This window comes from Oreochromis niloticus, linkage group LG8, assembly GCF_001858045.2.
Source record: "Oreochromis niloticus isolate F11D_XX linkage group LG8, O_niloticus_UMD_NMBU, whole genome shotgun sequence".
Classification (NCBI taxonomy): domain Eukaryota; kingdom Metazoa; phylum Chordata; class Actinopteri; order Cichliformes; family Cichlidae; genus Oreochromis; species Oreochromis niloticus.
This window is the reverse complement of record NC_031973.2, coordinates 9,264,497-9,335,268: the sequence shown is the minus strand read 5'-3', so window position 1 is coordinate 9,335,268 and position 70,772 is coordinate 9,264,497. Positions and strand designations below refer to the sequence as shown.

Below are 70,772 nucleotides of genomic sequence, written 5' to 3'. Positions count from 1 at the left end.
ACCTCACTCCCTCTACTGGAGCACTTGTTGTGGTCTCTCCCACACCACGTATTACATCTCAATGTGCTGAAAATGAAGATGCAACCATGTAAAAAGCATTTACCCACATCCTGATTTTACCCGAGCCAGTGAGGAAATGATTTCCCAGATACATTATGAACATTTATATACTGCAATTACTGCTGTTTTCAATTCGCTTTACATAAATATCTCAAACACACAGCATGAAGATCAGCCCTGAGTGGTTGTTGTGAATTCAAATACTTTTACATTTTAATGTATCATAAATGCTCTTCAACTCTTGTTTGGATGATCACAGGAAGTTCTGTTATCCTCTTAGAAAAATGCAAGACGTTAATGTCTGTCTGTTTGTTTGAGCTTACTTTTGAAATTCTACTACTACTGCTACTACTAATACTAATATTAATAATAATTCAGATTTAAGTAGCCACTGCATCACAAAACTTCCATCATCCCCTGCAGTAATGCACACAGCTTAAATGAAAAAGAAAATAAAAAATCAAAAACAAAAAAGAATCAAAAATATACAAATGAAGACAACAAAGTTTTAGCACAGTTTTTCCACAGAGTTACACAGTTTTTCACAAAAACCAAAAACCATGGTCAAAATTAAGAACCCCCCACCTGACCTCCTGAAGTATTTTGTTGTAGTTTTCTACAAGTCTCACACATGTCTGTTCAACAATCCCAGCCCATTTTTCTTTGGCAAATCTCCCAAGCTCCCCAGACTTGATGGTCTTCTGGCTCTGATCTTGGTCTTAATTTACCCCACAGATTGTCAGTGGGATTTAAGTCAGGGTTTTGTGCAGACCAGTCAGTAACATTCACTTTGGACTTCTAGATTTAAATGTACCTCCATATAAAATGTGAAAGTGTGATTAGGTGGAGGGGAAATGTCCTTCCCAGTTACTGTATTTAAATATATCGGAGCAACATAGCAATCTACACAAATTGTAGAATCGTTCCTATATATTTTTAATACATTAGTTTTAAGTTTATCAGAATGCATCGGTTTGTTGGAATTTGTAACTTCACAGTATTTTATGTATATTTATGAATACAGAATCCTTTTCTATTAAAGTAAAATCACAAAATTACTGACTGCACCTTTAAATTATAATTTATTTCAAGTGTAGCACTTCTAAGAACATATTAAGTTACCAGCTTATTTGTTGGAATATAAAGAAAATATAGTTCCTGTTGTAAATCCTGCATTTACAGCTGCATCTTAGACATGTCGTGTTTTAGCATGATGAAATCAAACTCCTGTCATCTGGTTCTAAAAACATATACAATAACATAACACTGTTGAAATAAAAGCTTCTTTTCTTCTCATTTCTTGGTATGTCTTTGTGTATTTATTGCACAACCAACAGATCTGAGTGCCTCATTAGACACACAGAAGATACTACCATGTTAAAAATGTCCAACTTAACTTGTTTAAAGACAAGTACAAAAGTTTTGATCAGTAAAACACCTTTAGGGCAGCTATAAAGATCCAAAGTCTAAATTTGGTGCTGTGCTGCTTTGCTCGACAACTGTGCAAAATCAACTAGCTCTCGTTGGTGCCTTCACGTGCACTGAGCTGTATCTGTATCTATTTTCCAGTCTTTTGATCCCTTTTTGAGGTTTAATTTAATGATGTCAAAATAAATAAATACTGATTTTTTACTCAGTACAAGTCACTCTTAGATTAGTTCCATATAGTACTGTGCAAAACGCTTAAGTGATCTGTCATTACTTTATATTTTCTTATATTCCCTCCAGGGGTATAGGCTGTCTTGTGATTTTCCAAACAGTCTTGAGCAATATCTCCAGGCTTTCTGAAGGACTGAAAAAATATCTCCATCCACATGTAAACGCAAAGACAGGATTTTTTTTTTTTAAATTTCTGTTTTCAGTGATCCAAAACGGTGTTTACGTGTGGACGAAGGCCCAAATGCATAGAAAAAGCTGGGTTTTCAAAAATACCCGTGTGTGTGTGGACGTAGCCTTAGTGATAATGTCCACAAAAAAAGGAGCAAAGTATATTGTTTTTTTTGTTTTGTTTTTGTCCTTATAAGAGAATTGAACCCTAAGCTGCATAAAGCTGACTCTGACACTAAAGTGCATGTATTTATGTCCTGGTGTCAATACAGGTGAACATGAAAATTACCAGTAGAAGACAACTGAGTTTTATCAGTAAATCTCTGATTAGGATGACAAAAAACATTTATGTCAATAATATGAACTTTTTCAGTTTTATAGCTGAAGAAGCCTCTTAGATAAAGTGTGAAACATCTTCAGGAAATTTCTTTCCAAGCTTTTTGGACTACCATGACTGGGATGACTGAAAACCTACACTGTCAGTAACTTTCTTAGCTTTTCCAATCACTCCCTCTGATGGAGCACTTGTTGTGGTCTCTCTCACACCACTTCCAAAATCTTAATATGCTGAAAATAAAGACGGAAACATGTAAAAGCATTTACCCACATCCTGATTTTACCCAAGCCAGTGAGTAAATGATTTCCCAGATACATATTGTGTTGTTTTTGAGTTGTTTTACATCAACATCTAAACCAAAGAATGAACATGAGCCTTGAATTTGTGGATGGTCAAATGCTTCAGCATCTTAATGTATCATATGTTTGGATTCTTCCAAGAAACCTGTTTTTTTTATATCAAGTTACTTCTTATAAAGTGCAAGAAGCCAGTGTCTGTTTGTTGCCTAAGCTTGTTATCTTTCATATCACTTTTGAAACAATAATAATAAAAATAAGTTCACATTTTATTGCATCACTAAACTTCCACCGTCCCCTGTAGTAGTTTAGTATTCTCAAAGAGCTCTAGTTTCATCTTATTTGCCCAAAGCACATGCTTCCAGTATGCATAATAGAAAGGGTATCCTTAGCTGGGTTTAGTGATGGTCTTCTTTGAAACTACAGTTCCCAAGATGGTTAAATCACTAACTAGTGCCTTGGCAGTTGTTCTGGGGTTTTTAGATACTTCTAACTAGTTTTCTTTCCAGTCTTTAAAATATTTTGACTTCCTACCTTTGCCAGGCTTGTTCTGTACTGTGTGCCTCTCTTTGAATTCCTTGATAATTCTTCTCACTCCAGTTCTTGACACTTAGAAATCCTGTGTAACTTTATATATCCATCTCCTGCTTTGTGAGCATCAATAGTTATTTCTAAACGGATTTCTTTTGTTGTCAGCTTGATGCATTCTCAAAACTTTTTTTTGCTGTTTTATACTAATTGTAAACTGGAAGATAATCCTCAGTTTTAACTTGATTTTACAAGCTTTGAGCATTACGAAGTTAAAGCACGTAATTGCACAGCAGTGGTTTGCCACTTTTTCAGGGGGCTAGTAATACTGACCCTGTTTTTTTGTTTTGTTTTGCTTTTTTTAAATAGGGACTAACAATTTTGGTCTCATCTGTATATAAATTCTGACAAACCAAATTTTATGATTTAACTTTTGTTTTTATACAAAATTGTCTTCATATTATATTTTCAAACCTTTGATTTGTCAGACTTTTGGCCCCACTGTGACACTTATGAATGTGTGATACATGATGCAATGCTGGTCACAAGCTTTTTAACTGTAGCATTTAAAAATTTCACTCAGTTTAGTTGCTCTGTCTATTGCCTAAGACACTGGTCTTAGGATCGATATTAGGATAAAACCACGATTGGTCTTTATATTTGCCCTGCCCTCTTCTAGGGCATTACATTAATAGAGCAGGAATCATCTCCTGCCCACAGAGAGGGCGATGATCCTCACTGATCTTTCAAAGGCACAATGATTACAGGTTTCTTCTTCCTGCTCTTCTTCATGGGTAAGTGCATTTAACTTTTGAATTTTTAAAAATTCATACAGGTTATAATTTCTGCTGCTTTACCATTTAAGGCTTTTTTTCTGGTTAAGAAGAAAGGATGATTGCAACATGTATATTATGTGCTGCCTTCACTCAGGGTACATCTCTTGTGGGCACAAGGGATTATAAATTGAATTATAAAATCTTGCTCTGCTTCCAACACAATACAAATATGTGTATTTTAGAAATGTAATGTAATGTTCATTTTTACAATTAAATTGTAAAAATGAAAGAGAAGGAGAAACCAGAAAGCGGAGCATTACAAATTTTGGATACAATAAAAGAAACGTTCTTGCACTAGAAAAGTTTATTTAAATTGGTCATCAATGTACCTGCAAATTTTTGTAGTGTGTGCGTGTGTGTTTTGTATCCAAGATTTAATTTCTAATAGCCATTTACCTGATTTTGATATTTTAAAGATTAAGTATTATACACTTTGTATATAAAAAGCAATATCCGTTTCCTGCCTACAAAATTGTGGTTTCTATAGCCCTCTAAATTTGCTGTGGATGATTGGACATCCAAATACTAATTCCTAATGACAACTACAGACAGATTAAATTATGCTTAATTCCTATTAAGAAGTGTTCAGGAGAAAAAAAGAAAGTGTTCAGGAAATTGTGCAGTGGTCAGAGGGGAATGATCTTTCTTTCTTGCATCTCCAAAAGTTGAATCTGTTCATCTGGACATAGCGTTTTGTGGGAGAAACGTTTCGTCACTCATCCAAGTGACTTCTTCAGTCTCAGCTGACTGCAGGTTTCCCCAAACCTTATAAACAGTACATTATGATTAAGGAACTGACCTCACAGCCCATTGTTCCTTCAGTGGGCTGGTTTCAGTCATTATTCAGCCCAAACCAGTACTCCACCTCCACCTTGCTAGCGTCTGAGTCGGACTGGAGCTCTCTGCCCTTTACCAATCCAGCCACGGGCCCATCCATCTGGCCCATCAAGACTCACTCTCATTTCATCAGTCCATAAAACCTTAGAAAAATCAGTCTTGAGATATTTCTTGGCCCAGTCTTGACGTTTCAGCTTGTGTGTCTTGTTCAGTGGTGGTCGTCTTTCAGCCTTTCTTACCTTGGCCATGTCTCTGAGTATTGCACACCTTGTGCTTTTGGGCACTCCAGTGATGTTGCAGCTCTGAAATATGGCCAAACTGGTGGCAAGTGGCATCTTGGCAGCTGCACGCTTGACTTTTCTCAGTTCATGGGCAGTTATTTTGCGCCTTGGTTTTTCCACACGCTTCTTGCGACCCCGTTGACTATTTTGAATGAAACGCTTGATTGTTCGATGATCACGCTTCAGAAGCTTTGCAATTTTAAGACTGCTGCATCCCTCTGCAAGATATCTCACTATTTTTGACTTTTCTGAGCCTGTCAAGTCCTTCTTTTGACCCATTTTGCCAAAGGAAAGGAAGTTGCCTAATAATTATGCACACCTGATATAGGGTGTTGATGTCATTAGACCACACCCCTTCTCATTACAGAGATGCACATCACCTAATATGCTTAATTGGTAGTAGGCTTTCGAGCCTATACAGCTTGGAGTAAGACAACATGCATGAAGAGGATGATGTGGACAAAATACTCATTTGCCTAATAATTCTGCACTCCCTATATAAATAAAACTGAATTGAATGTACTCTTTTCTGTCAGGGGGAAATGCCTCCAGCATAGAGCCGCAAGATGACCAACAAACACTCAATGAGACGATTACCAGAGGTAATGAAAAAACATTTCAAAACTTCTTGTAAAAAAACAAAAAAATGCAGCACCTGGAACACATAAATTTGTACATAAATCAACAATCTTTTTGTGGTGTGCGTGCGTTCATGTTAACGTGTGAGAGAGAGAGATGGAGAGAGTGACAAGTGGGGAGTGTGTATGTGTGTGTGTGTCACAAAATGTACTTAAAAATAAGGGTGGAAGCCAAAATAATGCCTCCCAGGAGCTAGAGGCAGACAGAGATTGATCAAGGGGAACCGGATCATCTGCAGTCCACAAGAGTACCTCACCTTTAATGGCAAAAAACTCAGTGCTTTTCCTCGACATTTTGCCACGAAGTTTCAAAGAGCCGGAAAGTAAATAAGCGGCAGAGAAAAATGAGGCAGGTCAAAACGTCTTGCGTTTCACGCATGCGCAGTACTGGAGCTTAAGCGTTTTCGGACGTTTCAATGCGGACACACAACTCTGTGAAAGCGACTAAAAAAGATAGTGTGAACACGTTTTCAGACGAAAACACAGTTTTCAAATTTATCCGGGACGATTGTGGATGATTGCAGTGTAGAGACACAGTGTAGGGGAAAAGAAATCACAACTCAGAATAATTTGAAATGTGTATGTGGCTTCTCTGAGAGAAGGGAAACCCTTCTAAAACAGGAAGAGAAGTGGGAGAGCCAAGGCAGTAGAAAAATTAAGTGTCTAAAATATAATTTAAAAATATAAAACATAATAAAATATAATTTGTTACACAGCAAAACAACAATAAAGTACTTTGGCCAGGGACAACAAGAATTTAAATATACAAAACAGCCCAATTAAAAGTTCAAGTGGCCTCAGCCGATGAATTAAAATCACTAAAAAGTCCATTTGTCAGGATCCTGGGTCTCCTGACCCAGCGTTTTTAGTTCTTTGTGATTTTTGTAGTTTGTACTTGTGTGATTTATTCTATGGTTTCTAGTTTTGATCCCTTGCCCTTCATGTTTCTCTGTGCCCCCTCTGTTCGGTGTAAGTCTGTGTCTTTGCATGTTTTGAGTTTCTTGTGTTTTCTGTCACTCTGTATTGTGAATTATATTCTCATGGTTGGTCTTTTGTTACTCCCTCGAGTCTAGTTTCTTGTGTTCCATGCTTACTATTTCCCTCTGTATATTTTGGTTCTTAGAGTCCTCTGCTAAAGCTGAGTTTTTTGAGTTCATCCCTCGAGTCTGAGTGCCTGCATCTTGGGTCCAACTCCTGATCCTGCGGATCAGCTCTGTCGTCGTCGCTGCTGTTGCCGTCCGCATGGTCGGCCCCCTGAACTATTTCCACGTTGTCGCCGTTGCCGTCTGCACAGTCGGCCCCCTGAATTATTTGTGAACTGTTCTCTGTGCGCCAGTGTTTTTTTTTGTGCACCTTTTGTTTTTGGACTCTTTGTGCTCCTGTTTTTTGGTGTTGTTCCGGGCCTTCCATCCTGGACCCCCTCCGCCCGCCCTGGTCGGGTTGTTTTGTGTTTTGGGGACGTTTTTGTTTTTTTCCTGTTGGGCTGTCTGGAGCCAGCCCTTAAGGGGGGGTGGGGGGGGTACTGTCAGGATCCTGGGTCTCCTGACCCAGCGTTTTTAGTTCTTTGTGATTTTTGTATTTTGTACTTGTGTGATTTTATTCTATGGTTTCTAGTTTTGATCCCTTGCCCTTCATGTTTCTCTGTGCCCCCTCTGGCACCGATTGTCCTCGGGGGAGAGACCCAACTGGTCCAGGATGGCTCGCCAAACATCTGGGAAGGAAGACTTCAGCACCGCTGGGAGGCTTATAGCCTCCACCTGGGCCTCCCCTGACAGTAACCGGAGCAGCCAGAGAGCCCACTTTTTTGCCAGTCACCGGCATGCCTGCGCTCTTGCCTGGTGCTGGCAAGGAGCCAGACCGAGTGATGAGGTTTTCCAATATTTCTGTCTGTTGCTCGATTTGCACCTGCAGCTCCCCCAGCTGCTTCTGATGCACCACCAGCTGCTCCAGATGCATTGTCGCTAGCTCAGACACTACCTTGGCTAGCAGGTGGCGGGTGGGGACTCCAACATGCTGGTCCGGGGTTTGGGCACCACTGTAGACAAAGGCCCCAGCACAAACCAGATGTGGTTGCTTGTGCAGTTTTATTTATCTATTGAGTTGCATTTTCACATTTTTCAATGCCAGCCTGATCCCCACTTCCTCTCCTGCCAGCTGACCAAACTCCTCTTCTCTCGCCCCAGCCACTGCTGAAATAGGGTGGGCATGATTAAATTATGGTTGTCGGCTGTGACAACTAGCCTCTCCTGACACTACACCCTGCCAAGGTGACCGACAGTATTGAGAATCACTTTAATAAAAATTAAAGCTCAGTATTATAGAGACACAAAAACCTTCTCCATAATATATTCATATCCATATATACCATAATATCTGAATCATCACTCACCCATGCAAAATCAATTAAAAAAAACATAAATTCATGATTAATGAAAAAATGTTTTAGGAAGTTATTTGCTCTTGGCTTCCGTAAGCTGGTGCTTAGTTAACTTGAGCCTTGTGATGGCTCTGATCCCAACCGTAAAAAAAAAAATGACTTGCTTCAATTCAATTCAATTCAATTCAATTTTATTTATATAGCACCAAATCACAACAAAAGTCGCCTCAAGGCGCTTTATATTGTACAGTAGATAGCACAATAATAAATACAGAGAAAAACCCAACAATCATATGACCCCCTATGAGCAAGCACTTTGGTGACAGTGGGAAGGAAAAACTCCCTTTTAACAGGAAGAAACCTCCGGCAGAACCAGGCTCAGGGAGGGGCGGGGCCATCTGCTGCGACCGGTTGGGGTGAAAGAAGGAAAACAGGATGAAAGACATGCTGTGGAAGAGAGACAGAGATTAATAACAGATATGATTCGATGCAGAGAGGTCTGTTAACACATAGTGAGTGAGAAAGGTGACGGGAAAGGAAAAACTCAATGCATCATGGGAATCCCCGGCAGCCTACGTCTATTGCAGCATAACTAAGGGAGGATTCAGGGTCACCTGGTCCAGCCCTAACTATATGCTTTAGCAAAAAGGAAAGTTTTAAGCCTAATCTTGAAAGTAGAGATAGTGTCTGTCTCCCGAATCCAAACTGGAAGCTGGTTCCACAGAAGAGGGGCCTGAAAACTGAAGGCTCTCCCTCCCATTCTACTTTTAAATACTCTAGGAACAGCAAGTAGGCCTGCAGAGCGAGAGCGATATGGCACTATAAGGTCATTAAGATAAGATGGGGCCTGATTATTTAAGACCTTGTATGTGAGGAGCAGGATTTTGAATTCAATTCTGGATTTAACAGGAAGCCAATGAAGGGAAGCCAAAACAGGAGAAATATGCTCTCTCTTTCTAGTCCCTGTCAGTACTCTTGCTGCAGCATTTTGGATCAGCTGAAGGCTTTTCAGCGAGTTTTTAGGACATCCTGATAATAATGAATTACAGTAGTCCAGCCTGGAAGAAATAAATGCATGAACTAGTTTTTCAGCGTCACTCTGAGACAGGATATTTCTAATTTTAGAGATGTTGCGCAAATGGAAGAAAGCAGTCTTACATATTTGTTTAATATGTGCATTGAAGGACATGTCCTGGTCAAAAATGACTCCAAGGTTCCTCACAGCATTACTGGAGGCCAAGGTAATGCCATCCAGAGTAAGAATCTGCTTAGATACCATATTTCTAAGATTTTCAGGGCCGAGTACAATAACCTCAGTTTTATCTGAATTAAGGAGCAGAAAGTTAGCGGCCATCCAGGTCTTTATGTCTTTAAGACATTCCTGCAGTTTAACTAATTGGTGTGTGTTACCTGGCTTCATGGATAGATAGAGCTGCGTGTCATCTGCATAGCAGTGAAAATTTATGCTATGTCTTCTAATGATGCTGCCTAGGGGAAGCATGTATAATGTAAATAGAATTGGTCCTTGCACTGAACCCTGTGGAACACCATAATTGACCTTAGTGTGTGAAGAGGACTCTCCATTTACTTGAGCAAATTGGAGTCTATTAGATAGATGTGATACAAACCACTGCAGTGCAGTACCTGTAATACCTACAGCATGTTCTAATCGCTCTAATAGGATATTATGGTCAACAGTATCGAACGCTGCACTGAGGTCTAGCAGGACAAGCACAGAGATGAGTCCACTGTCAGAGGCCATAAGAAGATCATTTGTAACCTTCACTAAAGCTGTTTCTGTGCTGTGATGAGCTCTGAAACCTGACTGAAACGCTTCAAATAAGCCATTCCTCTGCAGATGATCTGTTAGCTGTTTGACAACTACTCTTTCAAGGATTTTTGATATGAAAGGAAGGTTGGAGATTGGCCTATAATTAGCTAAGACTGCTGGATCTAGAGATGGCTTTTTAAGTAAAGGTTTAACTACAGCCACCTTGAAGGCCTGTGGTACATAGCCGATTATTAGAGATAGGTTGATCATATTTAAGATCGAAGAATTAATTAATGGCAGGACTTCTTTGAGCAGTTTTGTAGGAATGGGGTCTAAAAGACACGTTGGTGGTTTGGAGGAATTAATTATTGAAGTTAACTCAGAAAGATCAATTGGAGAAAAAGAGTCTAACTTAACATCAATGGTACTAAAAGTAGCTGTAGATAAGATTACATCTGTGGGATGATTATTGGTAATTTTTTCTCTAATGATAAAAATTTTATTTGTGAAGAAGTTCATGAAGTCATTACTAGTTAACGTTAAAGGGATTGTTGGCTCAGTAGAGCTCTGACTTTTTGTCAGCCTGGCTACAGTGCTGAAGAGAAACCTGGGGTTGTTCTTATTTTCTTCAATCAGTGACGAATAGTAAGATGTTCTGGCTTTGCGGAGGGCTTTCTTATAAAGCAGCAAACTATTTCTTCAGGCTAAATGATGATCCTCTAAATTTGTGAAACGCCATTTCCTCTCCAGCTTACGAGTTATCTGCTTTAGGCTACGTGTTTGAGAATTATACCACGGAGTCAGGTACTTCTGATTTGAGGCCTTAGTTTTCACAGGAGCTACAGTATCCAGAGTCGTACGTAGTGAGGAGGTAAAATTATTAACAAGATAATCGACCTCTGTTGGGGTAGCGTTCAGATAGCTGCTCTGCTCTATGTTGGTACAGGGCGTTGAAGATGATAACAGTGGGTGGATTATATTCTTAAACTTAGTTACAGCGCTTTCAGAAAGACATCTACTGTGATAAAGTCTACTCTCCACTGCTGTGTAATCAATTATTGTAAATGTAAATGTTATCAGGAAATGATCAGACAGCAGAGGGTTTTCAGGAAACACTGTTAAATGTTCAGTTTCTATGCCATATGTTAAAACAAGATCTACAGTGTGATTAAAGTGGTGGGTGGGTTCTTTTACATTTTGAGAGAAGCCAATTGAGTCTAATAACAGATTAAATGCGATGTTGAGGCTGTCATTTTTAGCATCTACATGGATGTTAAAATCACCCACAATAATTATTTTATCTGAGCTGAGCACTAAATCAGATAAAAAGTCTGAGAAATCAGAGAGAAACTCTGTGTAAGGCCCAGGTGGACGATAGATAATAACAAGTAAGACTGGTTTCTGAGTTTTACAGCTGGGGTGGACGAGGCTAAGCATCAGGCTTTCAAATGAATTAAAAGTCTGTCTTGGTCTTTCGTTAATTAATAGGCTGGTGTGAAAAATTGCTGCCACACCGCCCCCTCGGCCTGTGCTTCGAGATTTCTGGTAGTTAGAATGACTCGGGGGTGTTGATTCATTTAAACTAACATACTCATCCTGCTGCAACCATGTTTCTGTAAGGCAGAGTAAATCGATTTGTTGATCAATTATTAAGTCATGTACTAACAGAGACTTGGAGGAGAGAGACCTAATATTTAATAATCCACATTTCACTGTTTTACTCTTTGGTTCAGATGTGGATACTGTATTGTTCTTTCTTTGTGATTTTTTTATGTTTAAGTTGTTTATTGCTGGTTTTTGGTTTGTTTTTTGTCTGTTTGGGAGCTGACACAGTCTCAATGGAGATGGGTTTTTGGGGGGTAGCAGGAGGAGAGAAGCTGCAGAGAGGCGTGTAAGACTGCAACTCTGCTTCCTGGTCCCAACTCTGGATAGTCATAGTTTGGGGGGTTTAATAAATTTGTCCATATTTCTAGAAATGAGAGCTGCTCCATCCAAAGTGGGATGGATGCCGTCTCTCCTAACAAGACCAGGTTTCCTCCAGAACGTTTGCCAATTATCTATGAAGCCCACATCGTTTCTGGGACACCACTCAGACAGCCAGCAATTTAAGGAGAACATGCGGCTAAACATGTCACTCCTGGTCTGATTGGGGAGGGGACCAGAGAAAACTACAGAGTCCGACATTGTTTTGGCAAAGTTACACACGATTCAATATTGATTTTAGTGACCTCCGATTGGCGTAACCAGGTGTCATTACTGCCGACGTGAATTATGATCTTACTGTATTTACGTTTACCCTTAGCCAGCAGTTTTAAATTTCCTTCAATGTCGCCTGCTCTGGCCCCTGGAAGACAATTGACTATGGTTGCCGGTGTCTCTAGCTTCACATGTCTGAGAACAGAATCACCAATTACCAGAGTTTGACCCCCGGCGGGTGTGTCACCGAGTGGGGACACACCTTTCTTATTTTCCAGTTTGTACATTCCTGATTCCTCTCTTCAATTCCTCTCCTCACATCTCAGGTCCTTGTTTAAAAAATAAAAGTCACAAGAAAGAAGGAATTGAAGCAATTAAAAATGAGGCTCTGAAGCAACCATTTCTAATTTTGTTAAAGTGATGTTGGTTAATTAATTGACAGTTGACACAACTTAGACAGCAGGTTCACACTGAGCACGTCATAGATGGAATCACTCAAGGAGTTCATGTAATGTGCATGAAGTCTCTTCCTAACAGTTCAGAAACACATGCACATGATGCTGTAGCCTGCTGGAGGTAATTTTGTAGGGCTTTTGTAGGGCTATTCCTGGTTGTATTTGAAATAGATTTACAATGGTTATGCCTCCTAACCATATAGACTGAGATCCCTGAATTTCAAAAAAATGTTGTTTTATACTGTGGCATGTGAAACCCCCAGCAGCATAGGCTTATAGCAGCATAACGTTGGAAGGACTTAGCGTCACCTAATCCAGACAGGATGTTTATGAGTGTTACTTTCTTTGTTATATGTTTATATACCACTGTAGATTTATTGATGGCAGTGTGTCTTTTGTCTTGTCTTCCTCCCATCACCCTTAACCTGTTGTGACAGGGAAAAGGGAATGTCCACACACACGTCCCACTTCTCCAAAACCACTCTCCTCTTCAGTCGCTCATGTCTCTACATGCTTCGCCCCTCAGTTTCTCCTGGGAACAATCACACAGGGTTACAGGAGCAGGTCCAGGGAAAATCTATTTACAAAAAAACACGATCAGAAACTGACTCGAAAACACACAGATTTAGATACTGCTTGACCGGGCAGACTAACGTAGGCTACTCAACGATTCAGCACTGAGTAGGACAGAAAGGCCATTCTAAACAGTGTTCAGGATTGCAGGAGATCAGTCGCAGGTGTGATGTTTAGCACAGGTGCGTGGGCCAGAGGCAAGAACAGAGACAGAGGAGAGAGAGAGCACAAAACAAAACAAAACTAAACATGTCGACTAACATCGAACCAGCCATCCTTATCACTGCTGCCTTACCAAGTGCTTGCTCAAAGGCAGTCATCTGATTGTTGGGGTTTTCTCTATATTATTGTAGTGTCAATACCTTACAACATAAAGTACATTGAGGTGACAGTTGTGATTTGTTGTGTTGTGATTTGGTGCTATATAAAAAAAACTGAACTGAATGTACTCTTTTCTGCTAGGGGGAAATGCCTCCAGCATAGAGATTGAAGATGACCAACAGATGTTCAATGAGACCTTTACCAGAGGTAATGAACAAACACTTCAAAAGTTCACATAAATTCAGTTTATACATTTAAAAATTTTTTTTTTCTGCCACTGTATTGTTTAATCAAGTCTTAGAATCTAAGAAACTGAAGTGCTTTAAATAAAATTCTGTAAAAAACAAGTTTAATATATATTTGGGGGTTACAATTTATCAATATTTGTAATGAAGGGGAATTGTGAGATGAGTTAATGGGATATTATGAGAAGATAGTTGCATAAAATTATGGCTATATTGATAAGCAGGGTTTTTGCAGCTTGGAAAAAGCAGGACTCAGGCACAGAATCTCTAAATGTAACAGTGACTTAATGTACTGTGAAATACTGCAACAACAGTTCAACACTAAGTCCTTTATAGAGATGACCACGGTTCAGTTTTTTTCTTTTTAAGATCCTCTCTGGCAGTTTATGCAATCATAATTATGATCTGAATGGTAAATGGCCTGCATTTGTATAGCGCTTAACTCAATCCCTAAGGACCCCAAAGCGCTTTACACTACATTCAGTCATTCACCCATTCATTCACACACTGGCAATGGGAAGCTACATTGTAGCCACAGCTGCCCTGGGGCGCACTGACAGAGGCGAGGCTGCTGGACACTGGCGCCACCGGTAGGCAAACATGGGGTTAGTATCTTGCCCAAGGATATTTGGCATGCAGCCAGGAGGCAGCCTGGGATCGAACCACCGACCACCACCTTCTGATTAGTGGCAGACCTCCTCTGCCACCTGAGCTACAGCAGCCACCCCGCCTGCACCGTTGTTCCAAACACACTTTTCCTTTTCCAAGATCAGCTCTGCATAAAATTACAGATGTACTCATGAGCATGGTTTACTGATTTTTTTCCCTTTTACATCATCATCTCATTGCTTTCGATCCCAACTTCATTATATACTGTATCAATAAAAAAATAAAATATTTAAAGCATCGTCCTGGTCGTGGAACACTGGATCAGCATTTCATCCTCTCAAGGATACTCGAGGGTGCGTGGGAGTTTGTCCAACCAGTCTACATGTGTTTTGTGGCATTCGACTGTGTCCCTCGGGGGGTCCTGTGGGGGGTGCTCCGGGAGTATGGGGTGTCTGTTCAGTCCTTATACAACCATTGCAAGAGCTTGGTCCAGATAGCCGGCAATAAGTCGGACTCGTTCCTGGTGGGTAATGGGCTCCGCCAGGGCTGCTCTTTGTCACCGATTCTGTTCATAATTTTTATGGACAGAATTTCTAGGCGTAGCCATTTGGCGGAAGGCTTTCACTTGGGTGGTCTCAGGATTCTGTTGGCTTCAATGGGTGATGGCCTCCAGCTCGCCCTGGAACGGTTCGCAGCCAAGTGTGAAGCGGTGGGAATGAGAATCAGCAACTCCAAATCTGAGGCCATGGTCCTCAGCCGGAAAACGGATGAGTGCCCACTCTGGGTCAGGGACGAGTTCCTGCCCCAAGTGGAGGAGTTTAAGTATCTTGGGGTCTTGTTCACGAGTGACGGGAGAAGGGAGCGGGAGATCGACAGACGGATTGGTGCGGCTGGTGCGGTCTGTTGTGGTGAAGAGAGAGCTGAGTGCAAAAGTGAAGCTCTCAATTTACCGGTCGATCTACGTCCCTACCCTCACCTATGGTCACGAGCTGTGGGTAGTGACAGAAAGAACGAGAGCGCGGATACAAGTGGCAGAAATGGGCTTCCTCCGAAGGATGGCTGGCCTCTCCCTTAGAGATAGGGTGAGAAGTTCGGCCATTCGGGAGGGGCTCATAGTAGAGCAGCTGCTCCTCCACATCGAAAGAAGCCAGTTGAGGTGGTTCGGGTATCTGACAAGGATGCCTCCTGGGTGAGGTGTTTTGGGCATGTCCCACCAGGAGGAGGCCCCGGGGCAGACCCAGGGGGCTGGGTTTCATCTGCTTGGGCTGTTGCCCCCGTGACCCGGCCCCGGATAAGCGGAAGAAAATGGATGGATATTTAAAGCAGGAGTTTGGTATGTTTTCTTTATTTTAGGAAACATACAGATTTGAGTAAAACATCAAACAAATGATGTACTGTCTTTTCTTTTAGGGGAAAATGCCTCCACTATAGAACTACAAGATGATCAACAGTCCAGCAAATCCAAAGGTATACAACAATCTCTTCAAGGTTAACAGAAATTATTTAAATTTATAAATGTGTTTTCTTTGCCAGTATGTTTAATTCACAAGACAGAGTCACATATGTAAAATGTGCTCAAAATGTAATTCTGTGAAAATCATCCCATGTTCATATACTAATCATGAGTGTCATTATAATTTTAAGCTTTGAATAATTTATTTTAGCTGTTCTTTTTCCAGGGTGGAATGATTGTACAGCATAGATTTTTAATGACTTTAATAAACAAGACTTGGGTGCACAGGTTTTAATTTATTTTGGAATTTCTTTCATTTACAAAAGGGCTAGAATTATATATTCAGGCTCAAAATCAGTTACAATCAGACTAATGAGACATAGGGAAGCAAAACTAAACACAACACACAAGAGATGAGGGACTACCAAAATAAAATTAGAAATATAAACTCTGAGACCAGCACTGAGACATGAAAACTTGACACAATGGCAGGAGGTAAACATATAGAGCCACAAAACAGAAAAGATGATCAATAAACATTACATAACTCAATAAGGAATGCAGACTGTAAACAATGTGAAACATAATCAACCAAGAAACCATGAACCAGATAGTAAAAGTACAGATAATAAAATTCAGAGGCACTAGGAATAACGAACAAACATAAGAATGGGGCTTTGGAAAAGACATTCCAGAGGCTAGCCTGCTTTATGCAACCAAAACCAGTTTTGATGTGCGTTTGGGATAACAGTCCTGTTGGAATATACCAGAATAGGAATATAACTTTGCGCAATATACCAGTAATACTGGCAGCAGAACAACCCCACAGCGTGATGCTAGTCCCACCTTGCTTGACAATTGGTAGAATAGTTTGAAAGCCTCACCTTGGCAAATAGATCAATTTTTGTCTTATCCAAGCATAAAACCTTTCTTCAGAAGGAATTTGGATTGTCCATATGTGCAACTGCAAGTTCAGTTGAGCTTGAAAGTGTCATTTTTAGTCACAAGCACAGCGTTCTTTCTTGGTTGGCATCTTCTTTGTCTATTGTGATGTAAAACTCACTTCATAGTGGACAATGATGTTGGTGTTCCAGCAGTTTGCAGTTTATGGCAGGCTTGAGCCTCAGTGGTTATTGGGTTTGTGAACACCATAACCAATTTCCTCTCATCTAATGGAGACAATTTGGGTTTTCATCCAAACTATGTACTTACTACTTACTTTTGCTGTTATTTACAAATGGCTCCAAGAAACCTTCACAGTTGTGTAATTTTAAAATTCTCCTTCTTAGATCTTCTGTGAGTCTTTTTAAAAAAAAACTTTTCCAGGTTCTTCTTAGAAATTGAGAACTGTGCAATATTGACATTGGATTCCAGATCACAGACAAAAGGACAGATGAGGAAGGAAAGTGCAAATTAGAAAAAAAATAGAAAATCACACAAGGAAAAGGAGGAAAGGCTTGAAATATAACACACAATGTGACATAAGATTACATTAACATTGAAAGTAAAACAAGAAGTAACAGTATAGAAGATATTTCCTTGGATCACATTTATTGTTTCATTAAATTGACTGGATAGAACATGACATGATGATACAATATCCTAATCATGTTAGAATATTATCGGATTGAAATGTATAAACTGCCTGAATATCAAAGATAAGACATAGAGATCTACAAAATACAAACTTCTTAACATTTTTTCCAGCTTCATCATTGTGTCTCTCAGGTCTCGCACTAAGATGGCCTTGTAGTTGGTTATCCTGGCCAAACAAAGTTATGATGCGCTTAAGATGAGCATGAAAGTTAGCATTTTTATACCATTTTTATATTCATTGACAATGTGTCTTTATATCATTTCAGAAAATGAAGGGAATAGTCATAAAAACTGCAGATATGTCGATATTATAAACCACCTGAACCTGACCCAAGACAAGGACAAGTACATTATGACAAGGCCTGTGAGAAATCACAGTCATGCTACAAGGGTATACCATAATATGGCAGTTGAAGCCATCTTAGATGTGGTAAGTTGTTCTGGCTAATGTTTCTGTCTTTCAAATAATTTATAGGTCATTGTTCTGGGTCTTTGACCCAATGTTTTGTGTTTTTTGGATTTTTGAATTCTGTTTTCCATGATCTGTTTTCAGTGTGACTATTAGTTTCCTTACTGTTTAGTAAGGAAACTAATAGTAATAGTGGTAATAGTAATAATGGTAATCGGAGCCACTGGGACCACCGTTACCTTCACCCTCCACATCCTCTCGAGCTCTCCTCTGAGCCCTTGGTATTTCTCCAGCTTCTCGTGTTCCTTCTTTCTGATATTGCTGTCATTCGGAACCGCTATGTCTATCACTACGGCCGTCTTCTTCTGTTTGTCTACCACCACTATGTCCGGTTGGTTAGCCACCACTATTTTGTCCGTCTGTATCTGGAAGTCCCACAGGATCTTAGCTTGGTCATTCTCCACCACCCTTGAGGGTGTCTCTCATTTTGACCTCGGGACTTCCAGGTTATACTCGGCACAGATGTTTCTGTATACTATGCCGGCCACTTGGTTATGGCGTTCCATGTATGTCCTGCCTGCTAGCATCTTGCACCCTGCTATTATGTGCTGGATTGTCTCAGGGGCATCTTTACACAGCCTGCCCCTGGGGTCTTGCCTGGATGGATCTTGTACTCAGAGCTTGTTCTTGTGCTGCCATGATTAGTGCCTCTGTGCTGTCTTTCAGTCCAGCCACTGGTAGGATTTCTGGATATCAGCCACCTCCTCTATCTGCCGGTGGTACATACCGTGCAGGGGCCTGTCCTTCCAAGATGGTTCCTCGTCTTCCTCCTCTTTCTTGGGTTTCTGCTGCATGAGGTATTCACTGAGCACTCGGTCAGTTGGGGTCATCTTCCCAATGTATTCGTCGATGTCCGTTGTCTCATCCTGGACTGTGGTGCTTATACGCACCAGTCCCCGGCCTCCTTCCTTCTGCTTAGCGTAATGCCTCAGGGTGCTGGACTTGGGGTGAAACCCTCCATGCATGGTAAGGAGCTTTCTTGTCTTGATGTCAGTGGCTTCTATCTCCTCCTTTGGCCAACTTATTATACCAGCTGGGTACCTGATCACGGGCAGGGCGTAGGTGTTGATGGCCCGGATCTTGTTCTTACCGTTCAGCTGACTCCTCAGGACTTGCCTGACCCTCTGCAGGTACTTGGTGGTTGCAGCTTTCCTAGCGGCCTCTTCATGGTTCTCATTCACCTCCGGGATCCCCAGGTACTTGTAACTGTCCTCTATGTCTGCAATGTTGCCTTCTGGTAGTTCAATCCCCTCAGTTCTGACTACCTTCCCTCTCTTTGTTATGGTAAATGGTAAATGGACTGATTCTTATATAGCGTTTTTCTACTCTCACGGAGTACTCAAAGCGCTCTATACAACATGCCTCATTCACCCAATCACACCCATTCTCACAAGCACTTTATGTACACTTAGTGCTTTCTAACGACATTCATACACATTCATACTCCGATGGATGCATCGGAGAGCAACTTGGGGTTAGTATCTTGCCCAAGGATACTTGACATGCAGACTGGAGGAGCCAGGGATCGAACCAATCAGTAGGTGACCAGCTCTACCTCCTGAGCTACAGACACCCCATGCGACTACACTTCTCCAGTCTGAATGACATCCCGAGGTGGATGCTGTATATCCTGGTAGTGTGTATCAGTGAATCGATGTCTCGTTCACTCTTGGCATACAGCTTGATGTCATCCACCTACAGGAGGTGGCTGACAACTGCTCCGTTCCGTAGTCGGTATCCGTAACCAGTCTTGTTGATGATCTCACTGAGGGGGGTTCAGGCCTATGCAGAACAGCAGAGGGGACAGAGCATCTCCTTGGTAGATCCCGCACTTGATGGTGACTTGTGCTATGGGCTTGAAGTTGGCCTCTAGTGTTGTATGCCACATCCCCATTGAGTTCCTGATGAAGGCTCTTAGGGTCCTGTTGATCTTGTACAATTCTAGGCATTCCAGTATCCAGCTGTGGGGCATTGAGTCATAGGCCTTCTTGTAATCAATCCAGGCAGTGCACAGGTTGGTCAGTCTGGTCTTGCAGTCTCAACTGACTGTTCTGCGCCTGTGGTATTCTTGCCAAATATATATATATATATATATATATACACATACACACACACACATATATATCTATATCTATCTATCTATATATATATATATCTATATCTATATATATGTGTGTATATATATATATATATATAGATATGTATGTATGTATATATAAATAAAAATTTTTGAGTCTGTTGTAACAACCGTTATATTAAGGTTAGCTACGTAAAGTTAAGCAGTAATTAACAGTGCTTTAACTCAAAACTCCTATATAGCTCCTTTTTTAAATAAAAATTCAAAGTTTCACATGCTTCCAGAAAGCTGACATTTTTTCAGTACATTAAGATAAACTGGTAAATGATACTTGCTGTAAGGTCTGACAACGTATTCTCCATCTTTGTCTCAGTGTCATGTTGCTGGGCAGAATTTGATTCAATTTTCAGCATTTGTATTCTTACTTATTTAATTTTTTACTTTCACTTCAATTTTAGTGCATCAATTCACATGTCATGGTCAAAATTAAGCCTGTGTTCTGTGCGGATACTTATAGTTATAGTATAGCCATGGCCAATAATTGTTATACCACACACATTGAGAAATAAAAGATGAATCTTCTTTCAGAATTTTAGTACACCATACACCACCTTGGTCCACATTACATCATAAAACATTTTATTTGTTGAAAGTAATAGGGATAGGATTGTGGAAAACAAACAATAACTAAACATTTTACTCATTCAGTATAGTTATAATACATTGCTAATTTACAGTGTAATTGATTAAAAACAGGGATAACACCCAATTACTGAGCTGCTAGTTTTAGGTCCTGTTGTTAGAGCCTGAAAATAACACACAAAACGTGTTAAACTGTGCAACACATCAAGGGCGTTAAGCTTTTAACATGTTTTTTCAATGTTAACACGTTTTTTTACACACATTATGTTAAAATTCACACAAAATGTGTTAATAGTGTAACAACACATTTTTTTTGTCATTTTTTAAACATCCTTTCTAAGTGTGTACACGTAAAATATTTTTTTATTCCTATCTTTCATAACTTTTATTTGACTATTTTTGGGGAATTGCTCACCCTTCCTTCCCCACATGTGGAAAATCAACTTTGAAGCCTGGCTGAACTAACAATATGTTTGTTTTCTTTGCTCACAGAGGGAAATTGACCAGAGCCTTGTTTCTTACATTTGGGTTCAATATGTGAGTATTCTCTTGAAAATACACAATTTTCTATTGTTGAAATTCAAATGTGTTATAATCCTTTCTTTCTGTTTTTCTCTGCTTGTATCTTTTTCTTCTCTTTCACACCATCCTGTGTAGCATTGGAGGAATCATTACATACTTTGGTATCCAAGTCTGTTCTGTGGACTTAAAAATATAACATTTCCTACTGCAAATTTGTGGATGCCAGATCTAACTATTGAAGAAAGGTAAGTCACAGATGCACATATGGTCACTAATGATGAAGATTAAGTATATATATTTTAATTTATCAAATGAATTCGCAAACTAAAAAGGAATATAGCCAAGACAAGGTTAAAATTAACAACTGTTAACTTAAATATTGACATTGTGCTTTTAAACTTCTCTCATCAAAGAATCATCAACTCTTAGAAATCTCAGCCTCACAGAACCTTGATATTCTAGCTGTCTGTCTGTTGAATATTATTTTGAAGTATTTTGCAGTGTGCTTTGGTGAAGTGACTCCCAGCTGTCAGGCTTTTGAGTTGAGTGCTGATAACAACCAAGACTATCCCTGTCCTCTTTAGTCCAGAATATGCTGTGTCAGTGATTTCAGAAAAAGAATATACAATTTCAATTTGTCTGACCACAGAACAATTTTCCAATTTGCTTCAGTCCATTTCAAATAAGCATTGCCTAGACCTAACAGCATAAAGGAGGACAAGTAGGTCAGTTTTCTTTCTTCCAGAAAAGCAGAGCCAATGGCAGCTTAAAAATCAAAACATGAAATGTGACCATGAGAACTTCTCAAGATGAAAGTTCTCAACTTATGTAAACATTTACCATGAAGCCTCAGCACCCCTTTAAAAAAATAAAAATAAAAAAAATAAATAAAAACAAAGCACATAAGGCGCTTGTCCATGTGCAACAACAACCTATAAAGTAACAAAATATCTGCATCTGAGTGGCCATTCTATCTGGAATACACTGTGAGATATCACATGAGAATAAAGGAAGTCTGGTGGAATCAGTGTGACCATGGTGAAAAAGGGGGATAAAGTGGAAGAGCTAGTACAGTTAAGAAAGGGTGGAGCACTGCTAAGAGGAGCAGTCATGACAGGAGCACATAGAGACTGCTTCTCAGGTCTTCAAGGGACATGTGGAAGAATAGGAGGACAGAAAGACAAGGCTCCTGCCAAAGCAGTGAGGTATGGGCATGGTGTGAATGATGGGTACTCCTGAAGGCATGTGAAAAAGTGCGACCAGGTGGTTTGCATGAGCTGCTGATGTACCTGATGTGGAGAAGGTCGCCACAGGACTGGTTATGCATACAAAATATTGCCAAAAGTATTCACTCTTCTGCCTTGACACACATGAACTTGAGTGACATCCCATTCTTAATCTATCCATAGTTTTCACCTGGGACATGCCCACCTAGCAGGCAAAAACATCACTGTGGTCCTTTGCCGTCTACTTGTTGAACTTGTTTGAGTTTAACGCCAGATAGTTGATGTAGTTTATGTGCTATCAGATGCACTAATTAGTGTTTATTTACAGCTGCCAGAAGGATGTAAAGTATGGCATCAACATATGAACACACCTCTCCTAACCCTGTCTTAGGCCAAATTGCACCAATCCCTGCTCCTCCACAGTAACCCAGGCTGTTGGTGGTTTCTAATTTAAACTGTAGGAATTATTTACCTGGCATTGGAAAAATACTTGAATAACTTTACTTGTAATACACAACATCAATGGGACAAATTAATACTGCATGAACTTTCTGGCACTTTTCCACACTGTAAATGTCCAGGTCAACAAAACGTAAAATTTTGTGTGTTTGAGCTAGCTATGATGTAGTGCTTACCTTTGCTTTAATGATGAACAGGTTCTTGTACTTCACCTGTTCCATGGTGGCATTGTTTACCCATCCAGATCGAAAATGTATATAACTGGAACTGAACTGGAGCTCTGCGAGAGAAGTTGCCACTTTTAGGGATTTAAATAAAGCTGCTGGAACAGAATATGGATCACAAATCCCCAAAATTCAGTTTCTCTTCAAATCTTTGTTTTTCCTTCATGGATAGACGAGCCAAGACAGATGAACAAACAAACAACTTCGTCCTGCATTACTACCAACTGTCTACTATTTGTGGTCACAATGGAGTAATGTTTTGCATTTCAGAGTAATGAGTCTGAAAACTGTGAATAGAGTACAATTTGATTGTAATAATGACACCGCAGACCTGTCCACACATACATGCTTTTTAGCATCTTTATTAACACTTATCACAGTTGCTGCTACAAACACGTTCAGTCAGCTGCAGCTCTGCAGCTCCCAGCCCAACTCACATCGACAACAACACTGAAATCCAGGACCCAGAAACTTTTAACCCGGTGAGGTGTAATTGCGGATGCCCTGCAGGTGCGTTCACCTCCCCAGCAGCGGCACTGCTGACCACGCCCCGCCACATACCACATACCTATTGCCCGGCCGAACCTGCTTCCCCCCGCAAGCAGGAGAGGGGATTGGCCCAGACTGTCGGCACCCCCAGCCCCTGCCCAGTGACACGAATGTGTCCATTCAGGCGGATCCAGCGGCAGCAGTTACGAGGTTGGTCCAGGGATGGTCCGGGAGCCAACCATGTGCCCCTGCACAAGGGGCAGCTCCTGCTGGTTTGGAACTAATCCTAGACTCAGAGGCAGCGAGTTCAGTCACGCAAAAAACAGAGTTAACAGCCTCAGAGGGGATTACTGTCTCTTTGGACTCTGCTGGTTGAAAACCACAATGGGTTTTGGAATGATATTCAGAACTCCCCATCTTCCCCCACTAGAAACAGTCTTTGACATTGAATCAACAGGATTTTCAGTAGAATCAGATGCCAAATTAACACAAACAAAAGCAAAAACATCAGCGTTAACGGCACAACTGGAGGCCCTGATCACAGCATCAGAGTTGACTGTCTCCTGATTGTTGATTTCAGTACTGGAGCTAAACAGTTCAGAAATATGACCCCTATTATTTTCAAGGGAACAGAATTCAGTCTTTGAGTTCAGAACATAATCACAATCGTCATTACTGCTATCCTGACCAGGAACGCTGAGATCAGGCGAATCGTCCACGTTGAAAGCAGCCAACCCCAACTCACTCTCTTGATTCTACAGCTAAGGGTCTGGAGTAAATATTAGAAAAAGAGTCAATTTTACTCACCACTAGATGGTTCGTGGACAACAACACCACCACCAGTGGCGTTAGCTGGGGACCCTCCCCAGGCTCACACTTGAAGCAGCGACGGCAGGAATGTCGTTTCTTCCTGGAACACAGAGAGAGGAAAGCTGATGCCGCTGGAGCGGTGATGTGGTGGTGGACTCCTCCTCGTCTGACCACATCCTCGCCAAAAATAATGCAGGTGATAGGAGGTCCGACTGCAGTGGTGAGGGTGAGCGGCTAGTCTGTGGTGGAGACATGGACTCAGGTGACTCCGGGCTGGGGCAAAGCCTCAGTGAACCGACTCTAATGTCTTGATAACACTGGGTGGAATATATTCTTAAACTTAGTTACAGCACCTTTAGAAAGATATCTACAGTGATGAAGTCTACTCCACACTGCTGTGTAATCAGCTATTGTAAATTTAAATGTTATGAGGAAAGTTTGTTTTGGCCTTTAGTTGATTAATAGGCTGCTGTGGAAAATTGCTGCTACAGTGCTACGGTACCACGATGGAATTCAGTGAGCTACTGAGAGCTCATTCTTTAGCAAATGTTTGTAGACGCAGTCTGCATGTCTAGGTGCTTGATTTTATACTCCTGTGGCCATGGAAGAGATTTAAAAGAAGTGATAGCAACTGGTCACAGAAGATGCATTGTTTTGTCGCAAAAGTGTTTTCTCATAGGGGGTCATATGACTGTTGGGATTTTCTGTGTTTTCTTTGTATTATTGCAGGGTCTTCACCTTACAATTTAAAGCACCTTGAGACAACTGTTGTTGTGATTTGTTTCTTGTGGCTGGGTGTTGTCTGTGGCTCAGCTGCAGAGGCGGGGTGGAGCAGTGGGTTCAGGGTGTGGTGTCAGGAGAGGCTGATACGCACCTGGCCTCTATCAGCGAATCACGCCTTCCCTTTAAGGATGGTGCTGGCGTGTGAGTGTGTGCTGAGCACCTGGAAAGCTGCTCGAGCTACGTAAAGGTGAAATATATAAATAAAACTGAATTGAAATTAATTGAATTCAATGGCAAGACAGCTTGGAAGTCATGTCTTGATACATCCTCATTTACCAGGTAAGAAAATCCCAGAATGCTGGTACTGTTCCTCTGCATGTTGTAGTTTCATCCAAATGACTTCATCAGTCTGAAGGGTTAGGGTTAACCGTTCTTCAGTTTAAAAAAAGAGTACAGAGTACTAAGTTTAACATGTTTAATTACTTGCAAGGGAGCAACAGGACACACACTGAAAGTCTGTGCGGGTGCTCGTCAGGATGATCCTGTTCCTTGATCCCTTTAATCACACACTTATTATGGGAAAAGATATGTGTCAAAAGAAATCAGTTTAGTCACACAGTGAGCTAGAATAGAATACTAATGGTACTCGAATAACAGGTAGCAGAAAGTAAGACAAAACATGAAGTGAGGGACAGGCAGAGACAAAGTGAGAGATAGCTTTCCTCAGCTTGTTCGAGAAGAGTGTTGCATAACTGTAATTTTTCTATCAGCCAACAAATGCATTAAGAAAAAAACTTACAGCTGAGACTATGGGATTAGTGAAGTCAACACTGACATTTTTTAGTGTGTACAGTACACACTAAAAAATGTACAGTAGAGTGGAGGACTGTTATCTATTTATTATTTATTTATTTTTTATTTGGGTTTTTTTTTTTGTTGGTTTTTGTTGGTTTTTTTCCTACCATGAATTTGTGAATTTACTTCTCAGACAAGTTTTGATATTTTTTTTTGTTCGGAATCAGCTCATTGGTGTCAGCAATGATATGCCCAGAAATGAATGTTTTTGTAATTTATTAATGTCAAAGGATTTTATTAGGATTTTAGGATTTTTATTATGTTTATGCTTAAAAGAACATTTCATTATCTAGATGTGTTTGCTCTAATTAATTAATTTTTTTTTAACATTATAGGCTTTGATTTCTATTTAATATTTCACCTGTACTAAATTATTATCTTTGACAGTGAACCATGGCCTGTACAGAATTTTTTAAAGGGTCATTAGCAAGAGTGCACAATTTGACTGCATGCTGAGGTGGCAATTCAGCCATTTGATTCATGTTACAGCAGCTCATGAGTGAATGAACATGGTGGAAAAAAGTACTTTTAGAAGTACATTTTTCCAAACACTTACATTTACTTAACTTTACTTGAGTAGGGTTAGGGGTTGCCACTTCAGCATGCATTCAAGTTCTATACTCTTGCTAATGACCTACTAATCTTATTCAGGTGTGTTGCAACAGGGACACATGGAAACGTTTCAGGACACCGGCCCTCAATGACTGGAGTTTGAGACCCCTGCGCTACACTATATGAGTGTACCATATTTTGTGCCATAATCTGTTTTCATTTGCTCTCATACAGGATAGACAAGGACAAAGAGACTAAAAGTCCTTATCTCTTAATTCACTGGTATGGTGGGGTCGAATACACAAATGAGCAGGTGGTGACAACTGCCTGCAGGATGCATGTCTACAAATTTCCCTTTGATGTTCAGAGGTGCAACATCACCTTCAAGTCTATCATGCATGCTGGTGAGTTAATATCAAGTTCTACTTACATGTGTTTTTTGTACTCTCATATATATATATATATATATATATATATATAAACCATGAAATATCACAACATATAGTCCTTTGCTCATCTGCTCACGTTTAGTTTTATATTCCATTTTAGATAATGAAATAAAATTAGTTTACAACAAAAACAATGAATCGATGACAAATTTGACACGCAGCATGATGTGGAACCAGTACGAGTGGATGTTCGAGGACTTGACATCCACAAATAAATCCAGCATTATGTATCCACATCAAACTGCAGTTGTTTACACTGTAAGTACTTCTTAATCTCTTAGGACCTGGCGTCCACATATGGGAACATCACATTAAGGGTTGTTTAGACCATAATACAAAATTTTGCTCTTTCAAATGGCTTTCAAATGAGCCATATTGCTCAAAGGGGAACAATTGTTGTTTCTCATTTTGTTTTTGTACTCAGGAAAAATCCTGCTGTGTTTGACACCAAATAAAGAGTTTTGCACATCATTACTCAATTGTGACTTTATAGTTTTCTGTCAAACACTATAAAGTCAAATAGCAAAGAGAAATTAAAAATGCATGCCATGAAAGAGTTTGCATCTTAGGAGTTTAAAGCAGAAACACAGATGTGGAAATTGAGTCGTTAGACACATTTAAAAAACATTTGTAATGAAAACAAAATTGCAGTTTTTTTGAAAGGGTTTTAAAAACACAGCAAAAAAGTTGTTTTCCTTGTGGTTTCTTTCCCCCTGAAGCATAAACAGCATTTATTGGACAAGTACTAGATTTCTTTAACCTATTGCACTATTATAATTATTTTATTTAACAGATCACGATGAGAAGGAGGTCAGACCTCTACATTGCCAATTTCATTTGTCCAGTGCTCTTCTTCTTGGTTCTGGACTTGGCCTCTTTCCTGATTCCAGATGCTGGAGGCGAGAAACTCAGCTTCAAGGTCACTGTCCTGCTTGCTGTCACAGTGTTGCAGCTTATTCTGAATGACATTTTGCCCAGCTCTTCAAACAAGGTTCCACTTATAGGTAAAGAAGTGGGGTCTATTTGACTGAACACATTAATAAATTACATTACTGACATAGTCTGCTCTCCTCAGCTATCTACTGCATTGGGATTTTTACTCTGATGCTGCTCAGCCTCCTGGAGACTATTGTGATGATGTATCTGATTGAGAAAGACTCTGCAGCCCATCACAATGAGACCGATGAAGAACAAAATCTGAGTGTAAATTGTGGAGACAAATGGTGCAAAGCCAACTTCCACAGCTGCGTTAGAGGTGAGGTTAAGCCTGTGGATCTAAACTCATGTAAGCAGGTTTATCTTTAGTTATGGTTTAAGTACTCACACATTAACATTAGCCTTTGCATGACAGTTAATTATATCATTTTAATCAGAGGGGATCCTTAATCATTTTGTCTAATATCCTCCCAGGAAAAAAATCTAGTGACTGTGCATCTGTTTGTGATGAAAGTGCTGATGAAACACAATCTGTGACTAAAGAGGTGAGACTTTAGCTACACTTTAAAGGGTTATTTATTTAAAATGAAGCATAAAAAATCATTGAGCTTGCATTTGAGAGAGTACTTAGAGAGATGGATCAAGATATTTGTTTGTATATTAATAAGAACCCCTTTTATTCCAGTCACAGTGGAAACAAACCATTGTGTCAAATGTAGTAGCAGTCAGTGGCCTAAATTTGTTGATATCTTTCTTTAAAATGCAAAAACTAAACTTTTGCAGAGGAGCAACAACAAGCTGACAGACGTGCCCCTTGGTCTTGAAGAAGTCTCAGATGAACTAAGAGAGATTGGGAAAACAATAAGTCTGCTCATCGGTAACAGGAAGGAAGAGAAGTTCGGATACTGGGCCAAAATGGTTAAAAAAATCAACAAGGCTTTCTTCATTTTTTATGTCACAACAGTCACTGTATTTTTGTCAGTTCTTGTTTCATTGTGGACCAGCTAAAGTAAAAACAAAAATGAAATCATTAAAACAGACAGAACTTATATATTTTTTTTCATAAATGTCATTAATTTCAATCAGTCCAAAGAAAACAAATATCCCATTCAGTACAGGTTGGTAAGGTGTTCACTTGTTATATTTAGTGATCTATTAAGCATCATCAGAACTACAGACCCACAGCTGAAGAAAAAATCAGATATTTAACAGTGATTTCTGCTCCACTTCACTGTGGTGGTTTCAGAGCCCCAGCGTAACAAAAGCTGCAAGGAAATTACATTGTTATCAGTCGTATGGTGTGTACCACCAGAATTGTGAAATTCAGCATCAAAGGTTTGGTTTCAACCAGTTATGAGGTAAACTTGGGTAGTAGTCTTCATGACTATTTTCAGTGCTCCTTATCGCAATAGAAAAATTCCAACATTTAAAACATTATTAAAATGTACATTTATATTTAGGGTTGTGCAGTATGACACATTATATCAGATGATATTAAAATGTCTATTGTTTTATATTATACTTAATTATTTATTTTGTGCTATGTAAAAACAGTAATGTGATCCTTTGCCCTCCAGCCAAACATCTTCGAGTTTAACTTAGTCAAAATGCCAGATAGTTGGTGTGCTATCAGATGCACTAACGAGCATTTATTTAAAGCTGTCACAAGAGCATCAAGTTTTGCAACAACATATGAGACACCCCAGCTAACCCTGCCTTATAGCCCAAATCACACAAATCCCTTCTTTTACCTGACACTGAAAAAATAGTTGATCAACTTTACGTTATGGCACAACATTAATGTGAAAATGAATCTCTCTCTCTTCTAATGATACAAGTTTCCATATATGCTTAGAGGTGTATAATCGATTGTATAGTGATAGGATGTGTGATCCTTAGTAGGCTTTGTGTGCATTCCAGAGTGTTCTGGCATTCACACCCACATCCTGGGAGCATGGTTAAAGGGCATACCTTCTCTTATTGTTTTATGATAGGATAAACGTATCTATGTCTGTTTTAGGCTAAGTGCCTTTTGTTTAGATAAACTGTTGGACTTCCAGACCAGCAGGTTTAGGGAAGTCTTTATGGGGTCACACTCTGACCCCACACACACACGCACCCACTGATGTATATAAATAAAGACCAGGGCAGTGGCACGGCGCGAGTCTCAGAGCCCTCACTTCTGTGCGAGTGCTCTGTGACTGCCCTTGCTTGCAAGTAACTAACTGCAGTGTGTGTTTCTCCTCTCTGATTCGAAGCTGACGAAGTGTCTTAGAATACATCTCTTGACATGCACTATATATTAATGTATGCTTTTATTGCGATATGAGGCCATATCACACAGCTCTATTTATATTTTCTACTCCTTAGCCTTTAAGCGATTTTCTTGTAATTATGGTGGACCTCATGTCCAGTTTAAATTACATTTATTCTTTGCTTTTTGCAGTCAAAAAGAATGTTTCAATATATATTTAGGACATATATTCATTTTTAATGTTCAGTAAGCTTCACCACAAGCATCTCAGAACCTAAATGAGATATTTATTTTTTTTATTTTAGGCATGAAATGCAGTAAATAGATGATTTTTCAAATTATGTTTATATATATTAGTAAACTTAGCTTAACATATAAGGAAATTAATGTATGCTTGATTATTTCTTTTTTGCAGCAATGCTTCTTGGCAATAAATCTTATACTGCTCAAAGCTTGTTTATGTCCCCTGAAATGGTCCCGCATTTGTAAGTGGGTTGAGCAGCAGAGTTGGTTATGTGGATTATGTTCAAACTGACCAAATTTTCTCTGTCAATACCAAACAACTTATTCTGCTATTGACTCCTATTTTAAACTTTTGTTTACGTTGGTACTGACAATCAGGTCTGTGATTGGCATCTGATTAACAGCACAGACACTCCTAGAGTGGTTATCTTATGTCTGTTCCAAGCATGGCACGTTTGACTGATTTGTCCTATGGCCTGTGCCATTCAAGTTGGTGTTCTGCAAAGACAAGTTGCAGTATTATTTGGATTAAGCCCTAGTAGGATATGACATCACAAGAAGACTGTTTACGCACTCTCTCAGCTCTTTAAAACCGTAGAGGGGCTTCTACAGATTTGGAGTCAAGGTTTACGGGACGATATGGCTGACAGCTCTCTATCCAGACAATTTGAAAGACACTGCACACAGTCAGTCTCCGATCTCGTAGGGATGGTAGGAGGCCTGCTACACAGTCAGAAATAGGGGTACGGAAGGGGTACATTACTGTGCCCCAAGGTACAAAAATGACATTAAGACAGTCTAAGGACAAATATTGGACCTCGGGGTAACTATCTGTACCTTTTTTAGCGTCTGAAAGGTACATACATGTTCCTTAATTGTGAAAAGTACTTATTTGTACCCATTCTTTCAAAAGATAAAGTACAGGTTGATTAAGCTCTTTTTGATTAGAGGTTGTTTTTTTTTAAATTCTTTTTGACAGTAATTTATTTGCAACTGTATTGATTTAAGCATATATTTTAGTGTTTTTATTTTATTTTTTATTATTTTCATTGCTGTTGTTGTTTTTGTATTCCCTGAACCCCCCTTATTTTTAAGCTGCTTTAAGAACAATGAATTTATTTGAAAGAAAAAAAGTAAAAATGCATTTAAACATTTTTTTTAAGAGTGATTTTTTTAAAGTATAACTATTTGGATGAATTGCAAAAAAGCACCCTTATTGAACTCTGAGTGCGAGTTGAGCCCATCCTCACAACATCAAACAAAAAGTAGAAGAAGAAACTCAACGAATAGCTGGTGGATTCTAGAACTTTCTGTAAATGCAGCAGGTGCCATTTTTGTTTTATCAACGGACGGAGATGGATTACGAACTTGCAAGTCCTGGTGTGCTCTGTTCACTTTCAACCGAGGAACTCTTAACAAAAATACAAGAGTGGGGCTTAGATGTCACCGAAGCTGAAGCTCAGCGTTTCAGAGGTAAGTTTTATTTAAAGAAAAATGTAGCGTAATTACTAATTATTGGTTTAGCCTAGCTTAACGTATATTAGCAATTTAGCTAGTTTCGGCACTTTCTTAGCTCAAATTATGTCTTTTTACAAACGTTTTTACAAACGTTTCATGTGTAAAGTTGAGGTCACAGTTCTGAAAAATGAAAAATGTGTACACATAGTATTTGTATAAGTCTGAACTTATATATGTGGTTCGGCCACAGTCTATGGGTTCGGTAACCCCTGCGCAGCGGAACGGCGCGAAATTTGATTCCCTGGTAGCTGAATGCAGTTTACCGTTAGTGTATTAATGGTTTAATAAAATCACGTTTTTACATCCATTCCAAGGCCATCAACACACATGGGCGGCTGAATATAACGTTTAAAGGAAATATCTTGACGCCGCACTTGTTTAAAATATAACAAGGGTGTCGCAGCTGGGGTTTGATAGTCGCGTTTTAAGCAATGTGGGAACTTTTTCAGCATGTAATCTGAGCTTGTAATACAGTCCTGCGGGTGTTATCGCTATAAGTAATCGGTCTGAAAGAACAGACGGCAGAAACTGTCGGAAATCTGGAGAAAGGAGTCACCTTAGTAGTGAATATTAACAAATTACAGCATTCTAGTCTTTTTTTTTCTTCCAAACTTGAAAGGGCACAAAAGCATGCTCAGACTCTGCTCTCCTGTGTCCAGTAGTCCCAAACAAACATCTAAATTTAAAAATGAAAACTTTGTATATCGAGAGGATTCACTCTAAAAATTTGGTTTATTTTATTTAATTTACTGATTTTTTTAATGAATATTTCTTTGAACTGAAAGAAGTTGTACAAAAGGTTTTAATGTGTGTGATATATGGTTTTTACCCATGTAAAAATGTGGTGATAAATATCCTTACATGGAATTTAGAGTTTGTACTACCATTTATCTTGCAGACAATGAGGTTGATGGTGACACAGTTGACTGCGGTCTTACTGAGACTATGGTTGCATACCTTTTCCAAGGATCCTTCAAAAAGCAGGTTAAATTCAACCAATTTGTGTCAAGGATGAAGGAATCTTCAGTGACGCTGACTCTACAGACTGTCTCTCCAGAAGACTGGCAACCATCTACTTCGTCAACTTCAATAAGGTATGTTCTTATTTATAATGAAGTTAGTATGTCTGAAGCATACATGTTGGCCGTTATGCACTTTTAGGATTTAGTTAATATGATCAATGTTTCTACCATATGTATTGTTACTGTAGTGTTTTATACTTCAATTCATGCAATAAATCAAACACTTAACTGTTTTCACAGCAATGAAAATACTTTGAGACTGCCAGCCTCTTTTGAAATTCCAAGATTTCCCAAAAATCTGCAACTAAAACTGGACAACAAAGAACCGTGCCATAAAAATCCGAGGGACAGACACACAATAATCAGAGTTCTATATGAAGCTGTGGCACAGTATACTATGTAAGTTAATCAGGGTAATGTTAGCTTGTTGCTTTAGAAAAAGCTGAATCTGTCATATTGAAAATAAACGCTACATTACTAAGAAACAATAACTGACACTTGATAAAGTTTGTTTGTCAGCAGTTGCTCTAACACTTATGTTTCTTCTGATATTACAGGTATCCCACAAATTCTGAATATGTGCAAGCTGTGAAGACGCTGGTAATGAAGTATCCTTTCCTCAAGGATCGTGAGGGAAATGGTTATGTAAGTTAAATTTAAAATTTGCACAAGGTTCCTTCAAGATTACAAAGTAAAAGTGAAGCTTTTTTCGATCTTGTTTTGTTAGTAAGACAATCTGTAGCCTCTCAGTAGGTTTGTATGAAGTATGTTTACTGATTCTTTGTTGGGTGTATTTTGTGTAGATTGTTTTTACAGTAACTTATGTTTCTGTTCAACAAGCACACATGGCATATGTCTTTGAGACGTAAATTCAAATCAGAGCGGGCACCACTAGTCGACAGTGAGGCAGTGAGGCGTTGTAAGGAGAAGTTTGGTTCTACGAGGAGAGGGCAGCCTAATAAATGTCAACGAACAAGTCAGAGAAATGTTTGTCAGGTTGGTGTGAGGGACATCTTGAGCTATAAAATATTCTTGCATCTGTTATTACATCTAAAACTAAGGATTAGGGATGCAACTGTACCCCTTTTTTCAAACTGAAACAATACCAATACTTGGATTAGAGCACTTGCTAATACAAAGTACCAGTGCTAATACTTCTACCTCACAAAAAATTATTAATTGGAAGGCGCTAAAAGAGGGTGAACTAGATTAAAAAAAAAAAAAAAAATTTTTTTAAATATGACTCCAAAACTAAAATTTCAAGTTAACAATTAAGATTTTATGTGAAATTATTTCAGAGTTTCCATATTTTAAATATTGGTTCATGGTATCGGTTAACTTTAACCGATACAAGTTCTTTGTGATGCACAGATCGTGTCAGCTCTAATTGTATATTTAGTCTTATGTTGGGTTTCTAATCTGTTTTGACTTTCTCTTCTCACTCTTGCTTTCTTTCAAGGGACCATGCGTCCAAGGAGAGGATTTATTATCCATAGACGCCCACTTAAAGGTCTTACAGTGCCAATATCAGAAGATGCAACCAGATACCATGGTGGTTCATAACCGTATGCAGCAAACGTTTGCTTGGCGGCAAAAAGAAATTGCAGATGGTATGCCTGTGGAGGATGTGTTGAAGAAGTACCCCTTCTTAGGGATGCCTACTGGTGTAAGTCAGAAAGCTGAATTGAACTTTGAAATAGCTGTCACATTTAACATGTTTATAGTAGTAAATTTTATTTGCCCTTGACCTTGCTTTCTTCATCTGTCCCTCTTTCCTTTTTTTTAGTATGTTCATGTAACTTCTTACAGTATTGTTGTTAAATTCTATAAAAAAATAATTATGCAGCACCATACATAATTAATATCAACTTTAGATTATTTCATTTTCATACACTGTTATTTTGTACTGAAAATGAATTTTTTACTTGTAGCTGTGCAACGAACTCGGGTGGATCCAACCAACAACGGGTAATGTAAGCCAGCGATTTCGTGAAGGGCTCTCATGTGTTGCAGCAAAGGTGATTGACCTTACACGAGGGAAAACCCCACTCTACCAGCTCTACCTTGATGCAAGAGAGGAGGCTCTCACTGATGACCTACCAGGTATTTGCTTTTTTTTTTTTAACTTCAAGGCTTCCATTTTATATAATTTTTATAGGTAACTGGAAATGCCAGATAAAATGCATGGGTGATATTGTGGGGTTTTTTTGTTTTGTTTTTTTTGGCAGATCTTGACACAAGGGCTGCACTTTTATTCCTGCCATACGTCTTCAAGGAGAAACTGGATCTCTTTGTCATACTTGGAGAGGTGTGTGTATTAAAATATTTAGTCTATATAAAAGGAAAACAAATGTATCTTTTGTTAAGAGACTAAGATATTGCTTTCCTCTACCTTCTCTTTTGACTTCAAAGGTTCATCCTAAAACCCCCTATCCAACTGTTCAGCTACTTCATGAAGACTGGAAATCAGTGTTCTCCAGAAGCGCTCCAAACATTGTGAAGTTGGATGGCAGTGAAGTGTGCAGAACCTCGTGTATTTTTGAAGGAATCATCTCTTCTTTCTGCTTGTATTTTGTCTTCAACCTTGCTTACCCAAAACATCTGAAGAACACCCTGATTTTTCTCCAAAAGTACATTGTGAAAATAGATGAGGGTGAGGACCGGCCTCTGCCAATCACAGTCACCAGACAAATAAACCTTCTGTATTGACCACCATGCCTCAGCCATATCAGTGCTCCAAATGTGGCAGAAGAACCTTTAGTTTGATAAAGCTTATTCAGCACATAGGACTTATTCATTCCCATGATGTCAATTTTGACATAACTTGTGGACTCAGTGACTGCTGTTCTTCTGTTACACAAGTGTCATTATTTAATCCACTATGCAAGACTGATTGAAATGTTCGGCCCTCTACGTTTGTTATGGTGTATGAGATTTGAAAGTAAGCACCAGTATTTCAAAACGTTGTCCCGCAATTGTAGAAATTTTATGAACATTGCTACAACTTTGAGCAACAGACATCAGTTCAGACAGTGCTGGGAGTTTTCTAACAAAAGTTTACTTGGTGAATTTGAAAATGTTTTTGGAAAAAGTGTGACTACACCATTTTTGTCATTACCACTGGAACTGCAACAAGCACTGACAGTCTATTGTGGCTTTTCTGAAGTTGATAGTGCTAAGACCTAAGAAAGCTTTCCAGCGTGTGTCAGAAGTAATTGTGAACAGTGTCAAATACTGTGTAAGAGATGTGTTTGTCATTGATGTACTGCATTCAGAGAAGATTCCTCTGTTCTGGCAAATTAAGTACATATTTAATATTGACACAATGTGGGTCTTTTGTGGAAAAATTCTCATTCCTCTGTTATATGACAACCATTTTCATTCATACAGTGTTAGAGTTGGTAGTGAATGGACGTTGCTAAAACCTGGACAGGAAATTGATGTTGCAGCTTATGACATACTCTGTTGATAACAGTCTGTATTTAAGAAGGTAATAAATGTGACAAGTATTTTTGACTTTGTATCTTCAATTTTTCAAATCTTGAGAGGAAAAATATAGGAAATCTGTGTGTAGATATTGAACCTTTAGAAAGACATTTTTGTACTCCTTTTAAGGGTTCTTTTTTGTACTTTATACTAAGGGTACAACTTTGTCCTTTAAAGTACAGGTTTGACGTGTAAAAGGTACAAATTACAAGGGTACAAATCAGTACCCACAGTTTAGGGTACAGAACGGTACCTTAGAGGGTACCACCCCAGTGACAAGCCATTGTACCCCTATAGGTACATTTCTGTACTTTAATTTCTGAGTGTGTATGACTGCCCTTCACCATCAGGCTTATCCAGTGTTACGAACTTGTATTTTCATGTGTTTGTTCTGGGCGGGTAAATCTGTTTATGTTAATTCAGCTGTGCCAGGGCTCTGCTCCGATTGGTGCGTGGATACACCGCCCTGACGTGACTGGTTCCAGCTGGAGGACCCGCCCATGAAAAGGAGGCTGGAGTGCTACGGCGGGAGAGGTCCTCGCGTTTCTCCTCAGCACCCAGCAGTGTACCTGTGGCAGTCGTTGGCTGCAGTGTTGTCTGAAAAGTTATGGAAGTGGAGTGGGTAGGGGTGAGCTGCCGTTTCTTTTGATCACCCGTTTTCTCCTGTTTTGAATTAGTTAAGGAGGTCAGACTCTGTCTTTATTTTCGACTTTATTTTGGTAAGGTCAGGGGTGCGGGATTTGTGTAGATTTGTTTTGTTTATTATTTTGGCCTTGGCTCACCCTGAAGTGTTGACACTCCCGTTCTGTTGTTCCTCTTCTTTTTTCCACTCTGTAAATAAATCACGATATAACGAACGGATTTGTTTCCTGTGGCTGCTTGGGTCTTGGGGGGGAAGCGAGTGCCTCGTTCATGTTATTGCCTGGCCCTAGACGGGTCGTAACATGAATTGGGGGCTCGTCCTCTGCCTTGTTCTGTGGTTGTTCTCGTGTGGTTTGGTCTGTTTGGCAGTTTTCTTGTTGTGGGGGTAGTGAGTGTGTGTGTGATTATGGAGTTTTCTTTGGATGATTTCGTTACTTCGCCTTCGTGGGACAAGATAGTGGGGTGCAAGAAAGCGGATTTGCTGATTATTGCTAGTTTTTATGATGTTCAAGTGTCCTATGGTGCCCGTAAAGCGGAGGTTAAGGACGCTTTATGTGCAGGGCTGGTGGAGCGAGGCATCCTTTCTGCCCCGAAGGCAGCTGTAGAGCAGCCTGGCGGCAGGGGTGTGAAGGTGGCTCCAGAGACTGGGCCAGAGCCAGATGCAAAACTCAAATCAGAGACTTATGCGTTGGTCCCTTCTTTTGCAAGATTTTAATCTGCAAATCAAACATAAGAAAGGGACGGAAAATGTCATCGCTGATGCCCTGTCAAGAGCGGTCTCTTAGTTTGGAAATTAAACAATAGGAGGGTTGTTTAATTCTTATGGAAGGGGGTGTTACGAACTTGTATTTTCATGTGTTTGTTCTGGGCGGGTAAATCTGTTTATGTTAATTCAGCTGTGCCAGGGCTCTGCTCCGATTGGTGCGTGGATACACCGCCCTGACGTGACTGGTTCCAGCTGGAGGACCCGCCCATGAAAAGGAGGCTGGAGTGCTACGGCGGGAGAGGTCCTCGCGTTTCTCCTCAGCACCCAGCAGTGTACCTGTGGCAGTCGTTGGCTGCAGTGTTGTCTGAAAAGTTATGGAAGTGGAGTGGGTAGGGGTGAGCTGCCGTTTCTTTTGATCACCCGTTTTCTCCTGTTTTGAATTAGTTAAGGAGGTCAGACTCTGTCTTTATTTTCGACTTTATTTTGGTAAGGTCAGGGGTGCGGGATTTGTGTAGATTTGTTTTGTTTATTATTTTGGCCTTGGCTCACCCTGAAGTGTTGACACTCCCGTTCTGTTGTTCCTCTTCTTTTTTCCACTCTGTAAATAAATCACGATATAACGAACGGATTTGTTTCCTGTGGCTGCTTGGGTCTTGGGGGGAAGCGAGTGCCTCGTTCATGTTATTGCCTGGCCCTAGACGGGTCGTAACACCAGTGTCTGTAACATGTGCACTGGAATCTGAACATTTGGAAGAAAATTATGCTCAGCAATGATTCCAGGATGGAGAAGTGTGGAGAAGGTGTGGAAAATAGAGTAACAGCTTTTGGCGAAGACAGTGTGATGGTGTGGGGCAGCATCTTCCTCACTGAAAAAACAAGGCTTGTCATCACTGGAGGCAATCTGAATGCAGAGAGATATCAAGATGGGGTTCTGCAACCAGTGGCGATGGCATATTTCCACAATCTGGGACCAAAGTGATGACAGTGCTCGCCTCTAAAATGCACGACTATCAGAGGCTACCTCCAGAATTTGGGAGTGGTGATGATAGAAAGGACTGCCTGAAGTCCTGACCTAATCCATATTGAACACATATGGGATCAGCTCGGGCATGTTGTTCTTTCCAAAATCACCAACCCACATTGGCTGATTTGTAACAAATGCTTGTTTGAAGCATGAAGTGCCATCCCACTGCGGTGTGTGACCAACCTGTTAACCAGCACGTGGAGGTGTTGTGGCTGTACATGGCTCTCATGTTACTGAGGCCCCCATTTGATAAATTAATGAATTATTAAATTGCCAGTATGTCTTGTTTCTCCAGACTTCAGTCAAACAATCCAATAAACAACACCAAACATAGAGTCAATAGCAGAATAAGCTGTTTTGGCATTGGTAAAGAGAATTTTGGTGAGTTTGTAATGGGCACAAGCCAAATACTCAACTTTACAGCTCAGTCCAAATCCAAATGCATTTTCCTTACAAACATGGCACCGTTTAAGGGGAAATAAACAGGCTTTCCTAGAATATAAGATTTATCACCAAAAGGAACTGTTACAACATAAGAAATAATTAAGCAAAAATAAATGTATTTACTTTTTCTGCTAATTTTATATACACACATAATGGATATTTTTGCATGTTTTACACCATAGATACATAACACATACTCATTTATGACAACAGTTGCAGTAGTTAGCAATGTGTACCTGTTAAGTAATATACTGAGTGTTAATATTCTTCTGATCTTGATCTCAAATACACAATATATATCTTAAATGTACTGAAAGTGTAGCTCTTTGAAGACTCGTAAATCATGTGTTGTGGGAATATAAAACAATATAGTTGATTCCTGTTGTAAATTCTACACTGACACCTGCAAACTATATAATTCATGTATTAGCATGATGGAATTAAAGTCTTATTATTTGGTTCCAAATACATGTACAGAACATGTAAAGTCTTGAGTCACTTCTGTGTTATTTTTTTTTCTCTCATTCCAAGAGGCTACACTTGTAATTTTTAAACAACTCTTGAGTAAAGAATTGTTTAGCTTTCTGAAGATATTTCAGTTTTTCTTTGGACTTTGGCTGCTTTTCCACTTATTTTCAGTCCAGTCCTTAATAGACTGGTAGCTGATCATTTTCAGAATTAATGTGTTTTGTTAGTTTGCCACTTAACACTCATCTATGAATCATTCAAGCAAAAAGAAGAAAAAAAAAACTCAACTCAAGGGGAGAACTACTGCTACATTTACATATAGCATAGAATTTGGCAAAGATCCAATTTAATTTTAAATTGTATATTTAGACACATTGTTACTAGCAGCCTGTTCTCAAAAAAATGCTCCAGATAACAGTTTGACAGGTGTAAAACAGAAGCTTAAGTAATTATGTTGTTGGCGAAAAAAGGTAATTCCCAAAAACCTAGTACTTGAAAACGTGGTCTGGACAGACTTGTAAATCCAATTTTTAGATTGCAGTTGCTCAGAAAAGGTTAATCTTCCAGTCCAGTCTGGTAGTTAAAATCCAAGTGCAAACCTTTGATCTAAATATTTGTGTTCCTTTGTGTTTATAAATATTTTGATGAACTCGGACAAGTGGAAGTGGACAAAAAAAACAACAATCAACAATCTGACACAAAAAGATGCACCTAACAGATGCATCAGGCACTTTAGTTGACCAATCTGCTATTTGCTGAAGTCTTATCTGAAATTGTCTCAGTGGAAGGGAAGCTGTCATGTCGATCTTAAATAGAAACAGGGAGAAGATAGTATGCCAAACTAAACAATAATATTTAGTGGAGTAGGGGAGCTCCATGTCATGCTACCCAGAACATGTGTGACTGGCAAAGAATTAATTTTTCGACCCAACAATGATCCCAGTCTCACTGTGAATGTAGTAAATGCACACCTTTACAGGGAACGCACACAACAGAACACTATCAGTCCCAGATTAGTCTCTCTAGAGCACGGACCTAAACATTACTGAAGCAGTGTGGAATCATCCTGACAGAGAATTGACCCAAAAGCAGCCAACATCCAAAGAAGAGTTTTGAATGCACTTCAATGGTAACTGGACTCTTTCTTATATACACTGTAAAACCTGACAAGTTAAGTTAAGTCAAATGATTTGGGGAAACCGATTGCATCAATTGATTCAAGCTTTATAACTTAAACAGTTTTGGGTTATTTAAGTACTTCATTAGAGTCCCGAGAACCCAAAGCAAATATGATAATGTAACTCAAATGCATTATGTTTATTTACTCATTGTATTTAGTATGTTTTAACTTAAACCATTAAATTTGTTGTACTAAGATGCTGTATTTATTCAAACTTATTTAAAGTGTTACATGCTCATATTCAAATTAAGTTAAATTAACTTAAATAGTTGTATTTAAACAACTTAATCCAATTGGGGAAACCGATAGCACCAAATGGTTCAAGTACTATTAACACAAAACCAAGCTATTGTTCTTTCCATTCAGTTTTTATTAACTTTAACTGCAGAGAAAATACAGAATGAATACAACCATACTTTCAGTCATAAACTATGACTGCTAAAGCCATTATCAAATAACAAATAATTAGGCATTTTAAAACGTGCGCTTTTAGGGAATTTTGAATGTTTTTTGTAGCATTTTGAAAATCGATTAGATATACAAAACACAAATTTAGTAATGTAGACCTGCTACATAGGTGTACATCATAAAAAACAATAGTCTAGAGGCAATTAGAGCCATAACAATCACAATTTTAAGTAACATTTAGTATAATAATGAAATCACATGCACTACAGCAATGCAACTATAGAAAACAGCTGAACTAAGGATGTCACTAACAAAAAATATTCTCAAAGGTATTTGTGGCTTCTCAACAATTTTGCCCAGACCTCGAATCAAGTTCAACTTCACGTCTTCAACTTTCAACCCAAGTCCAGATGACTTATAAACTCCTTTCAACCTTTTTTAAATTCAAATGTGCAAATTATTGTAATACCCAAGTACCTTGCATGTTTTGAAAATCTCTGTCTCTTTCTGCTGAGGTCTTCTTGAACTCCTCTACCATCTCAAGTCTTCTGGTTTCCAGAGACTCCCTTGTTTCTCTAGAAGGATAAGAAGGAAGGAAGTTGACCTCACCTCTCCTAGGTCTTTTAATATTGGCCCTTGGTGAAGCTCCATCTGGGTTTGTTCTGCTGCGCTTTCCAGCATGCACAGCAACATCCATGATGCCAGCTTTAGCCAACTTCTTTCTTTGGTTTCCCATTTTATATCTCAGGCTATTCTTCCACCCTTCCCACCCAGTGTCAGAATTCCTCTCTTCCAGACAGGGATGTTTTCTAACTAAAGCTTCTGCAGCCTTGCCAATTTGTGTTGTACTAGGGTATGCTTTTAGTTTGTAGATTTCTTCCCCCATTTACGGTGGCCCTGAAGTACAAATCACAAAAACAAATCACAAAACGCACAACAAATTGAAAAGCGCAACAACAAATTGAAAAGCGCAAAAACAAATTCACTAAACGCAAAAACAAATTGAAAAGCGCAAAAACAAATTCACTAAACGCAAAAACAAATTGAAAAACGCAAAACAAATTGAAAAGCGCAAAAACAAATTGAAAAGCGCAACAACAAATTCACTAAACGCAAAAACAAATTGAAAAGCGCAAAAGAAATTGAAAAGCGCAAAAACAAATTGAAAAGCGCAACAACAAATTCACTAAACGCAAAAACAAATTGAAAAGCGCAAAACAAATTGAAAAGCGCAACAACAAATTGAAAAGCGCAAAAACAAAAGAAGAATCACAAAAACAAATTGAGAAGCACAAAATTACGGTGGCCCTGAAGTGCAAATCACAAAAACAAATCACAAAACGCACAACAAATTGAAAAGCGCAAAAACAAATTGAAAAGCGCAACAACAAATTGAAAAGCGCAAAAACAAATCACAAAACGCAAAAACAAATTGAAAAGCGCAAAAAACAAATTCACTAAACGCAAAAACAAATTGAAAAACGCAAAAACAAATTGAAAAGCGCAAAAACAATTCACTAAACGCAAAAACAAATTGAAAAGCGCAAAAACAAATTGAAAAGCACAAAAACAAATTGAAAAGCGCAACAACAAATTGAAAAGCGCAAAAACAAAAGAAGAATCACAAAAACAAATTGAGAAGCACAAAATAAAATTAAGAAGCACAAAAACAAAAGAAGAATCACAAAAACAAATTGAGAAGCACAATTACATTAAGAAAACCGGAAAGGGTAGGTACCAGTCGGCAACAGGAGACATCACTGATTGGATGTCCGCGCTGTTCATCTTTGGAACCGGAAGTTACTCTGCCTGTAGCGCATTTTTTTCAAACATGAACATTAGCGGTGACCCAAACATAGCTGTCGCTATTCGAGAATATTTTGATTCAGGACATACATACGAGGTGATATGCTCAAGTGTAATCATGACATTTTAATTAGTATGCGTACACTGAAAACGCATTTAAAAGAATCTGGACTGTACAGACGAGGCAACTATTCTCCACTTCCTGAGGTGAGGCGTGCCATTTTGTCCGAGCTTCGAGGACCAGGACAATTGTTTGGATATCGGACCATGTGGCAAGTTCTCAAACAAAAACACAAGCTGCGTGTCAAGCGTGATGTAGTTATGAGGCTGTTGAGACAACTAAATCCTCAAGGAATCGCCTTGAGAACTCGAAGGAGGTTCACAAGACGCACGTATCACTCCATGGGGCCCAATTACATATGGCATGTAGATGGCTATGATAAACTGAAACCCTGTCAGGATGTATAGATGGCTTTTCAAGAAGACTGATGTGGCTTGTGTGTGGAGCAACAAACAACAACCCGGCTGTTATAGCTCACAATTATATAAACTGTGTAAAGAGTCTTGGTGTGATACCAATGAGATTACGAACAGACTTCGGGACTGAGAATGGGACTATGGCAGCAATACAGTGTACCCTCCGTCACGCGCACACGGACTATTATGCTGGATCGTCAAGCCACAGTTACGGATCGTCAAGCCACAGTTACGGATCATCTACTGGGAATCAGCGCATCGAGTCATGGTGGTCTTATTTCAGAAGAGGAAGGTGGGTATATTTGTGTCTGGTAGGTGTAAGCTACAGTGAAAGCTGATCAGATTGTTGTTGTTTTTTTACATGCATTTAAGAAAATAGAGTAGCGTCCTGCTGGACGTGTTGAAAAGTTGGATGAGATAGACGTTAACAGCCGTCACTTTATTGCAGGAACTCAAAATGGTCACTGTCAGCTGTTGTGCCGAAATGAGCATGCTTGCCTAGATTTAACGACGCCAATACAAAATGAAAAACTCAGACCAAACTCTCCACTCCTCACAATCAACACACAGAACAGAGTGAAAAGAATACAGCATTTTTAACAAGAACATTACTGCAGGGTCGCTACAATATATATGGAAAACTAATATGCATTACTTTGTTTGACATCCATTTGTGGCATGTTTTAAATGGGACCAAAATGTAACAAACCCTATAAAATGACCAAGAACAAAGCTAAATTGATTCTTAAATATTAATTATATACCCAGGTCTCAGTTTTGGATGGACTTTTTTGGAGACCTAAGAGACTCTGGAAACTTCAGTGGAAGCCACGAACACCAATGCTTGCTGAGATTCTGCTTCACAGGGGTTCTACAGAAAGACCTGGATGAATGCAAAGACCTCTGGAACAAACACAGGATCCGGCCAAGCAGACTTGCATCGTGTCCAGGGGGGATTCCAAACGAACTCTCTCTTGCCTCACAGGTATTTGAGTTCTTAACAAAATTAATTAACCTTTTGCATCAAACTAAATGAAAGGTGTTGTTATTGCTTAAGTTGGTTAATATATATTCATAATTTTACACATAAGTATGATAGAGCAGTTTATAACATGTCACTGCATGCGTTGATTTATATAGTTCCATATTGTCAGCAAAAAATCCTTCACTGTTCTATTTTCATTTTGCAGATATGGTTCAAGAGACTGTGGATTTGCTGTTGAGGAGAGGGAACTGGATGTGTTTCCCGAGGAGGGGCTACCGGTTGGATTGTGTGGTGATCCAAACATTGAGGAATATTTACAACAGGCTGTACAACAAAACACACTGCAGCAGCCACAAGACTGGGAATCGGCCACAGAACTGTATTTGGCTCTGAAGGACATAGCTGGGTTTTAGATACCAACTGAACTTCAGTTTGTAATGACATTTGTCAGAGTTACTCTGACGAAGACACACACGGTGTCGAAACGTTAGTTTCTTTCCTTTTTTTGCACCTAATAAAACCTTTGGACTTACTTGAGTGCTCCAGCCCTTCTGTTTTTCCTTCATTTTTTAATGTTAGTAGTGTTTCCTTTCCCTCTTGCTAAATTGAATATAATATTGTTCATAATATACAGCAACTGGCATGGATTTAAATATTAACATTTAACCACAAGGAAACATTTAAAATTTTCTTTAATAAAACCATTTACAAATAGTGTCCAGCATTTCTGTCACTTTTCCAACATACACAATATTCAGAAAAAACAACTAAATGTTTAACAATATGGAAGTTGCTTGTCACATGAATGTGTTAAGTAGTGTGCCAACGGCAGCTGAACCTAACAGGGTAACTCAGTAACTGTAACTTGATGACCTTGCTGATTTAAGAACATCCAAATCCTGGAGCATTTTGAATTCCAAAGTCCATGTTGGCCTTAAAGATGCTGTATGAGTCACAGATGGGTAGCTTCAGAGTATTTGCACAGGTGTTTGCAACTGGAAAAGGGGAAACACTTAAAAACTGGATGCATGGTGGTGGTGTCATTCCTGCCGGTGGAACTGCCGTCAGCCCTGTGGCAAACATCATCAAATCTTCCAGACACACTGCTGTTGCCTTCTCTGAAAGAAGAAAGTAAACACTGTAGTACATTACAGAAAATTTATTTCCTTACCTCTCCTTTCATAAAACTATAAACAAATAAAAACGGTCATTCAAACCTTCACAATCAAGGAGATAATCTGCCCAAAAGCCAAGTGTTAGGACCTCCTTATGCCGCTTGTTGCTTCCTGCTGGGCTGAGATCTGGTCTGAACATGCTCTCCAGTTCTGAAGCAGTCAGGGCCTTGGCAGAGAAGCATAGGAGTGGGGCCAGCACACTGGAATTTTGTTGCAGTGCACTTAAAAATTCAGACTTTCCAGTCCATCTTTAAATCTGCAAAGGATAGACAAATAACTAATAATTGGTTTATAGCTATAACTATTGCAGTCTTCTAAATTGTGTTTAAATGTCTTTACCTACTAGATCTTTCATTATAAATTTGGACAGATTTCAAATGCATAGAATCACTCATACACAAAAACAATTCATAGTGCTCAGAAATTAACTGTGACAGCAAACCAAGAAGAGCTCATTGGGATTTTAGCATTTAAAAAAAAATAGTGCTTTCACACTGGAATAAACAAGTGTGTCAAACAAGGGATCACCTCTTTTTATAAATAACTGAAAAATTAATCATGTTGCATGACTATGATTATTATGGGTCATTGTGAACAATAAATGTATACTAAATTAGAGTTCTAGTGTCAAAAGGTTAATAGCGTGCGACAATGGCTCAGGAATTAACTTGTTGTTCATCAGATCACACGGATGCTACTGAATCAGTTTTTTCATATACATCTGAAGGTCTGAAAATGTCAGTGGCTGCTGTGATGAGCAACTGGCCATCCTGAATTTAAAAGGAGTAATGAGTTTACCGTTGAATGACACTTTGGTTTCTTTCAAGGATGTACCATCTGAGGTACTCCTCCACAAATGCTTGTTTCTCACAAGGCTTGACGTTTCTGAGGCATCCAGCAGTTTGGAAGATTGTGCTGTTTTGCAAAATAAGATTATGCAAAGACTCCTCTGATTCAGCTTTCAGGACCTATAAAAAAAAAAAAAAAAAAAGGTTTACTGTAAGAAAAACCAAAATATAATTTTCACTACTTTTACGATTCATTCAAACATTGGATTAAAAAAATAATCAATTTGTTATTTCACTTGTGTTGTTGGGAGGTGGAAATCTGTCCTTTCAGATTACAGAATCTACCTTGAACCTACTTTCAAGATATGATCCAACCCGGATAACTTATCCTGATTAAATCTTTTAAACTGGCCCCAAGTGTCTTCTAAGTAAACCCATTCCCTGAGCCTAGGTAATTTTCTACCTGATGTAGAACTTTTGTGATCTCCTCATCTTGCACATCTTCTACAGTGGCGCTGAAACTCTGATTCCCTGTGATGTGGTTGACCAGGTTCTTGGAGAGGAAATGTGGTGCTGGTCCCCCATGCACAATGGATACAGCGATCATCTTTCCTGCTAAAAAGTACTCATCTTGCCTGGCAGCTGTTATACAGGGCACATAATTATCATGGTTAATTGCTATTAAATATGCTAATGAAAAAAAATACGCCACTTTTTATTAAAATTTCCATTGTAATAATTACGGAGAAAACATCCACCTCTTGAATTATATACAAGATAACGGCTCTCTGGAGGTCCATCAAAGATGGGGCGATTTCTCAGACTGCCCATAAGAAGTGTGAGGAATTCACGCCTCGGGCCACCTGTATCCAAACCTTCTTCAAAGCTGCCAGCATCATCATTAAACTTGATGAACATGTCGTAGTTGTCAGAGTATGTGCTGCGTCGAAATCCTCTAACAGCTCCATCCCATACAGCTGACCTTGATATATTGAACCTGCTGACCTTCTTGTGGTCAAGTTCCAGTGCCAAATTTGCAATAATTTCATGTGCCTGCAAATTGGTGTCTCTAAAAAAAAGGGAAACTTTTTTTTTTAAAGGTGTATATACTTCTCTCATGATTGCATGATGTCTTGTACAGAACAAGATGGCGGTTAATTGGATTCAAATGTTTAAATTGCTAACACAGGTTCTTCTGGGGGCTCAGCAAACAGTGAATCGTTATCTAATTGCAAAGTAAAGGCGGTGCATGTTTCCAGGAAGAAACATAACATATACAAGCTAATTTAGGGAGCAATGGTGGCAGAGGAGTTAAAAGCCCGCCCTGTAATCAAAAGGTTGAAGGTTTGAGCCCTGCTCAGTCTGTCACAGTCGTTGTGTCCTTGGGCAAGACAATTCACCCTCCATGCCAGGTGGTGGTAGTGGGAGGGATAGGTGGCATCTGTGTACAGCAGCCTTGCTTCAATCAGTGAGTCCCAGGACAGTTGTGTCCACATTGTAGCTAATCACCAGCAGTGTGTGAATGTGTGTGGGTGAATGACTGGTTTTGTTGTGAAGTGTCTTGGGGGGGGGTTGTAGAACCCTAGAAGGTGCTATATCAAATACAGGCCATTCACCATTTTAATGTAGGTATGCTATTGACTTGGGTGCTTTATGCGTAATGTTATCATTTCACAATTTCAAAATTAGCAGTTGTTGAAACTAAGGGAATGTGTGTCAAAATCCAAACAAACATTAGCAGCTTACCATCTTCAAAGTCACTCTTCAAGCAGATGAAAACAGTGATTCTTTGATAAGGCTTGCCAACTTCAGCCTTATAAGCCTCAAGTGTATATGGTCTTTGTGTTCCAGGGACAGTAATGACCTCAGTGCCATCCGGATACAGAAGAAGGAAAGGTCCATCTTTTAGATCTTTGTTAAAGTCCTTCATTTTTTTAACAGCTTGATTGAGCAGACTTGTGGCAGTAGCGTCAGGGTCTGTTGTTAGGAAAATAGTTTTTCCACGGTATGGCTTCAAACCACCCTTTTTAATGGTCATCAAGCCGACATTTATCTGTAAGGAAAAAGAAATGAACAATGGGCCAAGTAGATACTAATATGACTCTAAGCAGATCTATTCAAACTTGAATATTTATTAACTGCAAAAGAGGGATCTTCCTGACAACCTAAATGTACAATTACTCGTAAACAATTGTTCTTATTCTGGATAGCTTTACTACACTGAACATTTTTTACACAACTCCCCTAAGGAATAACAAAAGAATGTCATTAGAAAATTAACCTCAACTTGTTTTCAGACAGAGCTAGCCAAACTACCTGAACCTTTCTTTTTTCCTTTTTCTTTAAGCCCTTCCTCCCTTCAGAAAACTTTTGCCTCTCTTCATTTTTCTTTTTTCTGTATTCTAAGAAGGTGCTGAAGGTTGGAGTCGGGCAGTTTGAGGTAGTCTGTGATGCTAAAGGGAAACAAAGGAAAAATGTACTACAATGTCACACATTAAAGACATTCATTCATGTGACATTCCATTGTCCACACAACACGCAAATAAGGACAACACTGAATAATCTCACTAGAAAATTTCTACCAAGGAATGACAATGTAACTGATACTATTGACCAATACAATTCTACACCAGTAAGTTTTAATGTATAGACACATAATAGTGTTAGTTCCTAAAGTTAACCAAACATAATAAATGAACTAATTTATTATCGTTTCAGTTGTGGAAATGCTCAGAGGACTGTTCCACGAAGCAAGCTAATCACAAAAGCCAGGCTCACTCTGAAAATCCAGGCTCGATTGCCCCAAATTCGGTTCCAGGAACGAGGCTAACCTGCAGTCTTTCTGCTCATTCATTATGCAATATGCTTGTGGACAAGTCTGGTCCGTGGCACCCTAGCTGCGAGGTTTGTTAACACTAGAACTGCCCTCAAACCTTCACTACTAGAGAGGTCTTGAGCAGTCATTTTGACAGCTGCGTGCATTTTCAAATGAGCCTCGATTTTCTGAGCTCGCTTAGTGGAACAGCCCTCTGGTCTGCTATGGTCTGGAAACAGCTAACGCTAGGCTAATAAATCAATAAATAACAAACATTTTATTATGCTTATTAACTTACTCAATGGGAGTGAAGTGTCTCCGATGCAAGATGCGTGATAAAGCCTCTCGCCACAGCCGCTGCAAAAGTTTGGTGACTCCTCAACCAGCTTTTTCCCGTAGCTAGGACAAAACATTCCGCCGTTCTTCAAACGAAATGCGCTACAGGCAGAGTAACTTCCGGTTCCAAAGACGAACAGCGCGGACATCCAATCAGTGATGTCTGCTGTTGCCGACTGGTACCTACCCTTTCCGGTTTTCTTAATGTAATTGTGCTTCTCAATTTGTTTTTGTGATTCTTCTTTTGTTTTTGTGCATCTTAATTTTATTTTGTGCTTCTCAGTTTGTTTTTGTGATTCTTCTTTTGTTTTTGCGCTTTTCAATTTGTTGTTGCGCTTTTCAATTTGTTTTTGCGTTTAGTGAATTTGTTGTTGCGCTTTTCAATTTGTTTTTGCGCTTTTCAATTTGTTTTGCGTTTTTCAATTTGTTTTTGCGCTTTTCAATTTGTTTTGCGCTTTTCAATTTGTTTTTGCGTTTAGTGAATTTGTTGTTGCGCTTTTCAATTTGTTTTTGCGCTTTTCAATTTGTTTTGCGTTTTTCAATTTGTTTTTGCGTTTAGTGAATTTGTTTTTGCGCTTTTCAATTTGTTTTTGCGTTTAGTGAATTTGTTTTTGCGCTTTTCAATTTGTTTTTGCGCTTTTCAATTTGTTGTGCGTTTTGTGATTTGTTTTTGTGGTTTGTGATTTGTTTTTGTGGTTTGCACTTCAGGGCCACCGTACCCATTGTCTCAAGTATGTTGTGTTTTTGATCTCGTGTCAGTGTAATTACCTTCCCATCTTTATCAAATGCTGCATTACCCTCTCTTAATACATGTTCCACTTCATAAGAAAATGCCGGAACAATAAAAACCTCTGGCCATCCAGTAATACGCTCTGGTGAATCTATGGTATCAGTGCTATCAGTCTGAAGGATTGTGTCATTAGTGCTCGTTGAAATCCGGTCCAGCTCAACTAACCTGACAACTTTAACAGATGCTATAGCTGGCAGGTCTTCTATTTTAACCAAATTACACAAGGCATTATCAAAATCTGGGTCATGAAACTGAAGCCGAAAGTCAAAGGTAAAATTTAGCCTAGATTTGATCTCATCTATGAGGGCTTGCACACTGTTTGGACGAGATGGCAAAATAAGTTTTTCAGCGTTATCCTTATCAAGGATGACCCTTAGCTTCAATATTCCTGTTGCCTCCATCTGAATTTTTTATTTCTGTAACAGACAGGTTTCACATATTATAGTGGCATTTTAATGCATGTTTGTGTTTACAGTTATTTACAAAATATTAATAGTGCAAAAATATAAAAACATTTACAGTGGCTTGCAAAAGTATTCGGCCCCCTTGAACTTTTCCACATTTTGTCACATTACAGCCACAAACATGAATCAATGTTATTGGAATTCCACGTGAAAGACCAATACAAAGTGGTGTACATGTGAGAAGTGGAACGAAAATCATACATGATTCCAAACATTTTTTACAAATAAATAACTGAAAAGTGGAGTGTGCGTAATTATTCAGCCCCCTGAGTCAATACTTTGTAGAACCACCTTTTGCTGCAGTTACAGCTGCCAGTCTTTTAGGGTATGTCTCTACCAGCTTTGCACATCTACAGACTGAAATCCTTGCCCATTCTTCTTTGCAAAACAGCTCCAGCTCAGTCAGATTAGATGGACAGCATTTGTGAACAGCAGTTTTCAGATCTTGCCACAGATTCCGGATTGGATTAAGATCTGGACTTTGACTGGGCCATTCTAACACATGGATATGTTTTGTTTTAAACCATTCCATTGTTGCCCTGGCTTTATGTTTAGGGTCGTTGTCCTGCTGGAAGGTGAACCTCCGCCCCAGTCTCAAGTCTTTTGCAGACTCCAAGAGGTTTTCTTCCAAGATTGCCCTGTATTTGGCTCCATCCATCTTCCCATCAACTCTGACCAGCTTCCCTGTCCCTGCTGAAGAGAAGCACCCCCAGAGCATGATGCTGCCACCACCATATTTGACAGTGGGGATGGTGTGTTCAGAGTGATGTGCAGTGTTAGTTTTCCGCCACACATAGCGTTTTGCATTTTGGCCAAAAAGTTCCATTTTGGTCTCATCTGACCAGAGCACCTTCTTCCACATGTTTGCTGTGTCCCCCACATGGCTTGTGGCAAACTGCAAACGGGACTTCTTATGGTTTTCTGTTAACAATGGCTTTCTTCTTGCCACTCTTCCATAAAGGCCAACTTTGAGCAGTGCACGACTAATAGTTGTCCTATGGACAGATTCCCCCACCTGAGCTGTAGATCTCTGCAGCTCGTCCAGAGTCACCATGGGCCTCTTGGCTGCATTTCTGATCAGCGCTCTCCTTGTTCAGCCTGTGAGTTTAGGTGGACGGCCTTGTCTTGGTAGGTTTACAGTTGTGCCATACTCCTTCCATTTCTGAATGATCGCTTGAACAGTGCTCCGTGGGATGTTCAAGGCTTGGGAAATCTTTTTGTAGCCTAAGCCTGCTTTAAATTTCTCAATAACTTTATCCCTGACCTGTCTGGTGTGTTCTTTGGACTTCATGGTGTTGTTGTTCCAAATATTCTCTTAGACAACTTCTGAGGCCGTCACAGAGCAGTTGTGGAACTGTTTTGCAAAGAAGAATGGGCAAGGACTTCAGTCTCTAGATGTGCAAAGCTGGTAGAGACATACCCTAAAAGACTGGCAGCTGTAATTGCAGCAAAAGGTGGTTCTACAAAGTATTGACTCAGGGGGCTGAATAATTATGCACACCCCACTTTTCAGTTATTTATTTGTAAAAAATGTTTGGAATCATGTATGATTTTTGTTCCACTTCTCACGTGTACACCACTTTGTATTGGTCTTTCACGTGGAATTCCAATAAAATTGATTCATGTTTGTGGCTGTAATGTGACAAAATGTAGAAAAGTTCAAGGGGGCCGAATACTTTTGCAAGCCACTGTATGTGAATACAAAAAAACTGAATAGATGAATTACCTTTACATTGGTTCACAAATTGGTGGAATCAGCTGATGTCTCAGTTCTGTTTCTTTAGTCAGACACTGGAATGAAATGGTTTGTTGTTAGAATGAGTTCATTTGCTATCTTGTAAGCAAAATGCGGCATGTGGTCAGACAGTTGGCACAGAGATTTTACACTGTGACGGAGACCCCTCTGTTGATTCTCTGCTACTTCATATGAACGCAAGTGCTCAACGTAATAAGTGTCATAGTCTTTCAAGAGAAAATAAATGTTGTTTCTGATGAGCAGTACATTAAGAATCTCTTTGAACTCTGGCAATGCAGCATAAGCACCTGTGCATACAAACATGCCAATTGCAAAGTTTGTGCCATTAATTGTAACCTTTTTTGTTGCATATATTGTGTCACTGTCAGCAATACCTGAAATAAATGATTGTGTATCTGCAGGTAATGATGAAATGTACAAAGACTCCATTTTGGATGTTTGCACAGGTGGTTTAAAAAACTTTGATGAGGACAAATAAAATGCCATCATGCTTTGATGTCTTTCTGCCAAAGTTTTTAGTACATTTTTGTAGTTGTGAGTGTCATGAATTATTTTTTTGAAAACCTTATGCTTTCCCTCAAATCTCATTGTCCAAAGATGAACTAAGGGACCAAAGCACTTTATTAAGTGGGGGGTAATGCTCGATGTAATGATGCTTTGGCCTGAATCGAACATTAGGAAACACTTCCTGAAAGAGTTGTCTGTGATCTAATATTTTACAGGCTATGTACTGAATGGTCTCGTCACTAAAAGTATGAGACATGGCAAGCTGAACTACGTCCTTTAAATCCATTAGCACTTCCCAAAAGGCGTCTCTTTCTGGAACTTTGGAGCCAATGAGAAGAGGCAACAGTCTAAGAAGGGCATGATTTTCATGCCCGTTCCCACCAATGGTCCCTCGCCTGGCAAAATTTGAGGGTATTGGATGAGGGCGATCAACTTTGTCAGAATGTTGGTATGGAAAGCGCAGAATTGCCCTGTTTAAGTCTTCTAAGGTAAAATATCTCTTAGAAATCAAACCTTTTAAACAATGTGCCAACTCCACTGGAACGACACCTTCAAACAGGTCGTGTAGGAGGTCAGGTGGGAAGCCTGTGACAGGATGGAAGAAAGAGAGATGGTCAGAAAGAACACAGGTGTTTTTAACACCATAGTTTTCCTCAGTGTCATCATTCTGAAGCTCTTGCACAAGATTATCATGAGCATCTTTTGTTCTCATTACATAATTCCCTGTAACAGCATTTTCTGTTTGCATTTCTGTTTGGGTGGCATGACAAAACCTACAGAAATATGTAGACCTGAAACTCTCATTGAAATCAGCAAGTCCATGGGCACCAAGGTTGTCTGCCACAACAGAGTAGACAGTGCCTTTAAGACATTCACCAAGAGTCTCAATGTAGACACCTACTTCTTCAAGAGTTTTCAGATCATTTAAGAGTGGTGACAACATTTCCTTATACCCAAACTGGCGTACATCATTGGAGTTGCACAGCAGAGCAAGCTGAGTGCAGTGTAGAGCAGAACGAGATTTAACTGGAAAGTTTGCCAGTGTCCAATAAACTGCAAAGACTTTATGTATTTTCTTTGAGGTACCAAGTGGGTTTGTGATTTCAAAATCATCCACATAAAGTATTATTGACAATTTCTGTCCCTCTTGTGACAGTAGAACATTTTCCTGGTAATAGGATCCATCACAAAATGACATGAAATGTCCAGGAATCTGTGTGGGTGCTTGTTTAATTTCTTCAAGCACATCATTTTTTTTCAACAACAATTGCAAAGATGTGAGAATAGGCACATACATATAAGTGTGCTTTGACGATTCAATTAAATACTCCACAGGTTTGACATATGGAAAATTTGCTTCATAATATGATTTCCTCCTCTTTGCTGTAGATAGTGGTCCTTCAGATGTGACACATTTATGTAAAACATTACTATCAGAAACTGCCTGACAAATCTCATCCACCAGTTTGTCCGTATATGTACAGTTGTGCTTTTTCAGTATATCTACAACTGATTTTCTAACCAGACGTTGTGATAACAAAAACAACTGATCAATATGCTCAATAATCTCCTGTGTTGCTCTCTGGGACACAAGGAGAATGGTCTGCATTTTCAGGAAAAATCCAGCCAGATTGTATTGCAACTGCTCTTGTAAACCCTCAATTGCACTGATTTCACTGGTGGATGCCACTTGATTGTCATCTGATGACTCTATTGAATCAAGTTGCATGTCATCTTTTTGTTCTACATTTATAACACTTTGCACAATGCCTTCATCGTAACTTGTTGAATTTTGGTGGTCTCTGCATTTGTGGGCATTGAAGGTTGAGTATACATTGGTTTTAAAATTGCAGTTCTTGAAAGGACATGGAACAGTTTCTTTTCGTTTTAAATGCCCTCTCAGATGGATAAACATTTGGCTTTCAATAAATGGCTGCTTAAAATTACACACAGGGCAACAAAATCCATAATTATTCAAATCTAGATAAGAACCGTCTTTTCTTTGCGTGGGAGTGTGCATTCTTGACATGTGTATCTTTAATGAATTAAATGTACTAAATGTACACATGCATGTGTTGTAGAGACAGGGTAAGGGTGAAATTGTGGAGAACTGACCATGATTGAGCCGATAATGCTTCAACAACATGACTTTTATGGCAGTAGAAAAACTACACAACTTGCAATTCCACATTGTGATGCCAAATTGTTTTAAAATCACCTTTACTGTCTTTAGTGCAGTGCTCTCGGCATGCTACTGCTCCTTCAATCCATCCTTCAATCGTCAGACTGTAATAACACAAAAGCCATGAGAACAGAAAGCTAGCAGAACAGTTTTTACTTTTAGACTTTTACTTCACTTAAAAACAGTCAACCTGGATAACACAAGCTTTGAAAACAGTAAGATTTATTCTTGCACTACAGCTCATTTTCAATTCAGGTTGGTCAACTACTATACGTTATAAAATAATAAAGCAATTTTACACAAGTGAAGTACACAATAGGCTAACCATTGGAAAGTACACAATAAGAAACGTTTAGGTTTGGTGCAGTGCAGCTTTGAAAAGGTAAATTATTTCACGACTAAAATGCCGCTAACCATCATATTTAAAATTTGTGAAGGCGAACTTGTCCACTAAACTCTTAAAATTAACACTAAATAAATCTTCTACTATTTTCACACACACTGTTAAAAGTAGGCTACATTTGAACTTGATAAAGTTCAGAGTCAGAAAAGCCTAAACACTGATTTTAACAAAAGTTTTGTGCCATGCAGTTTGCAAAAATTAGACTGCTTACCAACTGTTTGATTGAAACAAGCCACCAACCATTAATTTTTTAAATTGTGAAGGCAGACTTCATACAGCGCTAGGCGGGAATTGTGTGCTAGCAAGCTAAGTTACGTTTTTCTATATAGCTACTACAACAAAGTAGTCTGATAAATTACAACAAAGTACAACTAAATCAAAGCAGTCTGATAAATGTACGTTTTGTATGCTAGAAGTAAGCATTAACAAAAAAACTTAAAAATAATGTTTATCTTGTACTTTCCACTCTCGCAAAATTTCTCTTGATGAGGCTCGTATCTCATGGCCGACAAGTCCAGGCAAAACACTGGGGGCGGGGCTGTGGATGATGACTAATACAAATGAATTAGCACAACTTAAACAGTTTAAAGCAACAGTACTTAAAACGTTACAAAAACATCATGTGTACTTATTACAATAAAGTTATTATATCATATGTATACTTTTGGGTCTACCTAACACACTTCATGAAAGTTACTTTAACTATTTTTCAGAACTGAGTAAGAACAGCTTACTTCTTTTAGTAAGATACACTGTTGGGTTTTACAGTGTAGCAATTATCTATCTCTATCTTAAAGCAATTTATACAACTTGCCTCATTCACCCATTTACACCCATTCATACAAGCACTGTCTTTCTATGTAAGTACTTTCTATCTATCTAATATCATATTCATACTACGATGAATGTATTGGAGGGCAACTTGGGGTTAGTATCTTGCCAAGGATATTCGGCATGGAGACTGGGGCAGTCAGGGATCAAACTATTGATGATTATTGATGACCTGCTACCATCTGAGCTACAGCCACCCCTTCAAGAAGCCTGGAGAAGTATTCCTGACAACTACTTAGATACATTACATGTCATAAACTGGCTGTGTGCAGGCAGGAGGGAAAGAACCATACATGGAGTATGAACTCAAAATGCAGCTTTATTTGCTGAAAATAGAAAATAACAGGAACAACACTGGGAACCTAATATCAACTACACACACGGGGAAGAACATGGGGAAACAAACACAATTATGAGGCAGATTGTGGCACTGGACAGAGGAAATTAAAGGGCTTAAATACACACGGAATGACGAGGTAACAGGAAACACATGGGCAGTGTTGGGAAGGTTACTTTTAAAATGTATTCCACTACAGATTACAGAATACATGCCCCAAAATGTATTTTCCAACGTATTCCGTTAAGTTACTCAATGAGAGTAACGTATTCTGAATACTTTGGATTACTTATATATTATCATGCTTTCTACAACTTAATGAATGTACTATTGGTGTGTGATTTATTACTTTTACTGAAGGTTACTCGTCATACCAATACCAACTAGATTTTTAAATCTTAATATAAAACGAGTAACAGTAGAGTGGACATTAGGTAAGGCTGCACTTTTTTCAGCGATCTCGTATAGAAAACTATTCCGCACGTATATAAAACAGGTCCGCGGCTCCGAACCGTAAAGGCGTAAAACTGTAAAGGGACCTCTGGTTAATACGTTGGGTTCCGTGTCGGGCTCGTAGCTGAAAACTAGCTTTACTTTGTTGTCTGGGTCAGCGAAAGACAGAGAGAGGCATTGAAAGGCTGCTCCAACGGAACTTATTGTTTCGGAGGAAAACACAAACACAGTGTACAGTCGAGTCTTAATAGCTTAATACAACTGGGCTCGTCAGGCACTCTTTTTGGCTGCAGTGGTTATTATTATATTTGCATGCTTCCATCTCCTGTTTCTGCTCGGTGACAACTCGTACTTTTCCACTCTCCTTTTTCTCCTTCCCTCGCGCTCACAGACACATAACGGGTATGGCAGTCCATTCTCCCTGCAGCACGGACTACAGTGCCCATGAGGCTACATTCTTTAGGGCAATGCCTGTAACAGTCTGTCTATCACCTTCTTATTAAGGTAGCTCAGGAGGTAGAGCAGGTCACCTACTGATCGGAAGGTTGGAGGTTCCATCCCAGGCTCCTCCAGTCTGCATGCCAAGTGTCCTTGGGCAAGATACTAACCCCAAGTTGCTCTCCGATGCATCCATCGGAGTATGAATGTGTGTGAGTGTAGTTAGAAAGCACTCAGTATAGAGGTAGTGCTTGTGAGAATGGGTGTGACTGGGTGAATGTGGCGTGTTGTATAGAGCGCTTTGAGTACTTCAGGAGAGTAGAAAAGGGCTATATAAGAATCAGTCCATTTACCATTAAATACATTTTGTAAAATAATTAAAAAAAATTATTTCTAAACGTCAATATGCGGGCCGCAAATACAGGGAGTGCAGAATTATTAGGCAAGTTGTATTTTTGAGGAATAATTTTATTATTGAACAACAACCATGTTCTCAATGAACCCAAAAAACTCATTAATATCAAAGCTGAATGTTTTTGGAAGTAATTTTTAGTTTGTTTTTAGTTTTAGCTATTTTAGGGGGATATCTGTGTGTGCAGGTGACTATTACTGTGCATAATTATTAGGCAACTTAACAAAAAACAAATATATACCCATTTCAATTATTTATTTTTTACCAGTGAAACCAATATAACATCTCCACATTCACAAATATACATTTCTGACATTCAAAAACAAATCAGCGACCAATATAGCCACCTTTCTTTGCAAGGACGCTCAAAAGCCTGCCATCCATGGATTCTGTCAGTGTTTTGATCTGTTCACCATCAACATTGCGTGCAGCAGCAACCACAGCCTCCCAGACACTGTTCAGAGAGGTGTACTGTTTTCCCTCCTTGTAAATCTCACATTTGATGATGGACCACAGGTTCTCAATGGGGTTCAGATCAGGTGAACAAGGAGGCCATGTCATTAGTTTTTCTTCTTTTATACCCTTTCTTGCCAGCCACGCTGTGGAGTACTTGGACGCATGTGATGGAGCATTGTCCTGCATGAAAATCATGTTTTTCTTGAAGGATGCAGACTTCTTCCTGTACCACTGCTTGAAGAAGGTGTCTTCCAGAAACTGGCAGTAGGACTGGGAGTTGAGCTTGACTCCATCCTCAACCCGAAAAGGCCCCACAAGCTCATCTTTGATGATACCAGCCCAAACCAGTACTCCACCTCCACCTTGCTGGCGTCTGAGTCGGACTGGAGCTCTCTGCCCTTTACCAATCCAGCCACGGGCCCATCCATCTGGCCCATCAAGACTCACTCTCATTTCATCAGTCCATAAAACCTTAGAAAAATCAGTCTTGAGATATTTCTTGGCCCAGTCTTGACGTTTCAGCTTGTGTGTCTTGTTCAGTGGTGGTCGTCTTTCAGCCTTTCTTACCTTGGCCATGTCTCTGAGTATTGCACACCTTGTGCTTTTGGGCACTCCAGTGATGTTGCAGCTCTGAAATATGGCCAAACTGGTGGCAAGTGGCATCTTGGCAGCTGCACGCTTGACTTTTCTCAGTTCATGGGCAGTTATTTTGCGCCTTGGTTTTTCCACACGCTTCTTGCGACCCCGTTGACTATTTTGAATGAAACGCTTGATTGTTCGATGATCACGCTTCAGAAGCTTTGCAATTTTAAGACTGCTGCATCCCTCTGCAAGATATCTCACTATTTTTGACTTTTCTGAGCCTGTCAAGTCCTTCTTTTGACCCATTTTGCCAAAGGAAAGGAAGTTGCCTAATAATTATGCACACCTGATATAGGGTGTTGATGTCATTAGACCACACCCCTTCTCATTACAGAGATGCACATCACCTAATATGCTTAATTGGTAGTAGGCTTTCGAGCTTATACAGCTTGGAGTAAGACAACATGCATGAAGAGGATGATGTGGACAAAATACTCATTTGCCTAATAATTCTGCACTCCCTGTATATAAATATAAAGAAAATATAGTTCCCGTTGTAAATCCTGCATTTACATCTGCATCCTAGGCATTTCATGTTTTAGCATGATGAAATCAAACTCCTGTCATCTGGTTCTAAAAACATATACAATACCATAACACTGTTGAAATAAAAGCTTCTTTTCTTCTGCTTTCTTGGTATGTCTTTGTGTATTTATTGCACAACCAACAGATCTGTGTGCCTCATTAGACACACAGAAGATACTCCCATGTCCAACTTAGGGTATAAAATTAACTTGTTTAAAGACAAGTACAAAAGTTTTGATCAATAAAACACCTTCAGGGCAAATATAAAGATCCAAAGTTTAAATTTGGTGCTGTGTTGGTTTGCTTGACAACTGTGCAAAATCAACTAACTCTCATTGGTGCCTTCATGTGCACTGAGCTGTATCTGTATCTATTGTCAAAAGGAGAAATGTTTTACTGCTATTATTTGCTGCTATTATAATCATCATTACCATTTCATTATCAATAGTGATGTTGCATTCAGATGCATTCAGATGTTCAAATATATTGGTATTATATTAGTCTTTATTACAGGTCTAGTTATAACCACTTTAAACTGTTGAGTTGAATCTATAATTGTAAAGGCTTTTGAATGTTTTTATATTCTTACATATAGTCTTCAGTGGGTGAGAGACTGAGTTGCAGGCTGACAGGAAACACTTCTGCAGGGCATGCTTCTGCAGAAGTGAAACCGAAAGCAGAGTGAGTGCAAGTTAAGAGCAGGGTGTTTTTATGCATTTATGGCGGATTAAGCTTTGAGTAGATGTGTTAGATTGAAACAGTTGTTTTATATATTTTACATATAAGTCAAGATCGGTACACACAGGATGGCCTTAGCCTGGTTGCCTAAGTTGAGGTCAACTAAGGTTCAGAGAGCACATGCAAACTCTGCACGCACAGACAGATGAGACATACACACCATAGTAGATTCACTTTAGTAGGTAAGAAGTCGGGGTGCGTACGTGTTAGTCTGTTCCAGGAAGTACACCAGATGTCCCAGAGATAAGCGACAGCGGAGGCGAGCGTCCGAGGATGGAGACAGGAAGCATCTGGCTTCGACGCGAAGACGATGTTCTTTTTAAACTATGTCAAAGTTAACTGAACGTTTGTGGTTTTGAGTTGACGTATGCTGTATTGTGTCTGAGAGAGGGGGGGGGGGAGCAGTATCACCCCCAACCCTATAAAACCTTTGTTTGACTATTGTAAGGTAGTTCGACGCTGAAATCTGCACAGCGTTCGGACTCACACATGTGTATTCATTAAAATGCCGTCTAATTGCACCAGGCTGGATCTGTGGTTATTTTTGGATTCCCCCTCAATATTTTTGAACCTTGACATTTGGGGGCATCGTCCGGTGAGAGAGGGGAATGGTCTTGGTGTAGACGGAGAGATCCGGGGTCCGTGGTGATTAGATGGGCAGATACGAGTCAGTGGTCTGAAGTGAGAGACAAGCCGGCTTATCCAAAGGTAAGGCACATACCTGTTGAATTTTCCAAAGTGTGCCAGAATTGGACATGACAAAAATGAAAGTCTACTCACTGAAAATTACTGGTGAATGTCTGTTTTGATTTTGATGGTAATCTCATGAGCATGCTGGTTGAAGTAAGGATAAGTTATAAGTAAAAGTACTGGGTTCAAGTCCCAAAGAAAAGGAAAAGAATTAAAGTGAGTTCGAGTCTCACGTAGAAAGTAGGGAAATTGGTCATTTCTGTGGGTTCAAGTCCCGCTGGACATTGGGTCTATCTTGTGATGGTCATTTCGTGGGTTCAAGTCCCCTATGTCCACAAAGGTAGATCTGCCTCAATCTTAATCCTGTTTTGGGTGTAGATTGTTGTTTCAAATTACTCTAAATTCTTCCAGAACGACAGCGGCGTCTGTTAAGAAGCGCATTTTCTCGGAGGTAACGCTCCCTCCTGGATAAAGACGTTTATCCTTGACCTAGCGGCGACTAAGGGTTAGTACGGCACGACAAGCCGGGAAGGACTGGGGAACCTTCAAAATTGCTAGGGGTTGGAGCCTCTATTTTGCGCTTTTTGGTCAGTAGAAACCGGGTTTCGGGCGTGTAACTTTAACTTAAAACTTCGGGGAAGCCTGGGATGTGAAATGCCCCAAAATAGAGCTTCAGGCAGAGTCTGGGTTGGTTCACGCTTTTAAATTGTGTTAGGGCATTAGAGATGCGGCCGCGGTCCGGGACCGAGAAACGGTAAATTGATCGCAAAAACTCAGGGAGTTTTCCGCTGGGCGGTTATTATTAAATTTGTCGAAATTCGGTAGGTGTTTTAAGAGGCCTAAGAAATCTGTGCAGTTGTAATTATAAAGACGTCTCTGTAATATAAAATATGAGATCTATGTGGGAGATCCGTCTCTGTGCCATCAGTGCACTACCGGATGTGCACTGATGGTGTGTTCATGTAAATGAGCAGCGGTGACGCGCAGAGAGGGTGGTTTCAGTTTCGAGTGTATTGAGTTTATAACTATTGTTTGAAAATTTTGCTAAATGCCTGTATATAAGAGGTTGGTTTTGCTTATTACGAGAGTATAAATACAGTTTGAATACATTAGTGTGGATGTATAGTAAGTGACTGAATTTTTGATAGATATATATATAGTATATATCTTGAGCCATAAAGGCTGGTGTGTTTTATTTTTTCAGTTATGTGTGTGTGGTGAGAAGCTGTGAGGATGATGAGAGGTTTCAGTTTTTCTTTTTCTTTTCTTTTTGACTTGCTCTTTCTGATTATGGAAGGCATGTCCAAGATACTCGTATGAAAGTGTATTTTGAGTGATTTTAACCGTGTGAATGCTGTCAGTATTTGATTTGAGTGACTCTGTATGAGTTGTCTGAGTGACTGAAAAAGGAGGAAGTTGAGAGAGAAAAGGTAGTGTGTGTGAGACGATTCATGGCGTCTGAAAGAGGTTAGAACATTTAAAAGTGTGTATGAAATATATTTCTTTTGTGATGTAAAGTAGGATGTTTTAAAGTTTGAAAGTGCTTTTAATTCAAGAAATCCATGAGTGATGTTATGAGAGGTTGAGTTTATTTTTTCTGATTGAAAACACATAAGTGTATACACTTGGTAAACCCACTTAAGAGATTATTGTGTGACTGAGGCTACAAAACTGACCTAAAGAATGGTGATGTGAGTGAAGGAGTGTTAATTGTCCTGATGTTTGAAAGAGCTCTATTTAAAAGTGTGCATGAAAAGAAGGTGTATTGTTTTTAGATCAAGATTTAGTAGAATTAAAGAGGGTTTTTAGACTATAAATACAAAGGGAGACAGAGTCTGCAGAAAACAGGAAATGGGTGCCTGTGGTGTGGGACAGGAAATAGAGAACAGGAAACGCATGCCCATAAAAGGTAACTGAGTGTGTAAAGAGAGAACACAGAGAGACAGATGAGTTAAACTCGAGGGAGATGAAGCAAACAGAGGTTTTAAGAATAAGAAATGAAAAGAATATTAATTGTATGCTTTAGTGTGTTAATACAGGTGGACTTCTCTCAACATTGAACTTTGAGTAACCGGCAAGAAGGAATAGAGGAACAATTGGGAAAAACAGGCCACTTTTTGGCTGAAATTCTATAGCTTCACCTGTCACTTTGCCCTTGACCCTGAGAAGAAGTTCAAAGGACAAGTCAATCTCCTGATGAAGACCGACAGAACATCGTGGACTTGAATACAGCAGGCAAACGACAGTGCCACTGATCCATTAACCCTGATGACGACTGACGACCAGCAGCAGCATGTAAGAAAAGCGAGCAACATGTACTGTGAAATACAGGCTGGGCAGTCGAACAGTGGGATAAAGAACTGTGGAAGAGCACTGGACATTGAGTATCATATTTGCCATGCTTGAAGTAATCTTGGAAGAGAAGACTGAAAAGCCGGATGGGAACTTAACTTCGAAGAAGAATACGGAAAGCTCAAAACAGAGAAGAAACAGACTGTGTTTGCTGGAGCTTTGAAGCCCGAATAGGACACTGTGAGAAAGGGATAAGGTCCAGTCTCAGGTGAACCTGTACGAGTTTGACTGTAAGAATATAGGGTATAATTGGATTGAAAAAATTGAAGCCAGAACTCATGACTGTTTAGGGATGTCCACCACATCACAACAAAGAGGTAAACACGAATAGAAAACACACATGCACAAATTGTTACATGTGAAATTATTTTTGAAATGAATCAGAAGTGAGATAGTTTGAATCTAAAGCTCAGTGAAAAGATGCATAAATTAAAAATATGAAAATATGGCACGCAACGAAGAAAGCAGCTTACACTCAATTAACATGAAATGTAACGAGGAAGAAAACGCTTACATTCATATTCATGACATAAACATGACATAATTGGTATTTGTGATAGGAGAGACAGAAGTGCACTCGTGATAATAATGAAAATCTCTTAGTTTTGTTATTTTCAGGGGCAAGCAGACTTGGACCAACTCTCCAGATCCAGCAGTCGGAAGAAAATTATAGGTTAACATCAATGGATAAGTTAAGGCAAGTTTCTGGTTGAATTGTTCACAGAATGATGTGTCCAGGAACCTGAAAAGCAAGCCCTAACATTAACACTGGCTGAAGACCAGGAGTGATTTTATTCAAGGTGGGAAATTAAAATTTGGGCTAGTAATTCGGGGAAAGAGAAAACTGACTGCTTAACTGGAGAATTGGGAAGGTGTCTGAGAGACTGCGAAGCCATAGATGCAAAATACCACACACAAACAGAATGCATTAACCTGACAAAGACAAGCTCATGAAGCTTAATGCATAGATATTGAATAAACCTGGCTAAGAACATAAGCATATGCAATGAAGATCAGCTTGCTACTTGTATGAGTGAGAGAATGGTGTGAATGTTTAATAAAATAGATGGAAAAAACAAAAGAAAAGTGATTAAAGCAGTTTTTATAAGAGTGACTTAGGAGTGCTCTCGTACTGAGGGATTAAAACCAGTGATTAGTATAGAAAGAAAATGAAAATAATTCAATAATGTGATAAGGTTTAAACATGTATTTCTCTTGTCAAGTTGGCTGTTGAGCTGTGACTCAGTATGCAAATTAGCTGGAGTGAGTGAGTGACAAAGACACTTCCTGTGTGTGTGTCTCGGAGGCTTTCAGTTCAAGAGAGAGCGGTGGCTGTTGAGGATTATTTGGCGAAATATATAATGGTAAAGTATCAGGATAATTGATTACGGTGGTCAGGTCTGTTCAGAGGTGCAGATTTGGACAGGAAATTTATAATGTAGTGATGACACGTTGTCAAAATCGGTTCATATCTTATGCTGAATGAAAACATGGCGGAGTGAGGAAGGGTGACATTGTGCAAACGGTCTTTGATCTTTTGACGAGGTTTTCAGTGCAGTGAACGGGTGAACTTTGAGATTGTTTCAGATTTTTGAGGCTGTTGTTTTTATTTCAAGAGAGGGTGTTTGATTAGACATGGATATGTCTGAGAGGGGCCCGAAATTTTTGTAGTAGTGCACTCAGAAAAAACCTGTCAGGTGATTTTGTTTGGTACTTTGATGAGCTAATAATCAGCTCTCTTTTTTCATTTTTGTTCTAAGCAGGCCTGGAAGAGAGTGAACTGACGGCGCTGACAAAATTACCAAGTAAGGATTGCAGCGAGTCAATCCAGTCAAAAGTATAGAGAACTATTTTCCTAAAAAGGAAAACGAAATAAAACAAATGATTGAGCTCATTTTGCTGATGTGGAGCATCTGATGACGTGCGCGGAAGGCTGCAGATCAGCAAAAAATATCATGTGTGAATGCATGTGAGTGAATGCGAGTGATTGGACCAAGGGGGGAAATAAATAAAAGGTTGACAAACAGGAGGAGTGGAAGACTTAATTCTGGGGATGTTGATGTTTGTTTTGAGAAAATTATTTACTGGGGTTGGATTATGTTATTACATTATAGAATGCTAAGTGCTAAAAGGGAAACATTGTTTGATGTAACTTAAGTTACCATTAACTGAGGTAACACATGATTAATAACTGTTCTGTTTAAGTTTAGTTTTTGTTATGACACAGACTGGATCATAAAGGGGAGTTGAGTATGAAATGTAAAGTACAGGTTGTGTTTCCAGGAATTTCCAAGGATCCAGACTTTGCATGGAGCAACGATTTTGAGAAGATTTGACATGATGATTAAATTGATTTTGTTCCTTAAACACAGGTTTTCAGGGCCGGAGCGAAATACTTGAGAGGAGGATGGTTGAAGTGTTTGGAGAAATGATATGACTAACCTTTTTTCCCTTTTAATTTGTTAAGCTTGGGTGAAGCATGTTGAGTTTTTTGCCACATGAGATGTGTCAAAAAAAGAGAGGGGTTTAAGATTTAATTTGTTTAATTTAAAATGGGTTTTAGTATGATTTTATAACTATTGGGGTTTTTTGATAATTTAGAGATGGTAAAATTCTTTAAATTCTAAAGAAAGGATTAAAATGAACTGAATTCGGTTTAGAAGATAAATTGCTGGTGTTCATAAGAAGTTGTACACCAAACTTAAAGGGAAACTGTGGGAATAATAATAATGGGGAAGATTAGTGAAGACTTTATGAGTAGAAAATGTGTGATTTCTTTTTGATTTTTAGGATAAGTTGTTATAATGTAGGCTTTAGAAACAGATAGTAAATAGATTTATTTCTAGGGTAGAGGAGAGCTTTTTATGAGGATGTTAAAAGGGTTACGGACCCAAATGAATAGTATTGAAGATTACATACACAGGAATGATTTCATACACATTGCATTTTGTGCTTATTAAAGAAATGTTGCTCAAGTCAAGAACTGAAGGTCAGAAGCTTTGTTCGGCGCGATGTCCGAGCAATTTATTGTGCAAGATGACAGAGCATTGAAGGCTGCGCACGCTTACAGACATAGGGAGTTCTTAACACACATGACAGTATTGATTTGAGGCCAAGGGCCTGAAATTCCTTTAGCTTTTAACTGAATTTGAGTTGGCCCAGTAACAAGTGACAGAAAAGAGGAACTGAATAGGAGTTTGCTTGTAACTAAATTGTGTGACATGTAAAATATTGAGATAACACATGCAGCTCTAAATTAGTCTTATTATATAAAATGCAGTTACAGAATAACAGATGCTGGTTGAAGTGACCAAGTTTTTGTTTAAAACAGAAGCAAAGGGAGAAAGCTTATATATTTTGGTTAAGTCTGATAAAGTATAAATTAGAGTGTATCATGACATTAAGAGCAGCAAAATGAAATAAAATGATATATTAAAACAGGTTATAACACAGGAAATGTGAGTTCTAAAATACAGTTAGAGTTCAGCTTTTAGCTATGATGAAATTTATTTAGGAGCAATTAACTATGTGCTTACACTTAGTGATTAAAGTGGTTGTTTTTTCTTTGATCCTTTAGTAGAATAAGCAGTTATAATGATTTTCTTGATACAGTTTCTTGTGATAGGTGACTTTAGATGAGAGGTAGGCCCTTGCAGCAGCGGCAGTTTTGTGTACAGGATGTGGATGATTAGATAAGGGAAAATAGGGGAGCAACAGGAAGCACATGCAGAGACGTGCAAGCAGTGCTTTAAGAGTTTTACAAAGGCTGAGTAGTGTTACGAATACGAAGACGAAATTAGGTTCATGTTTTGAGTAATATTAGGTTGAATCAGGTTTGAATAAAGAGAGCACTTGAGGAACAGAGTAAGTTAGAGCCGTAGGAGGAGAAAGTGTTTTCTATCCTTTGCAGGAGGCCAGATGTCCACTAGAGAGGGACCCAGAAGAGGAGCAGAGACCACTTAAGCATGAAGTGTTCTCAAGTGGGAGCGGGCATTTTATTACTAAGACCACCTAGATGACATGGGGTTGTCTGGTTCGCTAAGTCACAGGATGCCAAGAGAGGGTCAGAGTGGGAAAAGTGATCCTAAGGTACATGACGTCATGGGTGCACAGGGAAGCAGCTGAATGGGCCAAGGAGTGACCCAACATAATGGATGGCGACCTCTGGTGGTCCAGAGGTCGAGAGTGGGAGTGTCAAGAGGAGAAATGTTTTACTGCTATTATTTGCTGCTATTATAATCATCATTACCATTTCATTATCAATAGTGATGTTGCATTCAGATGCATTCAGATGTTCAAATATATTGGTATTATATTAGTCTTTATTACAGGTCTAGTTATAACCACTTTAAACTGTTGAGTTGAATCTATAATTGTAAAGGCTTTTGAATGTTTTTATATTCTTACATATAGTCTTCAGTGGGTGAGAGACTGAGTTGCAGGCTGACAGGAAACACTTCTGCAGGGCATGCTTCTGCAGAAGTGAAACTGAAAGCAGAGTGAGTGCAAGTTAAGAGCAGGGTGTTTTTATGCATTTATGGCGGATTAAGCTTTGAGTAGATGTGTTAGATTGAAACAGTTGTTTTATATATTTTACATATAAGTCAAGATCGGTACACACAGGATGGCCTTAGCCTGGTTGCCTAAGTTGAGGTCAACTAAGGTTCAGAGAGCACATGCAAACTCTGCACGCACAGACAGATGAGACATACACACCATAGTAGATTCACTTTAGTAGGTAAGAAGTCGGGGTGCGTACGTGTTAGTCTGTTCCAGGAAGTACACCAGATGTCCCAGAGATAAGCGACAGCGGAGGCGAGCGTCCGAGGATGGAGACAGGAAGCATCTGGCTTCGACGCGAAGACGATGTTCTTTTTAAACTATGTCAAAGTTAACTGAACGTTTGTGGTTTTGAGTTGACGTATGCTGTATTGTGTCTGAGAGAGGGGGGGGGGGGGGGGGGGGGAGCAGTATCACCCCAACCCTATAAAACCTGTGTTTGACTATTGTAAGGTAGTTCGACGCTGAAATTTGCACAGCGTTCGGACTCACACATGTGTATTCATTAAAATGCCGTCTAATTGCACCAGGCTGGATCTGTGGTTATTTTTGGATTCCCCCTCAATATTTTTGAACCTTGACACTATTTTCCAGTCTTTTGATCCCTTTTTGAGGTTTAATTGAATGATGTCAAAATAAATAAATATGCGATAAACTTGCATCTGAAAAATGTTGACAAGGCAGATCACACTAGCTTGTGGAGCTAGTACAAGTCACTCTTTTGGAACACATCAGCTAGATTAGTTCCATATAGTACTGTGCAAAACGCTTAAGTGATCTGCCATTACTTTATATTTTCTTATATTCCCTCCAGGGGTTTAGGCTGTCTTGTGATTTTCCAAACAGTCTTGAGCAATAGTTCTCCAGGTTTTCTGAAGGATTGAAAAAATATTTCCATCCACATGTAAACGCAAAGATACAGTTTTTTTTTAAATTTTAAAAATTTCTGTTTTCAGTGATCCAAAACGGTGTTTACGTGTGGACGAAGGCCCAAACGCATAGAAAAAGCTGGGTTTTCAAAAATACCCGTGTGTGTGCTGTGGCGGTCCTAGCCTGTTTGGTGCCCTGGGCGAACACTCCCTCTGGCGCCCCCCCCCCCCCCCCCCACACACACACACACACATACACATATATGAAGAGAGAGGGAGAGAGTATACATAGTATGCAAACGGCTAACGAACAGCCATTATAATTCGTCATACAATGAGAATAGGACATATCAACAATTGACAATGACTAATTAATATTGTGCTGAACACAGTCCAAAAGATTCAGTAAGCTACATCAGTGTCTACTGTTTACTATCATAGCCAAGTGACACTTCACTATCCCTACTAATTGATGTTATCTCGTTGTATCTCTGTTGTGGTCAGTGCTATCTTCTATGCTGTTGCATGCTGGGGCAGCAGGTTGAGGGTCACAGATGCCAACAGACTAAATTAACTGATCCACAAAGCCAGTAATGTTGTGGGGATGGAGCTGGACTCCGTTAGGCTGGTGTCAGAAGGCAGATGTTTTCCAAGATAAAGATACTGTTAGATAATACCTCCCACCCACTCTATGACATGACATGCTGGCTAGTCACAGGAGTGTTCAGTGAGTGACTGAGTTGACCAAAAAGCACCACTGACCGACAGAAGAAATCATTCCTGCCTGTGGCCATCTCCCTGTACAACTCCTCCATCTAAAACACTGTAAACACTGCAATAGTTACACCCTTTTTACACACGCTCTTTTCTACTCTGTAATATTCTTGTCAATCTTCTTGATATTTATTTTTAATCACCTCTGTTAATCCTTGATATTTAGAACTGAGTGATCTGTATATATTAGTGCTATTTCTTAAATGTGTAAAATCTGTAACATAATGTTACATAATGTTTGGAGTTTAGTCTGTTACTGTTACTATTTTTACCATTTTTTTTTACCATTTCTTCTTGGAGCAACTGTAACCCACATAATTTCCTTAGGGATTAATAAAGTATTCTGATTCTGATTGTTTCAGAATGACCTGCCATTATCCAATGACACATCTGCTTACCTGTATCTTTTGCTCGTTTCTCCTCTTCTTTTCTCTTTTTTCTAAACTGAGCACCTGATGACTTTGAACTTTTCTTGTCCATCTTCCATTGGTTTTAATTTTGCACTCTAGTATGTGTAGGAATGTTTAGCTTATTTTAGAGTTTAGACGTAGGAATGTTTAGTTTGTTTTAGAGTTTAGAAATGTGTTAAGATAGAATGTAGAATTATGGTAGAGACACTGACACTGCCCTGGATATAAATAAAGGCCTGACTGTGTCATGAACTTAGGAGTAGATCTTAGGAGACCCTCCCCAGTTGAACTGTGAGACAAAGAGGAGTTTATCCTGAGTGGAAATTCCCCAGAGGATACCTGTGTGGGGGTCTCAACATTTAACTTGGTAACTGTGGTCTGGAGGGGAGACGGTATTTATGGCCCCTAGGAAGAGACATACACTCACAGTGTTTTAACTGATACACTCACACATCCACATGCACACTCACTCACGTGCACTCACACATACACACAGGTACGCACATACATTCACTCTCGTGCACACACAGTCACTCACGAGCACTCACATAGACACGCGGGTATGCGCACACACAGGCACTCACGTGCTCGTGCATACACACAGAGACAGAGTTTGGAGCACACCATGGGGGATTTATGATGGGGTCGCTGCTATAAAGCTGGGTGGAACTAACAAAGGGGTGAAGATTGTTGCAGAGGGACACCGGCCTCGTCTTCCCTTCTAGAAGTGCATGCTT

The 70,772-nt window shown here is 39.4% G+C and overlaps 4 protein-coding genes and 2 long non-coding RNA genes across 8 annotated transcripts; 3 read left to right on the top strand and 3 right to left on the bottom strand.

The window, feature by feature from the left end:
• The first annotated feature begins 17,601 nt into the window (after positions 1 to 17,601).
• LOC100710112 (5-hydroxytryptamine receptor 3A) lies at positions 17,602 to 28,682 on the top strand. Its single transcript, XM_025909954.1, has 10 exons — positions 17,602 to 17,666; positions 20,917 to 20,961; positions 21,082 to 21,191; positions 26,519 to 26,688; positions 26,834 to 26,991; positions 27,527 to 27,737; positions 27,809 to 27,988; positions 28,144 to 28,214; positions 28,453 to 28,587; positions 28,674 to 28,682. The coding sequence occupies exons 1-10, from the start codon at positions 17,640 to 17,642 to the stop codon at positions 28,680 to 28,682; spliced, it is 1,116 nt and encodes a 371-aa protein (XP_025765739.1). The 5' UTR covers positions 17,602 to 17,639.
• Positions 28,683 to 31,138: 2,456 nt separating this feature from the next.
• On the top strand, positions 31,139 to 36,222 carry LOC109203247 (sterile alpha motif domain-containing protein 3). 2 transcript variants are annotated; one of them, XM_019362582.2, is made up of 9 exons: positions 31,139 to 31,639; positions 32,583 to 32,778; positions 32,947 to 33,105; positions 33,264 to 33,351; positions 33,547 to 33,702; positions 34,166 to 34,372; positions 34,638 to 34,809; positions 34,935 to 35,014; positions 35,119 to 36,222. In XM_019362582.2, the coding sequence occupies exons 1-9, from the start codon at positions 31,483 to 31,485 to the stop codon at positions 35,413 to 35,415; spliced, it is 1,512 nt and encodes a 503-aa protein (XP_019218127.1). In that variant the 5' UTR covers positions 31,139 to 31,482; the 3' UTR covers positions 35,416 to 36,222. The 2 variants fall into 2 exon arrangements, with proteins under 2 accessions (XP_019218127.1, XP_019218128.1); XM_019362583.2 differs by lacking the exon at positions 33,547 to 33,702 and having other exon boundaries at positions 31,141 to 31,639.
• A 7,337-nt stretch (positions 36,223 to 43,559) lies between these two features.
• Positions 43,560 to 44,865, top strand: LOC109203205 (uncharacterized). 2 transcript variants are annotated; one of them, XR_002063133.2, is made up of 3 exons: positions 43,560 to 43,639; positions 44,116 to 44,332; positions 44,538 to 44,865. It is a non-coding gene; the product is annotated as an uncharacterized LOC109203205 (long non-coding RNA). The 2 variants fall into 2 exon arrangements; XR_003221407.1 differs by lacking the exon at positions 43,560 to 43,639 and having other exon boundaries at positions 43,654 to 44,332.
• A 142-nt stretch (positions 44,866 to 45,007) lies between these two features.
• On the bottom strand, positions 45,008 to 47,364 carry LOC109203204 (G2/M phase-specific E3 ubiquitin-protein ligase). Its single transcript, XM_025909808.1, has 5 exons — positions 47,054 to 47,364; positions 46,759 to 46,937; positions 46,306 to 46,475; positions 45,550 to 45,763; positions 45,008 to 45,450 (listed from the first exon to the last, which is right to left on the bottom strand). Exons 1-4 carry the CDS (start codon positions 47,211 to 47,213, stop codon positions 45,730 to 45,732), a joined length of 543 nt encoding a protein of 180 aa, XP_025765593.1. The 5' UTR covers positions 47,214 to 47,364; the 3' UTR covers positions 45,008 to 45,450; positions 45,550 to 45,729.
• Positions 47,365 to 47,408: 44 nt separating this feature from the next.
• LOC109203139 (uncharacterized) lies at positions 47,409 to 49,610 on the bottom strand. Its single transcript, XM_025909809.1, has 3 exons — positions 49,409 to 49,610; positions 48,612 to 48,748; positions 47,409 to 48,348 (listed from the first exon to the last, which is right to left on the bottom strand). Exons 1-3 carry the CDS (start codon positions 49,593 to 49,595, stop codon positions 47,962 to 47,964), a joined length of 711 nt encoding a protein of 236 aa, XP_025765594.1. The 5' UTR covers positions 49,596 to 49,610; the 3' UTR covers positions 47,409 to 47,961.
• A 764-nt stretch (positions 49,611 to 50,374) lies between these two features.
• On the bottom strand, positions 50,375 to 53,550 carry LOC109203161 (uncharacterized). The gene is made up of 3 exons (XR_002063084.2): positions 53,477 to 53,550; positions 52,427 to 52,491; positions 50,375 to 50,652 (listed from the first exon to the last, which is right to left on the bottom strand). It is a non-coding gene; the product is annotated as an uncharacterized LOC109203161 (long non-coding RNA).
• Between the last annotated feature and the right edge of the window lie 17,222 nt (positions 53,551 to 70,772).

Bases quoted from the DNA above. Each gene is read 5' to 3' on its own strand.
- LOC100710112 (XM_025909954.1), top strand. From the start codon at position 17,640: ATGGCAGTTGAAGCCATCTTAGATGTG. The intron at 26,992-27,526 runs GTAAGTACTTCT...TTTATTTAACAG, and splicing joins AAACTGCAGTTGTTTACACT to ATCACGATGAGAAGGAGGTC. The intron at 27,989-28,143 runs GTGAGGTTAAGC...ATATCCTCCCAG, and splicing joins CTTCCACAGCTGCGTTAGAG to GAAAAAAATCTAGTGACTGT.
- LOC109203139 (XM_025909809.1), bottom strand. From the start codon at position 49,595: ATGTCCGCGCTGTTCGTCTTTGGAACCGGAAGTTACTCTGCCTGTAGC. The intron at 48,749-49,408 runs GTAAGTTAATAA...GTTTCCCTTTAG, and splicing joins AGACACTTCACTCCCATTGA to CATCACAGACTACCTCAAAC. The intron at 48,349-48,611 runs GTAGTTTGGCTA...TTTTCCTTACAG, and splicing joins AGGAAAAAAGAAAGGTTCAG to ATAAATGTCGGCTTGATGAC.
- LOC109203247 (XM_019362582.2), top strand. From the start codon at position 31,483: ATGCAGCAGGTGCCATTTTTGTTTTATCAACGGACGGAGATGGATTAC. The intron at 32,779-32,946 runs GTATGTTCTTAT...CTGTTTTCACAG, and splicing joins ACTTCGTCAACTTCAATAAG to CAATGAAAATACTTTGAGAC. The intron at 33,352-33,546 runs GTAAGTTAAATT...CTGTTCAACAAG, and splicing joins ATCGTGAGGGAAATGGTTAT to CACACATGGCATATGTCTTT.
- LOC109203204 (XM_025909808.1), bottom strand. From the start codon at position 47,213: ATGTTCATCAAGTTTAATGATGATGCTGGCAGCTTTGAAGAAGGTTTG. The intron at 46,476-46,758 runs GTAGAAAATTAC...TTTTTTTTATAG, and splicing joins TCACAAAAGTTCTACATCAG to GTCCTGAAAGCTGAATCAGA. The intron at 45,764-46,305 runs GTAAACTCATTA...TATCCTTTGCAG, and splicing joins AACCAAAGTGTCATTCAACG to ATTTAAAGATGGACTGGAAA.